Source organism: Drosophila teissieri, unplaced genomic scaffold (assembly GCF_016746235.2).
Source record: "Drosophila teissieri strain GT53w unplaced genomic scaffold, Prin_Dtei_1.1 Segkk39_quiver_pilon_scaf, whole genome shotgun sequence".
In the NCBI taxonomy this organism is placed as follows: domain Eukaryota; kingdom Metazoa; phylum Arthropoda; class Insecta; order Diptera; family Drosophilidae; genus Drosophila; species Drosophila teissieri.
In genome coordinates this window covers 27,444-93,380 of record NW_025225002.1, presented here as the reverse complement: position 1 = coordinate 93,380, position 65,937 = coordinate 27,444, and the positions used below count along the sequence as shown (strand labels likewise).

The 65,937-nt window shown below is 39.9% G+C and overlaps 1 protein-coding gene across 1 annotated transcript; it reads right to left on the bottom strand.

The window, feature by feature from the left end:
- Positions 1-25,621: 25,621 nt before the first annotated feature.
- LOC122625648 (secreted RxLR effector protein 161-like) lies at positions 25,622-25,981 on the bottom strand. The gene has a single exon (XM_043805750.1). The coding sequence runs from the start codon at positions 25,979-25,981 to the stop codon at positions 25,622-25,624; it is 360 nt and encodes a 119-aa protein (XP_043661685.1).
- Positions 25,982-65,937: the final 39,956 nt, after the last annotated feature.

The following is a 65,937-nucleotide window of genomic DNA, read 5'->3' as shown; positions in this document are numbered from 1 at the left end:
TTTACTGCCTCTGACTTGTGTCAGCTCTTACTATGCGGCTAACAGCCTCTGATATTTTTCAGATAATATTCGGCTAGCAGCCCCTGACTTTTGTTAGCTTTTAATATGCGGCTACCAGCCCCTGGTATTTTTTTCAGCAAATTACTTGGCCTTACGGTCTCTGACTTTTGTCAGCTATGTAACTGCCTCTGATGTTTGTCACTGTATTTACATCCCAATGAATGTAATACATACACACGTACGATGACGCTTGTCTATTTGTCTCTTCCTCTTCTTTGAATCATCATCAAATTCGATGCTCGCAATTTGCCAAATTCTTCCCCCACATGCATGCGTATATGTCTATGTACATTTTTATGTCAGCGTGTGCAAAAATACATACATCACACCCGCAAGCAGAGCTAGCAAGAGTTCAGCAAGCTCTCTACGTGACGAACATCGCACAAGAAGGAGATGGAATAATTTTTTTTTCCTTGTGAACTGTAAATCTTCGTTATGTTGACTCTTTCTTCTATTAGCAAGCATTTTATGTTTAACCAACCTTATGTCAATCGGCCACTTCCAACTGTTTTATTGTTATTTGTTTATATACCATCCTCGTCGCCAATAGTAACCCGTGATTGTCACTACAGAATAAAAGAATATGGTTGGTTTTATACATTTATTCTTGCCCGAATCGATCACTTCGGCGTGCTAATCATAACTAACTCCATGAGAGCGACACTAGAGATGAGCGTCTGGGTTGCTTGCTGTTGCAGGCTCCACATAAAGTATATATATTCATGATCAGGATCAAGAGCCGCGTCGTCCGTCGGTCCGTCTGTCTGTCCTATGACGAGATATCAGGAACTATAAAAGCTAGGAAGCTGAGATTCAGCATGTTGACTCCAGAAACATAAGGGGCAGACGAAGAAAGTCGGGAAAAAGCGTTAATATAGAAAGAGGCAACAACATCTTCAGGTCTCGGGAAATACCGTAGGCTCGGCGGGAGAGAGCAGGATAGCTTCCCAGTAACTTCAACTCAACGCCAGCTTTCTTTTCTGATTTGGCTGTTCACGAGGAGAGTTTGGTGCTGGAAGAAAATTAGAGACGTTACCAAGTGGCAGCGGAAAGGAAATGGCGAAGCACTAAGAAGGGGAAAGTCCATCCAAAAGCAGCGCTAAGTCCAATTGCAGGGTAAGCGAAGAATAAAAAAAAAAGTGCGATTTGGGCGGTGGTGCAAGCGGTCTATTGTTTTATCCAGATTTGCGCTTAGTACGAAATCTAATACGAGTAAAAATACGCACAACATCGAGCGGAATAGTGATCCAACTAATATCCAGGAATAAGGGATTACTCAGCCCCTGGAGGAGCAGATCGCAGCAAGCAGCACGGAAACCTTATAGAAAACCAACTCATTAATTAATTAATTTAAGTTAAGAGTCGCAAAGTCAGGGAAAAGGGCCCCAGATAGTTAGATCCCAATTAGCAAACTGCAGTACCCATTTCACCAATTCGGAACTTATTCTCTTCACGTTTCTCTTTGAAAAGAACAAATCAGAAACTCCATGGTCCACAATTTCTACGCGTTCCTATTGAGCAGCTAAGGAAGAGAACGAAAAGGAAACCAAAGTTCAAGCCCCCAGTTCTCATTTCGAATTATGGTTCGGCGGAAGCAAAACGGAGAAAATGAGTTGTGAATTTTGTCGCTCGGTTGACTACACATCGTAATCGGAAAAACGAGAAACGGAGAAAATTCGCGAATCAGCGGCGCGGGAAAAGCCGAGGATCGAGAGGCTGTTGGCCGGCGGATATTTTGTTAGTTTTTTTTAGTTAAATAGATTATGTAAGCGGTGTTTCGGGTAGGAAAAGAAAAAGCAAATAGTAGTAAGCGGAGACGAGCAGAAAAAAAAGTGGCAGTGAAAAAAAAAATAGTGTGTAAAGGGTGACAAAAAAGGATCGGCCCCTTTTTTTTCCCACATATGCGCCCTATCTTCTTCTTCCTTTTTTTGTTATTTTTTTTGTTCTGCTCAGCCCGCAATAGGGCACAGTGGGTCGAAGACCAAAATATATTTGCGAAAAAAGATTATTAATGTCTCCAACAGGTGCGGAAACCAACGGAAGCGCTTTCGTCGGTGGAACCCCGGATCTCTGGTGAGTGTAGAAATCTCTAACAATTTTATTGGCGAGCATTAAAGAAAGAATGCGAAGAAATGAGGTCCACAATATTTTTTCGCTCCTTGAAGGGAAGAGGAGAAATGAAATTTCAAGTTCAAGGTTAAGCGCGGAACATTGGGATAGAATCTGAGTTGTTTTTGCTGTGTCTCTTTTTTTTGCATTTTTGATCGTACCATCACAGCAGCAGTTTACTTTAAATATTTATATTTTGTTGATGCGCTCACAATTCGTTATTATATGCCTTCGTCTCGTTCGCATCCGTATAGTTTGGATGATATCTAATTTGTGAAGTTTAATTTTAAGTTATGTTTACACCAGAATCTTTGTAGTTGTTTAAGGCATACATTTATATCGCATGCGATTTCCGTATATTATATACATTGGTTTCGGGCGTAGGTATTAGTCGTTGGCCCGTGTTCATTCTTCTTCAATTTGTTAGTTGTAAGGAATCTCATTTAGTATGCTAAGAATAAATTTTATAATGTGGTAGAAAACCTTTTGTTTGCCTATGGCTAGGATAACTCCCTCGTGAATATGTATTCGTGATCTAAAAAAGGGGCCGTCCAAGTATGTATCTTTTTTTTTTTGGAATAAGGCGGCCAAGGCAGGGCGGGCATTAGCGGACCTCGAGGTCATCAGAGGATCGCAAGGATGATGAGGAAAGGTAGTTGTCGTCCGATTTTCTTTGTTGTGTTAAACTCTTTCAGCCCTTAACCAATTCTTGTCGCTGCACGCGAATTTATTTGAATATTTGGAGGATGATCAGGCTGAGGTATAGGGACAAGACCACCACCCCAAATAGGAGCACAGCTGGACAATTGCGCGTGCGTCCCGAATACCTCCCACCACCACCCAAGCCGAGTAGCAGTGCGTTACATGTTCGCTCTGCAATCAATTCAATTCACGCTTTCGTACTCTATGCATGCGCGCATCGCTACCAAACTTCGCGAAGGAAAATAAACCAAATCGTTTGAATTCGCTACAAAACCATCGTCATATTATTTTTTCGCAAAATTAGCTAATGAAAAAGCTTATTAGCTTAACATTTGGTGACCCCGACGTGATTTGTGCATAAACAATATATAGTACAAATCATACAAAGCTGTTTAAAGCTTTAACTTTAATTAATTCGATGTTGTTGCTGAGAGCGTTGTTGGACAACAATTTGTGTCTCCAATATTCACACAAAATTAAAGACAGTGAACATTGAAAGTGACTCCGTTGGTTGTATATTTGGGCGCGTACATAGCCAAATAACGGGAGCTTCCGGTTTTTCTTCTTTGCGATCATCTTCCCACTTTGTTGTTCCCGAATTTGTTGTTGATGCTGTTGCCACGGCTGCTGAAAATTCAGGAAACGTTACCGCTGATGCAAACAGAATGACATTTTAGAGGCGAAAGGCGACGGCAATATATTATAGAGTAGAACGGTAAGCGGATACTTTGTCAAGTTCTGCGTTAACTTCATTTGACGATTCCGTTCTCCATGTGAGGTTGCAGATGATCGACGAGCTACAACTAACATTTAGTACAATTCTGAGCGAGCTTGAAGAACTTGATATGGATGAAATTAAAAGTAATTTGAGTGCGAAATTTGATGATGTTCTCATAAATCCTCAGTTCGGATGAAATTTTCAAAACGCGTTTTGCGTTTTGCACTCCCACTCAACCTTTGCTGACGGTATTTCTCCATGTGATTGTGGCCATCAGCAGCGTTCACTCCGGGACTGAGCACCATCTCAGCCCCCTCTTAAGCTTCCAAAATTTGACTATTGTTTCACGTTTACGACGATAATAAATAATCATCCTGACCTCACAAACATTGAGAAGCTACAGCATCTACGATCCTGTCTGAGAGACTCGGCTTTGGAAACCATTTGGTCATTGGAAATTTCAGAGGGCAACTATGCTATAGCTTTGGAATTGTTACAAAACAGATTTGCTAACCGGCGTTTAGTTTTTCAGGCACATGTCACTGAAATTTTTGGGCTAAGGACAGTGCAAAGTGGTTCAGTTTCAATGCTTCGTGAGCTATCAGATAAATTCAACGCTCATCTTCGTGCGCTAAATGGAATGCGTTCAACGGAACAAATCGCAGGATGCATTATGACCCAAGTAATTGTCTCAGGCGAAATGGAGGACCAAATCTTTAAAATTGCAGTTCCAATGTGGGAATCAATGGCAACGATTCGATGCAGGACGCTGGGGAACATTGAGTTCGCCATGGCAAGCTATGCGCCAGGCAATCAGGTGGAAAACATTCACCAATCAGGTGATATACGAGGGCCAGCGCTTCTTGCTACAAGTCGCAGCCCTTTAACCTGTGCGTTGTGCAATGATTCTGGACACTCAATATAGTTGACAGAGCTTCAAAACCTGACCGTAGCTAATCAATTTAGAGAAGCAAAAGCATCGCACTTTGCATAAAATACCTAAAGTTAACTGACAAACCATCTGTCTTAAAACTAGGGTCACCTATTCCTATTGTAACAACTCCAACGCTATAGCATAGTTGCCCTTCGAAATTTCCAGTGAGCGGACGATTTCCATTGCCGTGTCGCTCAAACAGGATCGTAAATGCTGCAGCTCTTCTATGTTTGTGAGGTCAGGATAGCTATATATATTATCGTAAACATAGAATAAAAGTCCAGCCAGTTAGCATAGCCTCCAGCGAATTTTGGTAGCCGAATTTTGGTCGGGGCCACCAAAATGTTGAGCTAATAAACATTTTCATTAGTCGATTTTATTAATTTTTTCTTCGAGAAATTTGGCAACGATGCGTATCCATGGGGTACAAAAACGAAAATGATGCAGGCGAGAGTACAAGAGAGCTGATCCGCCTTGATAAAGCTGAGGTGCCGTGGACTAATTATTTCCTCCAATTTTGACAACAACTGGACATACATTTAGGTGCTACTGGAGGCTACGAGACCCGACAACAACGTGTGAGGTACTTTTTCGGATTTAACAACCGAATATTTTTCAAAATCAGTCTGTGAACTAGTTTGCTAAGAAGTTTAAAGAATGTAGATTTTGTGTCCTTTAACACAAGAAATGGTCATATGTTTTGTAAAGAAATGCTTTTCGTTCTGCTACGTTCTGCTCGCTACGAGTTGCGCGGCTAGGTATATATATATAAAACAAGTTAATATTGATCGCATTAAGAGCGGAACAGAGTGAGGATTAAAGATAATAGGATCAAGTTTATTATAGTCAGAACATAATACTCTGTAGGGGTCACCCAACTCATAGTTAGATCTATAATGATTTAATATTAGGGGTACGTAATATTTAATGAATTTGCTTGTACCAAAGAAGTTTAGCCCTGTGTTAAAAAATAAGTTAACTCCAAAAGGTTAGGTGGTGGTGATCTGCTTTTTATAATATAATTGAACTACGAAGGTGCTGCAAATAAGGAGTGATAACATTTTCAAAAACCTTAGGGATAGCCGACAATTTAGAGATCTCTCTGTAATTGCTTGCATCACCGCCTGGAGGGACGATCATGCCTCTGTATTGTTTACATACCTGGGAAAACTTCAGAGTTAAGAATCTCCGGCTTTAACCAAGTCGTTGTAAACACAATGATATGGGATGCTAAGAAAAGACTATTAGAATACAATTTAGTAAGCTTGCTAAACAAGACTCTTGCTTTTGATAGGAGATAGGAAGTCTAGTTGTTAGTTTTTCAAAGAGGAAGAAGCAGAAATAGAAATAGAAGAGGAGGATGGTGCAGTGGTCTGGCCACGTGAGGGAAGTTTAATTTCCACTGGCCGTTTTTTCCTATTTTAAATCCTAGCTTCGAACTCTTAAAACACCACATACCGGCCAAAAATCACCAAAACATATGGTGAAACAAAATAGCTCATTACGGACAGTTATCTTGAAAGATTAAATGTCCCTAGAAAGTAAAAATTTATCACTTTTATGTTATCAGCTTTTGTTTTGACTTATGTAAGACATCATTGTACATAATACAGCAGATGATGTTTGATTAGGGGAAAGCCAAGAAACCAAATTGTGTTTTAATACTGAAACCACTGTGAGAGGTTTTGGCAATGCAGATTTTGGATATGAAGAACAGATATTGTTCCGGTAGTCCGGACTCAATATTCCTTTGTGGTGGTAAACTAATTCGGACAGGTGGAATCACTGGTTGAGAAACCAGTGCAGACAAATCCGAATCTCTAGCAATCCCAAATTGGACGCCCTTCAAAACTGATTGATCGAATTGCTCCAAATCTTTTTTAGCTGCCGATCTTAGCAACATTTGAGGATTTTCTGATTCCGCTGTTGATCACATGCCGGAGGCTGCGGGGCGTTCCTTTTAGGCAGCCTACCACCAGAGACTTTCTTGGTCGTCACTTGTTCGGCTGCTAACACCAGCGCACTCTTAGAGTGACCCCTTTTTTTCTGCACGGCTAACAAGCTATGTTAAGCTGCTCAGGCTTTACTATCTGACGGCATTTGTTTTCGAAGCAGACAACGTTTGTTTCATAACATTCCAAATATCATTGTGGAACGGCATTTTACGGCATAAACTACTTAAATAACTGAATTCCTTCATATTGACGTCATGCTTCTGTAGGAAACACGTCTGCTAAATACAACTTCCAAATAAACGGCTGTTTGTTATACGGAACAAATCATTCAGACGGAAAAGCACACGGTGGATCCTGTATTCTCATTAGAAATCGTATTAAACACGAATACCATAGCGAGTTTCCAAATAACTGTCCCTCTCATTTCAATATATCCGAACCACAATTTCTGGGCTTCTACAACACCCTAGGGGACCACTTCATGGCTTCAGGTGACAACAACGCCAAATACACCCACTGAGGTTTAACGCCTCAGTTGTATAACGCCTTCATAAAAGTAAAAAGAAAGCTTGACTACTTCTCTTCAGGCAAACCGTCATTCTGCCCAACCGACCAGAATAAATCACCAAAACTATCCCTGGAACATCATTAGTGCGGAATCTCTACCAAATCTATCATCTGACCACTCGCAAGTCCTGCTAAATCTGAATGTCAGTCAGACTACAATGCAAACTAACAGATTAACAATAAAAAGAACAAAATTAGAGAAATACAGAAAATATATAAGTTCACACATTGAACTGAATCAAAGGCTAAGCACTTACACCGGTTTAGAATCCGCACCAATCACCCTGGAGATCGTCTTAGCGGCAGCTGTCCGCGTATCTTCACCCCAAATAGAAAGTCCATCTAGTAGCCCAAGGATGATACACCAAGCCATCGAGCGGCTCGGAATCGAAAAACGACGTATACAATGGAAGTGGCAAGTTCATAGTTCGCCAAAACAAATAATAAAACAAGAGAGAACGCTATAGTCGAGTTCCCCGACTATCTGATACCGATTACTCAGCTATTCGAAGTGCGGAGAGTCTTCAGCACATACAGTTTTTGGCGGTTTTTTGGGCGTTAGAGTGGGCGTGTCAAAAACTTTTTTGGCAAATCGATAGAAATTTACAAGACTAATACAAAAATGAAAAAATATTAAAACATTTTTCAAAAGTGTGGATGTGGCAGTTTTGGGCGGTTTGAGGCGCTAGAGTAGCGTGGCAAAAAGTTTTTTGGCAAATCGTTAGAAATTTACTAGACTAATACAAAAATGAAAAAATATCAAAACATTTTTCAAAAGTGTGGACGTGGCAGTTTTGGGCGGTTTGTGGGCGTTAGAGTGGGCGTGGCATCATGAATCGACAAACTTGCGCTGCGTCTATGCCCCTGGAGTCTCTATGCTTAATCTCCACTATCTAGCTTTTGTAGTTCCTGAGATCTCGACGTTCATACGGACGGACAGACGGACGGACAGACGGACATGGCCAAATCGACTCGGCTACTGATCCTGATCAAGAATATATATACTTTATATGGTCGGAAACGCTTCGTTCTGCCTGTTACATACTTTTCAACGAATCTAATAATAATAAATAAGTAAAGTAAAATTAAAAGTTCCTCACTTAAACCCTCTAAGGCGCTTAAGAAAAAAAAGATAAAGACGCCCAACGTCGCTATATAGAGAAACTATCAACATCAAGCACTAAAAAATTACTATAGAAAGCGTATCCCACCACAACAGCAGAAACTATATGACCTTTTAGAAATATCGCAGGTCGATTGGCGCCAAGCGACAAAGACAAAGCTGGACTACAGGGTCTTACTTTATAATTCCGTTTTAAAAGCAATCTGAACGTACGGCTCCCATCTATGAGAAAGTGCCAGCAGCAGTAATATTGACATCATTCAAAGGACTCAATCGAAGATACTGAGAGCAAACTTCACATCCTAACAACCTTGCGAAAAGTCCAACGCCGGATTGCTACCAATTCCGTCTTCCCTCCAACGACTTCTCCCAACGATGATCATTAGCTCCGTTTTTTTCCAAAAACCAAAGACTATTTGATAATATATTGTAGTTAAATAAGATTTAAACAATTGTTAATCTCATAATTTCTGAGAAGATCCAATAAATAAATAAAATAATAAAACAAATAAAATGGGGGGGTCAAGACTAATATGTAAGTTCAGAAGTCAAATCGTGTTTAACAACACAACGGTTTCGGCTTTCAATAGTTTAAATTAAGTTCTGCCAGTCTACTTTTTTTTAAATATGGAACAGAATTTCGTGAGGATACAAAATAAGAAGTCAAGATATCCTTTGTAAAGATCAAGATACAGGATATCCACTCAGCCAGTCCAGGATCGTTCACAGAAGTATTTATTTGTGAGACAGGCGGGCTAAAAGGGGCCTGCTGGCCAGGTTTTTAATATGGAGAATGGGGCAAATGTTGGGGATGAGAGTCGCCGCTGGGGCGTTGCGAAGATGATGTCCCACCCAGGAAACGGCTGGTTTAAGAAAAGTCTCGTCCGGGGAAACGGCTGCGATGCACGGTGTCGCATTCCAAACGGGGCTAGAGGGGGAAAAGTCTCATCCGGGGAAAACGGCTGCTATGCGCAGGACCGCTCCCGAACGGGGCCCGAGGGAAAAAAGGCTGCGATGCGCGGGCCGCTCCCGAACGGGGCTAGAGGGGAAGGATTGAAGGTCGGCCCAAGGCCGGCTCACCCAAAATTTACTCCCCCGGGATGATGGCCAGCCTATCCATGCTGACTGCCATCATCAGTTGTCCTTCGTCCTAATCCTCCAGTAATTTTCCAGTCGGGGCGGTCGGCGCCCCACTCCTGTCCACTTGGCCACTTGTATTTAAATATTTTTTTTTTATTCCGCGGGGGCGTCCCTTCAGCTTGGTGGTCCGATTCCAACTCCTCGATCGGCGGGCAGCGGTGCGTCCCTCAACCCGTCTCTGCCGCCGACCGCTCTGCCCGCACAAGCGTTGTCGCCTTCGGCCGACCCGAGGCTTGCCGACTACCATGTGCATCGGCCGATCGTGGCTCGGCCAGTTGCGTCTCTTGTTTTTTAGTTGGCTCGGCTGGTTGCGTCGGTTGTTTTTATGTTCACTCTGCCGGGGCTCTGCTGGGCCTTCTGCCGGGGCCTCTGCCGGTATTGGCCGGTGGGCTCTGCCGGTAATGTCGTGCGTTGCTTTTTATGTGTGGCCCTGCCGCTGTGGGCTCTGCCGATATTGGTGCGGGCCCTTACCGTGTTGGTGGGCTTGGCGGCGTATGTTGCTGGGCGTGTATGTGTGATGATGATGGCCCGTGTGCGTCTGTCTAGTTTAGCTAAAATACTATGACATTGTCATCAAAAGTGGCACTATGTTGAAAAAGTTTATAGAGTTTGCTAGGTAAACCTCTAACATTTTAAATACGGAACAGAATTTTATGAGGATAAGTATGTTCTAAAAGTCGAGATAACTTTTATGAAATATTTATAATACGATGTAACGTGGCTGGAATTTAGGAGATACAGTTTTGCTAAACATCCCTTCTTTTTAAAGTTTAAAATTAAATTTGGGTAAGTTTTTGGCAATATGATGTCTCATGTGAAACAGTCTCCACAAAAATATATATAATAAGTCGAAAATAGTAAAAACAGGACTTACAACTTTGATAAAAAGACATTCTGAAAAAAGTATTTTGAAGGACGAGTATCGAGCTAAAAGCGTGGCCGGACGTCGAGAAGGAGCAACAAACGGTCTCGCTGTAGTGCCATTAAATACATCCAGCGGAATTCCAGCTGCATGATTCAAATTGTTTGTTAACTCTTTTGATGGGGAGACGAATCAAACGGGTCCATCGATGTTGCCACTATAGAGCTCAAATGCTTATAGACATTTATATAACTAGAATTTCTACAATATATTGTAGAAAGCCTCATGCCGAAGTACCGACCGGAGCATGGCAACAAGCAGTTCTTTGTGCTTATGTTGAAAGTGGCGCAAGTCAATTTGCTGCAGTGGATGCCTGCAGTGGATGCCTGCAGTGGATATCTAACTGTCACGACAGTCTCATCGACATATATTGTTATATGCTTATTTTCATTATCAACTTTTATACATCTCCAGGAGTCCGGCATATCTGATGTATAAAGTGTATAGTGATGAGCAATCCCAATAACATTTACAACCATCTTTGGACAAAAAGAATAAGCTGTGGTGCCAGAAAAATCTTCAGCTTGCTTAGGAGACTGTCGTGACATACCATGTCCACTTTGAAGTGATGTTAAAAACTCGATGTAGTTTTTTTCCATGATTTTCTTTTCATGAACTGTAGTAAATTTTTTGGCCTGTATGCATTTACTTCAGTGCGTTGTTTTCCAGACTTTGGAATTGCCTTTTGAGTTTTACTATCTGAGTAATAGTCCAGTCTAGTTATGGGACAATACATTAGAAAAGGTGTTATCATACGCATTTATACTATTATTCTATTTACCATCAGAACTAAGTGTAATGCCTTAGTTGACTGCCAAGATATCCGCTTTCTGTTGACTTAAGCAAAACCATCCACTAGCCGGATTTCTGATAGGAGCCTTAGGGATGACCGATTCGTTAGCTTACACTAGGAGTAGTTCATCGATACATCTGGACTCGCGTTGTCTAACATTTGATCAATTCGATCTGACACTTTGTGACATGTCTTTGGGTTGGGAATATAGTTTATTTCCATTTTAATATGCTTTTGTCCACAACTCTTTAACATTTTTTTACGGAGGAACACGGTGGTAGTATGGATTATATTGCGGTATGTGGTTTTTTGTTGCGACGATAGGCAGATGATTAGTTATCAATAAATTAGTTTGCGTTGTTGGTTCTCTAAGTTTGGTAAATATCCTTATTGATAATCGGCAACATTAATCAATTTTAAAGCTTGGACGCAAATGTGTCTCGGGAATGGGTATTATAGACAAATTTCCAATGCCAATACCGAAAACGCGAAATTGAAACATTTCTGAAAAGTGTGGTCGTGGCAGCAAGTATAGTTCGGGGCCGTTATAGTGGACGTGCCCAAAATGTGTTTGGCATATATAGCAATTGCACGACACGCAAACAGATCCCTGGTGCTGGGGGTGGGGGGAGGTCTACAATGGACGGGAAATTACCAAGGACGATTTCAAGGATAGCAGCACATCCATTACTCCATTAATTAAATTTATTATACTGACTGTCTAAACATGTGTTTAGACATGATAAGTAGACAAACTATAATTATGTTCTAATTATGGACTGCAATAAACATGTCACGGGACAGCATAAGTGGCAACTACAGATAAGTACGATTGCAGTGGTCTATTGCCGAAGTGTCAAGAGATATGACCACGCGGGAGGTGATTAGCGCGATCATAGGCCACAAACATAGATTTAAGATAAATCTCAGCTGCATTGACCAACGCAGACTGCAGCGTCTTACAAGCACTGCATTATATAATTAGATGATAGGAACCTATGTAAGAATGAATAAAAGGCGATGCCCTCGCAGTAGCGAGTCAGTTAGATTCAAACACCCGAATTGAACTCATTAAATGTACGCACAAGTTTATAGTGTGAACATTTTGGTCCTTCGAGAAATTCTGTTGTTTTCCCCCACCAGTGGTAAGAAACACAGAAGAAAAAAACAGCGCTTCAAAGTAAAAAGAGCAAGGTTATTCGAGTGATTCTGTTGTTTCCCCCACCAGTGGTAAGAAACACAGAACAAAAGACCACGCCTTAATGTACTAGGACGATAAGGTGAAACATTGTGTTTTTGCTTTTCCTTGGCTGATCAATCAGCTGTGAGTCGAGGCACAGCTAGGTCAACTGGGCGACCAATCAAAAAATCCTCCAACGGATCACGCCAAAGAATACAAGCAGAAAGCACAAGTCACAGTGATTGTTTTCCCAAGATGTTGTCGGAAAGATCTGTGAAATTGATGCAAGACCAAGGAGAGCTGCAGAACAAAATACTGCAAGCCATCAAGGAAAAGGCATCTATACCATAGAATCATTGGTAGTCCGATTTACTACTAACAACAATGCGCTGGTAAAATTGGGTGTTGGCGATCATCAATATTTTAATGATAAAATATTTATTAAAACTATGGATGCTGTCAAGGCCTACAAGGAGTCGCAATTAAAGGTAGAAACACTTGAAGAGATAAATATAGCAAGTGGATACAAATTATCTGATACCGCATCAGCTCGGTGCTCCAGTCCAGTTGATAATCTGGTTCGACTGGTGGACAGAAGAGCGGACAGGGTGAGGCAACAGATAAGTCTAATCTACGAAACCCTAGATAGTTCAAGTAAGATTGAACTAGTCAAGCAGCTGGCAGAATCTCTGCAACACAAGGAAGCTGGGATATTTAAGAGCCTGCTTAAAAGGAGAAGCTCAAATGGTGGTTAGCCATTTGATAACGGGATCAGCGGCTAGCTATGCAGCAGCGTGGGAGCTTATCTGCAAACGCTATGAGAATAGCAGAAAAATATTCTCCCAACACTTCAACAAATTAATGGAACTGGAGTGCTTGCCGCCCCGTGATGAGAAAAATTTAGGGAAGTTTGTGGATACTGCGACCGAGAGCATATTCATCATAAAGCAAAAAGGAAAAATAGGAAGCTCTGCTGACGTAATTTTAGCAGAAATTCTGCTGCGGAAATTTTCGCCAGAAACCTTGCAGCTGTATGAACAGAATTTAGGTTAGGTTAGGCTTTGCCGGCCGTCGGTTTTATCCGACGCACTTAGACCATCCGAGGTCCATTGATACCGTGTGTGTTTTCCCTTTTTACCCGTCTAGGTTCGTGTGAAGTTTAACTGTTTCCCCAGCCAGAGGCGCTGGTGAGTTTTTGTATCCGATGTGGATCGGTGTCGGATAGGTCGGACGTGTCTATCAGGAATCTGCTTCCCAGTTCCGCTTGCAGTGCTGGGCAGTGGCACAATAAATGCTCTACCGTTTCTTCCATTTCCTCGTCCCTACAGTTACGGCAGAAATCATTATACGGGGCATTTAGTCTTCTGCCATGGGTGCCTATCAACCAATGCCCTGTGATAACTCTCATGGCAGTGCTGAGGTTTGCTCTGGTCAGCCTTAAGAGCTTTGACGATCTTTTTGGCCATATTTAACGTGTTAGGCGACAATGTGTGGTATTTTCTCTTATTGTCTGTTTGTTTCGGTTTAGGTCTTCCCTAATTAGTAGTTTACATGTGGCTTAAGGCATACTCATGCCCTCCATCTCTTGTATGAGTGGCGCGTTAGTGCCTTCTCGAGCTAGTTCATCTGCGATGGAGTTGCCTTCTATGTCCCTATGTCCGGGTACCCATATAAGGCTGATTACGAATTGTTGTGTCATCTCGTGTAAAGATGGATCATTTTGTAAAGTTGGACAAAACACTGAGCTTTTTGCTCATGAGATCGCATAGCGTTTGAGGGTACTTGCCTGTGAAGATGATAGCAACGTCGTCCGCATAGGCTATTATCCCATGTCGCATAGTATCGAGTTCACTGCTATGTTCCATAGAAGTGGGGAGAGGACGCCTCCTTGCGGAGTGCCTCTGCTGACGTGCCTAGTGAGGGTTGACGCGGCTAGTGAAGACATAACCCTCCTGAAGGTGAACAGTTGGTTTATGAGTCCCAGCAAGTGGCGGACCACCCCAAGGTCTGTCAGAGCTCCGGTAATAGCTGTTGGGATGACGTTGTTAAAAGCTCCTTCTATATCCAGAAAAGCTACCAGCGCATATTCCTTTTGGGACAATGATTTTTTTATCTTGGAGACTAGAGATTTCCCTTTCTTGTAGGCGTGTTGCGTGTCTGTGATAAGACTTGGATTGTGAGTTGATCTCAAATGAAGTCCGATGATTCTTTCAAGGGTCTTTATTAGGAAGGATGACAGACTAATTGGTCTGAAATCCTTGGGGGTCGTGTGTAATGGTTTCCCTGCTTTGGGGATGAAGACAATTCGGGACTCTAGCCACGATTGCGGTAGGTGTCCAAGAAGTAAGGACCTTTTAAAAATGTCTAGAAGCCTGTTTATGGCTATGTTTCCCGCATGTCGGATTTGTGCGGGTATGATTTTGTCTGGACCTGCAGATATGTATGGTTTAAAACTGTGTATGGCCCAATGGAGGACCTTTGGGTCCAAACACAGTTCGATGCTTGCCAGTGTGGCGTTTGTATGTTGGGAGGTGAGAGCGTTTTGGCTGTTTCCTGGGAAGTGAGTGTCTAGAAGTATCCCCAGAGATTCCTCACTCGAGCTGGCCCAGGAGTCGTCTGCTCTTTTAAGGTAGCCTAGGGTTGTGGCCGATTGGGAGAGGATTTTTCTAAGCCTGGCTGCTTCAGTTGTATTTTCAATTTCTGAGCAGAAAGAATGCCACGAGGATCGCTTTGCTTTCCTGATGGCTTTTTTGTAATTAGCAAGGGCTTTCTTGTAGGAGGTCCATAGGGCATCCTCATTTCCTGCCTTGGCCCTGTTAAAAAGGGTTCTGCAGTCCATTCGGAGGGAGATAGTTCTGCTGACCACCAGGGAAATTTTCTTTTTCTTTTGGTCTTGCTATCGGGGCAGGCCTTTTTTAGTGCATAGTTGCAGGCTTCTGCGAAAGTTGAGACTAGTTCGTTTAGACTAGAACTTGTTTGAGGGTATGGGGGGGGGGGGGGCCACTGGGGTTTTTTCCCTTAGAATATTTTTGTTTTTTTGCCAGTCTGTTTTCCTTGGGTTAGAGAAAACTGCTGGTTTTGGGGGGCGGGTTGGGGGGGTTGTTTTTATATACCTGTGGTCCGAGAAAGAGTGCTTAACTAGCACCCTCCAGTGAGTTACTGTCTCTAATAGGGGTCATTACCTTTATTGCATATGAAGAAATTTGAACTAAAGATAAAGTTAAAAAGAGACTCACCGCGGTCGTTTGTGTCTGTACTTTCCCATTGTGTATGGTGGGCGTTAGCATTACAGCCTATTAGTAGGCCTATGTTTTGCTTTTCGCTGTCTTCTGCCAGTCTCCTTACCAGCTCATCCGGCGGTTTTTGCCTTTTGTAGGCCATGTACGATGACAGCACTCGGAAAGGTGATGGCAGACTCTCCACGGTGGCTGCCCCGTTATCTGCATCGCTCTAATTAGAAAAATGTTAAGGTGCTTACTTTACCTTCGCTCGGAGCTGTTAGAAGCTTATATTCCTTAGTCCCTAATCCTGAAACCTTTCCTCCCACTATCCAAGGTTCCTGGATCAGGACTATGTCGACTCCATCCTCAGCCAGATGGAGTTGAAGAGCAGCGGAAGCTGCCTTACTGTGGTGGAGGTTTATCTGCAGAAGCCTCACGGACATCTGCTGTGGGCATCTCCAACACGGTTGTGTCGGCTCCCTCCTCGTCCGATTGATGCATCTGTCGAGTAGCCGTCCTCGGTTTCAGATGTCTCAATCTCGGACGCGATTTCCGCGATCACTCCTCCACCGCCTTCCTGATCCTCCTTGGCAGAGTCCGATTTATAGACCTTTATGGTCACTGAGCTGAAGCCGAAGTTTAGCTCCCCGTGAGCGGCCTCAATGGGAGCTAGGGACTCCTTGTTGAGGATGAGGATGGCCTGGTTTGTTGGCCCCTCCACCTCGTCGACCTTCACCACTCGCCAGTCCGAGGTGGGAAGGTGAGGGTTGCATCGCTGCAGCATGGTGAGGATCTGGTCCGGCGCCTTGATGGATGCCGGGATCCAGATCCTTGCACGGGGTCGGCAGGGTACGTCGGACCAGCTCAGCGCAACAAGTCCGGCGTCCTCATACACCTCCGTAGCTCCGTAGAGCGTTCGTCGTCGCAGTCGATCACCTTGACGCCACCTTGAAACCATCCAACGTCTTTGCAGACGGGAGGGGGGCCACGTTCTTTGGCTAGGATTTCAAAAGATTTGGTGGCTAGGGCTGCTTCCACCCATTTCCACTTGTTTCGTGGAATTCTGCCGCTCGGGTCGTTTCTGTCGACAACGCCCAGGAGAATGCGGTTTTTCGCGATCTCCGCAAAAGATCGCCCTGGCTTTACGCGTTTCCGCTTTGCCGAGGGGTCTGAGGGAACGTCCTGGGAGCGCTCCCTCTTAGGTGGAGGTCGCTTTTTGGCCTCTGTGGGCTTGGATGGCTTGGGGGCTTCCTTGCCGAAGTATGGCAGCCATTCCGCAGAAGGAGCCGTCTTCGATCTCTCCTGGCTGAGTAGGATTTGCCCCGCAGATCGTTTCTCTGCGTAGTTTTGTTTGCCGTTACCGGTTGCCACTGAGTGCTTGCCGCCCTTGGCTGCGCCTGAAGGGGGCATCATGGCACTGGGGCCTGGAGATGTTCCCATGGCGACGGCGTTGGGCGGCTTACACTCAGTCGCCTCAGATTTGAGGCGGGGGTGACCCGAACCCGATCCTGTGGTGGTGGCCAGGCAGGTGTGCTCATTCGCCAGCTTCGCTGCCTTGAAATTAGTAAAAGAGGGTCCACCCGGGCGGAGATCCGCGACGCCCGGGTAAGGCTTCTTAGAACAGGGGGTCGCCAGGTGCTCTGAGCTCCCTGTTTGAGACTGAGCTATTTTGTGACCCGGGCCCTCAGTCAGGCTGACTCCCGGCACGGGGACTACCATTTGCCAGCATCCTCTGGCAGGGACATAACCTTGCCAGGGGATCTGTTTCCAGCCGCCCTCGCGTGGAGAGTATAGTCGCACTTCCGGGTGTATAGACAATTACTGCGCGTTTTTCTAGCAAGCTTGAAACTACACGTTAGTCCCCTTGTCCATCACCCGACTGACGGCCTGAATAGCATGTAAAAAAGGCATGTCATAAAGTGTCTTAAATTCAGAGCACAATCAATCGAAAAAAAGAAAAGAATTCGTTCAAAAGAACAGCATGTGCTTTAGATGCTTTGGAAAGCATAATGCTATCGACTGCAGAAAGGAAATTACATGCAATCGATGCTCCAAAGGACACAACAGCCTTCTTCATGAAGACACAAAACGCAGTATCAACAGCAATAGCCTTAAGCAAGGCCTAGACACACTATTGGCTACAGCTGTTGTTTTAGTGAAAAACAAAGCTGGAGGTTACAACGAGTTGAGGGCGCTTTTTGACGGTGGATCCCAGAAGACGCTGAATTCAGAGGAAGCAGCACAAATATTAAGGATTCCCAGAGTAAGGAGGTCGTTGGTATCTCCCAGACTACTCAATTATCAAAAAAATAGTGTCCACCTGACGATCAAACCAAAAATTCCAAGCAGCTTCAAAACATCAACGGAAGCATTGGTTTTGCCAACACTCCATAGTGCCCTTCCCAGCAAAAAGTTTGATATTGATATCAACAAAGACTGGAAGGGCTACAGGCTAGCAGATCCACGATTCAACGAGCCAAGCAGAATTGACATGGTGATAGGTGTGGATCTATTTCCCCTGATTATGATGGAGAAAATAAAAACCGTGAATGGAATCTTGGGACAAAAAACCAGATTTGGATGAATTGTGTCCGGAAATATAACTCGAGCAGCAAAGCAAAAAAATTATAAGTGCCACTACAACAATAAATCTAAAAGACCTGGAACGCTTTTGGGAATTGGAAGATGAAGCCGATGAAACGATTACAGACAATGCAGAATGCGAAAGAAAATTCCAAGAAACAACTGTCATCAACGAGGAAGGCAGATTTGTGGTTTCAATTCCATTCCACCAAGAGGAAAAGCTGGGGGACTCTCGCAAACAGGCAATGGCAAGGCTTATGCAAATGGAAAAGAAGTTTGAAAGAAACCCAAAGAACTGGGCTGCATACAACGAATTCATGAAAGAATACCATAAGATGGGACATATGGAATCTGTAAAGACAACGGGTAAGGTAAATACTATTTACCCCATCAAGCAATCATCAGGCCTGGAAGCTTAACTACGAAGCTACGAGTAGTTTTTGACGCATCCGCAAAGACGACAAATGGTCTAAGCCTGAATAACGTTATTATAGCTGGTCCTAAGATTCAAAAGGATATATTCGATATTCTAATAAATGGCGCAAGTGGCAATATGTTATGGTAGCTGACATTGAAAAAATGTATCGCCAAATAAAGGTTGCTGAGAAAGACCAATAATACCAATATATCCTATGGAGCGATGATCCAAAATTGCCGATCAGTGAGTTTAAGTTAACCGTAACTTATGGCACCTCGGCAGCACCTTTCTTAGCAGTCCGATGTCTACGAGAGTTGGCAAATCGCTTTTGCCAAGAGGATAGCGTCTTAGCAGAAAAAATAAGAGACGACTTTTATATGGATGACCTCATAATTGGTGGAGACACAGTCAACGAGTGCTATGAACTTCAAAGGAAATTGAAACAAGTGATGGAGAAGGCCGGCATGCATTTGCGAAAATGGGTTGCAAATGACGAACGTATTTTAGCCGACATTCAGGACGACGGTGCTACGGAGAAAATCTGCATTGAGGAGAAAGAATCGATCAAAACCTTAGGACTTCAATGGGATCCGAAGAAGGATACATTTACGTTTTCGGCAGAAAACCCAATGCTAACACGCATAACAAAGCGGTTAGTGTTATCACAGTTGTCCAGAATTTTCGACCCACTAGGATGGTTGGCACCTGTAACGATTCAAGGCAAATTGTTCATTCAGGAACTGTGGAAGTTACCGAAGACTTGGGACGTTGAATTGGAATCCAACTTAGCTAACTGGTGGAAGGAATACGCTAAAGGTCTATCATATTTAGAAGAAATTAGCATTTCACGCTGGACTGGATGCTCCAAAGGTATTATGGAGCTACATGGATTCTGCGATGCATCAGAGAAAGTATATGCAGCGGCTGTGTATACAAAAGTAGGCGGCAGAGTTACTTTGCTAACAGCAAAAAACGAAGTAAATCCTATAAAAAACAGGAAAACAATTCCAAAGTTGGAATTATGTGCTGCGCATTTACTAGCAAAGTTATTAGCGAAAGTGCAGGCTAATGGAGCAACAAGATTACAACGCATGCATGGAGTGATTCGCAAATTACTATTGCTTGGATACAGAACAAGAGGGATATCACCGCAAGCTCTTAAAATCTGTGAAATTTGGTGGAGAGGGCCGAATTGGCTATCTATAGATGGACAACACTGGCCCACTCAAAAGGAAATTGTTGTGGTATCCACACTGATAAAATCCGAATATCTGCAAAACCATCTTTTATCGAAGTATTCATCGATCGACAAACTTCTTAGAGTAATGGCATATGTATTACGCTTCATAACAAAGCTGAGAGGAAAATCGCAAAAGCCGTCACATCTTACGGTGGAGGAATTAAAGCTAGCGAAGATTGCCGTGGTAAAGATACAACAACAGCTAGATTTTGGACACAAAGTCAGACTACTTAAAAACGAAAGACCATTAGACCCAAAGACTAAGTTACAGGCGCTAAATCCGTTTTTGGATAGTGATGGCGTACTTCGAGTTGGTGGACGACTACAAAACGCAATGATACCGTATAATGTAAAACATCCAATTATACTGGATAATTCACATTTGACTTGGTTAATTGTAAAGGATTCTCATAAAGAAAGTCTGCATGGCGGAATTAACATTATGAGAACTTATATTCAGAGGGAGTTCTGGATATTTGGCATACAAAATTCCTGAAAGAAATTTTTATGGGAATGTATTATATGCATACGATACAAGCAAGAGATGTCCAGTCAACTGATGGGAAATTTACCAGTTTATCGAGGAACGGCTGATTACTCGTTTCAAAATACTGGAATTTTGACGAAAGTAAGACAATCAGCACTTTGGATAGATGGTAGCTTATTCAACGCATCAGAGGTGATTTTTGGAAGAAATGGAAAGAGGAGTATCTGGTTTCATTGCAACAGCGAACCAAATGGCGCCAAGTAAAGCCAAATCTGAAGGAGGGACAGCTGGTTCTTATAAAACATGAGATCACTCACCCTGCAAGATGGCCAATGGCAAGAATCATTAGTACGACTAAAGGACAAGATGATAAAGTCCAAAAGCAGCTGGAGCTGCAACGCCATCTATAACGGAGTCAATGCAGCTACGCAAGGACAAGAAGCTTAGGCAGCGAGTTCCAAAAGGCAAATGGAATGGCACTGGAAGCATAGCTAGTGTGCTATGCTGTTTATTGATGTTGCAAGCTACAACTGCGACAGAAAATTCGGAAGAAATTCCCAAAGAACTTGGGAAAATTTACGACATCGACGCAAAAGCTGCAGTTATGGTGAACCAAATTGGTAAAATTGAAGTCGCTACATCCAGTTGGCAATTATTGTTTTATTATGACATGCAAGCCTATTTTGATGTCATAACACAATCAGAGGACTTCCTGGAAAAATCCCGCTTGGTTTGCAAAAAATGGGAGACTTCAAGGACTACTGCGATTTCTTCGGCACGACAATACGGACAAAAATTGACAACATAAAAGAAAAAGACAAAATACTACGGCACCGTACCAACCGAAAGGAAAGGTTTATACTGTTCTTTGATATCGGAAATGCAAATAGAATACAGGAAAATATGCAAACGATCATAAAAAACGAAAAACATCTAATGGAATATGTTGACAATCAGACCTCGGTCATCAATGCCACGGAAGAATTAGTAAGAGCAACTACGATAGAAGCAAACCGTAATTTGGAAAAACTGACCCTACAAGTCAATATTATTGCAGAAACCATGAAGGAGCTCTTTATGGTATATAAGGAGTCAATTAAATTCCTTATGTTATCAAATCAAGTGCGAAACTGGATTGAAGAGGCAGAAAGACTACAAGCAACAGCGATCTCAATGATAACGGACATTAGTGAAGGAAGAATTCATCCTACACTAATTGCGCCTAACAAAATGCTGGAGGAGCTCGAAAAAGTTAAGCAAAAATTAGGACAAAAACAAATGCTACCGGGTGGAAATTCAGTTATACAATTATCACTGATCTATAAACTGATACAGCCACAAGCTATGTTGAAGATTAATGTTCTATTCATTGAAGCAAAATTGCCGATATTCAACAATCAAGAAACGGATCTCTTTGAAGTAATCCCAATACCACTGTGGACAAACGGAACAAAGCTTATTCCGAAATTGAATTCAATACAGACATAAACGCATATCACCTTATGCCTGAAATGGAAATTAGCCAATGCAGACAAGAGGATTCGACAACATGGCTTTGCGAAAGCAATTGGGCATGGAAAAACGCGGATGATCACTCTTGCGAAATATCTCCATTGAAACCAAGCAAGGCACACTCATGCGGAATGATAGAATTCCAAGGCAAATCGTTCATCAAAGAGATAAGTAGACCCAATCGTTGGCTATTTAGACTGTTTCGGAATACAACAGCTTATATAAGATGCAACGAAAAGCATCAAGTTATAAGACTGCCCAATCAAGGCATTATACAACTACTTGCAGGATGCACAGCAATATTAGGGGATACAACAATAATTACTCCTTAAAAAAGTAATTTCAACAGCGTCTGAAATGTCTATCTTCCCCAGTTTACGAATTATAGATGACAAGGAGACATGGAACGTGGTCCCGCTGAAGCACTTAATTGTCAACAACACTAATGAACTGCAAAATCTTCAAATGCGCATCAAGACTCTGAAAAATAACAAAGAACACATTGATGATTTGTTTTTCCACACTGCAAGCGGACACTCGGCTCTAGGGTTGACAACGATTATCATAATTATAATGGTCATTTATAAGCGGAGGCAACGCATAAATGAGAGACAACTACTGGCCGTACATTAGCGCGGTCATAGGCCACAAACATAGATTTAAGATAAATCTCAGTTGCATTGACCAACGCAGACAGCAGCGTCTTACAAGCGCTGCATTATATATTTAGATGATAAGAACCTATGTAAGAATGAATAAAAGGCGATGCCCTCGCAGTAGCGAGTCAGTTAGATTCAAACACCCGAATTGAACTCATTAAATGTACGCACAAGTTTATAGTGTGAACATTTTGGTCCTTCGAGAAATTCTGTTGTTTTCCCCCACCAGTGGTAAGAAACAATTGCAGTGAGTGCTTTGTTTAAAAGAGGTATTTTCGCATGTGATGTCATTCACGCTACTCCAAGGCCAGTTACCTTCACATTTCACGTTATTAGCCTTACATTTTTTACACTTATTTAACGTAGCTTCTGTCATAAAATGAAAGAAGTCAATTTCAAAACTGTAAACTAAATAATTCAATTTTAAGTTGGCAATAATTATATCATTTTTATTTTTAACTGGATCTGGAATTACTCAAAACAAGTGGGAAGGGAGTTTACCAAATAAATGGATTTTAACATTAAAAATAAGCTTATTGTCTACCAAAATTCCCTTAGCTGTTAATAACGTATAAACATCCTTTGATTCCGTTCCTGTTCTTTTCCTGGAAGTACTAATGTTTTTAATAATGCATCCATTATCAGAGATATTTCGTCCTTTAATTTAATATATTTGGATTCAATCTACCTAATTGTTTCGTTATCATTAAGGAATGAATTGACTCTTTATAAACATAGTACATTTTCTTCAGAATTAGTGTAATATTTTCTATCCTCGTATTCATTCTTCTAAAATTGGAATTTACTTCACTCGCTGATCAGGTTTTTATCTAACAGGTTTTTCATACGACCCCCAAAATTTTCCCTTTTTATCTGTTCAGACGAACATGAATATATAAAAGGATTTACATAAGAAATGTATGTACAGCTAGTGAAACGCTGCAGCAATGCCTTATCTAAAAATATCTGGGATAAACAACGAACTCCTGCGTGGGTTTCATCCCTTAAATAAAGATGCAAGCGATCACGTAGCATTTCCTTGAAGATAAGGAATATCGTGCAGTGGAAAATTCCTGCACTTGAGACAGTTTTCCACATCTGGGGAACAGATGCCCACTGCGTTGGTCTAGTTGGAGATAAGATTAGAATATGTAAATTTCATGTTAGCTACCTAAGCTAGGACTTAGAAAATAAAGATTCAATTTGAAATTATGAACTCACAAGTAAAGTCTTCTTATTTTGAACCTTTACATTTAGTCAATCGAGCCTTCGAAGAAATTTAACTTCGTAAAACTCTGCAGTTTCCCCCTATAGGGTAAGGGACTCAGAGAAAGGCCAGCTCCTTTAAGCTTTGCTAAATTTATCTTGCAGCTAAAGGTAGCGAAAATAATTAACTCTTGTTTCCCCCTATATGGTAAGAGACAGAGTATTAAATAAAAGCAAAAAGATACAAAATAATCTTTTATGTTTTAAATTAAAACAAACACCTTATAGTGTTTTAATAACTAAAGGTTGTTGTGTTTACCATAATAATTTGTGGTAAGGCGTGCTTGAGGCCATACATCAGCAACTGTGAAAATAAAAAGTGCATAAAAATAAAAAGAAACAAGAGAGAACGCTATAGTCGAGTTCCCCGACTATCTGATACCCGTTACTCAGCTAGTGGAAGTGCGAAGGAGAGTCTTCAACACTGACAATTTTTGGCGGTTTGTGGGCGTTAGAGTGGGCGTGACAAAAAGTTTTTTGGCAAATCGATAGAAATTTATAAGACTAATACAAAAATGAAAAAATATCAAAACATTTTCAAAAGTGTGGGCGTAGCAGCTTTGGGCGGTTTGTGGGCGTTAGAGTGGGCGTGGCAAAAAGTTTTTTGGCAAATCGTTAGAAATTTATAAGACTAATACAAAAATGAAAAATATCAAAACATTTTTCAAAAGTGTGGGCGTGGCAGTTTTGGGCGGTTTGTGGGCGTTAGAGTGGGCGTGGCAACATGAATCGACAAACTTGCGCTGCGTCTATGTCTCAGGAGTCAGTATGCTTAATCTAAACTTTCTACCTTTTGTAGTTCCTGAGATCTCGACGTTCATACGGACAGACGGACAGACGGACAGACGGACAGACGGACGGACAGACGGACGGACAGACGGACGGACAGACGGACATGGCCAGATCGACTCGGCTATTGATCCTGATCAAGAATATATATACTTTATATGGTCGGAAACGCTTCCTTCTGCCTGTTACATACTTTTCAACGAATCTAGTATACCCTTTTACTCTACGAGTAACGGGTATAAAAAGTGCCAAATAAATGCCATAGAGCATTATAAATAAACAGCTCATTAATTGAGTGCACTGTAAATGCCAATAGAGCATTAGTGGAGAAAAAGGGTGCTAAATAAATGCCTCTTCTGACTGGACTACTAAAATAAAAAGTGCCAAAAACAAAAGAAGGAAGACCCGGAGCCTGTGAGAAGATCATCGCCAACAACAGCAGCAGTTAAAACGACAGCGGCGACGTCAGTAGCAGCAACAACAACAGCAACAGTTAAGTCGGCAGCAATAACAACAGCAGCAGCAACAAGAACAGAATCACCAACAACAGAGCAACGCACCAACATCAAAAACGACGCAAAAAGATAGGCTCAACATTACTTATTTTAATTTTATTACTCCTAAGAATTTTTTTCTTATTAGAAAAAAAAAACAACAAACAGAAAACTATTACAATTAAGAACTCGTAAAATGAAGCTCATCAAAAAAAAAAAAACATAATGATGTTACTGAGCGGCAGAATTTTATAAGAGAAACACCGTGTGTTCGCTGCGGAATTTTATTTGCGACTAAATGATGAATGAAAGAAATGACAAAATGGTTATACATATTTTCTTATTCCTAATTCGTTAGAGCGGGATAAATCTATGATCGGTAACGAAATACAAGCGTGCATTGTATACATACAGGGCATATACAGGGCCTCTATTTTCTACACCCTTCCTCAATGCATGCATGTTTACAAATTATATTTAATACAAATTTAGCATTTCTGTAAACAATTCGTGTTTGGTCTTCGGAAGATTCTTGGTCAAAATATCTGCTATCATTTCGGTTGTACATTTATATTTTAACAAAACTTTCCCTTCCTTTACGACATCTCTAACAAAATGATAACGTATGTCAATATGCTTCGTTCTGGAATGGTTAACAGGATTCTTGGTTAACGCCTGCGCGCTCAGATTATCGCCATACACGACGATCGGGTGTTGTCCTCTCCGCAGCCAATTTCCAAAATTAGCCTTCACATGACTATCGCATCCTTAAAAGCCGCTGACAGTGCCATGTACTCCGCCTCGGTACTGCTTAACGCCACGCTTCGCTGTTGTTCTGAACGCCAAGAAATTGGACCATCGGCCAACAAGTAGATGTAGCCAGTGTAAGACTTCCTGGCAAGCCTATCTCCTGCCCAATTCGCATCCACGTATCCGCAGAACGATTGACCACATTGCTGATAGTGTAATTTCACGTCAACTGTGGACGAGAGATACCTTAGGATGTGCTTTATTCCAGCCATGTGCTCAGCATGCGGATTTTGGTTTCGATGAGCCAACTTGGACACTGAATGCAGTATGTCCGGTCTTGTTGTCAGAGCTAGCCACATAAGCTCTCCCACCACAGATTGATAGACCGTAGGATCCACCTTTTTGCACTTGTCGCTGGTGCAATCTATCTAGAAACCTGCATCCAGGGGAGTTTTCGCTGACTTGCATAGTTCGCTTCCATGGGTTCGCAATAAATCCTTTATATATTGCGAATGTCCCAAAGTAATGGCTCCAAGGTCGTCTTCTCGCTCGATTTCCATTCCCAGGAAATGGCTCAACGGACCCTTATCAACGCACTCAAACGATTGTGAAATGCTGTTTTTAATTTCCAGCAAATCCAGCAAATCCGATTGACAAGCTATAAGTATATCGTCAACATATACAAGAACTAGTGAAAGGTTACTTTGTCCGCTCTGTTTGTATGAACATGGCTCGTTTTTGCAGGAGATAAATCCCATATCCACCAAAACGCCATTTAGCTTTTCGTTCCAGGCCCTTCCTGGTGCTCCTCAGCACCAATACCTTGTCAGGATTCTTCTCGTCAATATATCCCTCCGGCTGCTTTATGTAAACCGTCTCTCTTAGATCGCTTAGATTGCTACCAGACGTGCTTTGAAACGTTCTATTTGACCATCCTTATCTCGTTTCACGTTCAAAACCCATTTGCAACCAATTGCTCTCTGATTCCTCGGTAAATCAGTAATCTGCCAAGTTTGATTGGCAACCAGGGAATCATATTCCTTAGCCATAGCTTCGCGCCATTCCATGGCATGCGAACTTTCCACCGCCTTTTTGCAGGTCAAAGGGATCGGAACATTTTCCGAAACAAGAGCGCCCAAGATGTTATATTGTTTCTTCGGACGTCCAGGTTTTCCAGTTCGGACAATCTTGGGGCGACCAGGACCTCTGCGTTCCTCTTCTAGGACCTGCTCTTCATTATCGTCAGCACTCTCATACTGATCTATGCTCTCATCCGCGCTGCCAGTATCGACGGATATGTCAGATACGGTTTCATCGTCTTCGGCCCCATCTCGCTGGCAAGACTCGTCGAGTTCCTCCAGGTTGATCAGCACAACATCATCTTTGGATGCCGCAGCATGATGTTCATCAAACAAAACATCCAGTTTCTCGACCAGTTGTCGAGCTGCTGGGTCATACAGCCGATAACCTTTGGCTGCCACAGAGTACCCAACCATAATATACTCCTTGCCTTTGCGTTGAAACTTGCTGCCCTTCCTCGGACCTTTGTCCAGAGCAACTGCAAGAGATCCAAATACTTTTGGATGTTTCACGCAAGGCTTCTTACCAGTCCACGCTTCCATAGGAGTCATACTCTTTACCGCGCTGGTCGGAGATCGGTTACGCAGATATACCGATGTGTTGACAGCTTCTGCCCAAAAACTATCTCCTAGCCCCGCCTGGACCAGAAGACATCTTGACATTTCCACCAGCGTCCGATTTGCCCTTTCCGCCACGCCAATTTGCTGCGGCGTATGCGGTATTGTTAGCTGCCTGGCAATCCCATACTTCCTGAGGTATTCATCAAACTGCTTATTGACAAACTCTCCGCCGTTGTCACTCCGCCGGCATTTCAGCTTTTTGCCTGTCTGCCGTTCCACCAGATTCTTGAACTCCATGAACTTTGACAGCACCTCGTTCTTCCCACGTAGGAAATACATAAAAATCCTCCTGGATTGGTCGTCAATGAAAGTAAGAAAATACTTTGTACCTCCCAGAGAAAGTGTTCGGAAAGGTCCACACACATCCGCGTGTATCAGCTCCAAAAGCTCCTTAGCCCGATTACACGTTGCCCTTGGGAATGGCTGATCATGGATCTTGCTAATCATACACGTTTTGCAGTTAATATTTTCCGGCAAACCAATATTTTCTATGCCGCGCACCATCCCTTTGGAAACAAGTTCTTTCATGCTGGAGAAATTAATGTGTCCGTATCTCTTGTGCAATAAAATCCCATCAACTGCTGACATGGCGAAACACCCACTTCGACCACCTTCGACCACGACCACCTTCAAACAAATAAAATTTGCAGCGAATGCCTTAGTATTGTCAATTCGCTCTTCTGCTATTCCTTTTCGTTCGCTCTCTTCAACTTTATCGTCAGAATCTCGAAAGTAGGCAACTGATCTCGTGTTTCCATGGCCACCACGAAATGTTCGAATTGTTCAGGAATTGTTCTTCCAAGCTTCAAAGCGAATGGTCGTGTTTTTTTTCTGCGCTCCGAATTTATTTTTGTTTTGCTAAATCCAGCGGTGGAATTTAACAAATTATTTAATAATTCAATTTCATAATCTGTACTAGTTAAAGTGCCGTTCGTTTCGCGAGTGAATCTTTTGTGATATGTGCATTACTTTAATAAATTAATTCAATCTGTTCTCTTTCTTTCTTTGCGTTTTGTTTACTCTCTTTTTCGTGCGTTGTCCGTAGTGCTGTTTGGTGTTGTTTTTGTACTTAACTGCACGGTGCACCCGCTCTCCCACACAAAATCTTAAAGTGCACACTGCGCTCTTGCGGTACATTTTTTTGATTTTGTCTTTTGGTACAGTGGTCAAAACCCAATTAAACATGGAAACCAATGTTGTCTGCTTCCATAAGAAATGCCGTCAGGTAATAAAGCCTGATCAGTCAAAAATTATCTGTTGGCTATGTGATAGAATGGTGCACACTAAGTGCGCTGGTTTTAACGGCCGAACAAGTGATGACCTAGCTAAAGGCCCTAATCTAAAATACTGTTGTGATACTTGCCTAGGAGTTGCGAATGAAATGCAACTCTTTATGCGCCAAACTAAAGGTGGCTTGAAAGGACTGATCAGCAGTTTTGGCGTGGCTAGAGATAGTTTTCGTCGAGCTGATGATCTTCTTTCTGCGCTTGATTCACAATTTAATAGCCTCAAAATATTAGAAGAATCTCCAAAGCGCAAGAAAGCCGCTGGTGGTAGGCTGCCTAAGGGGAATGCCCCGCAACCTTCGGCAAGTGATCAACAGGACTCCACAGCTGATCAGTTGACGATCGCAGCAAACCCTCAAATGTTGCTTAGATCGGCAGCTAAAAAAGATTCGGTGCAATCCGATCAATCGGTTGTGGAGGGAGTCCAGCCTGGGATTGCTACAGATTCCGCTATGTCCGCACTGGTTTCTCAACCGGTGATTCCACCCGTCCCGAATTGTTTACCACCACAAAGGAATATTGAGTCCGGACTACCGGCACAAGTTGGCACTTCAGAAATACAACCTGCAGTGCCAAAACCCCTCTCGGTGGTTCCACTAAAGAAACAAATTTTTGTTTCTCGGCTTTCCCCTGATCAAACATCATCTGATGTACTGTCTTATATACAAGACAAAACAAAAGCCGACAACATAAAAGTGGAAAAATTTAACTTTTCTTATGCTAGGGACATCTCATCTTTCAAGATAACTGTCCCAAATGAGCTATTCTCAACCATATGTTCTGGTGATTTTTGGCCGGAAAGTATGATTGTGAAAGAGTTTGAAGCTAAGATTAAAAATAGGATAAAAAGGCCCGTGGGAATTAAACTTCCCACAAGTGGCCAGATCACTGTCCCATCCTCTTCTACTACTTCTACTTCTTTATCTTCAAAAAACTAAAATCTAGTCTCACTATCTGTTATCAAAATGTAAGAGGCTTGTGTAGTAAGCTAACTAATTTGTATTCTAATAGTCTTTCCTTTGCATCCCATGTTATTGTGTTTACAGAGACTTGGTTAAAACCGGAGATACTTAACTCCGAAGTTCTCCCAGGTATGTACACAGTATACAGGCATGATCGTCCCTCCAGGCGGGGAGGTGGAGTCCTAATTGCTGTTAGGTCTACCCTCACGTCAGAGGAGGTACTTTTTGACGAGTTCCGTAACATAGAATTCTTATGCGTAAAGCTGTCATTTTCTGATAGCTATGTTTATATTACGTGCTCGTACATTCCGCCGTCTTCTGAATTTCCTGAATATATTAACTATTTGTCCGCTATCAAATCCGTTTCAAATAGACTGTCCGATAGGGACCAACTAGTTGTCCTAGGTGACTTTAATATACGAGGCACTAAGTGGTCCACAGAGGAACAGTCAAATATTCTCCTGCCTATAGCACAGCATGACTTTATTGACGGCTTGCTTGACATATCGTTGTCGCAAGTTAATTATATTCAAAATTCTCTTGGTCGTTTATTGGATCTATGTTTTGTTTCAAGTCCTGAAAGTGTGTTTCTGACTAGAGTAGCACCTCTTAGTCAACCAGAAGATCCATACCATCCAACTTTCGAGGTGACAATTGACACAGGTACCGTAATAAAAGAGAGGCCAGAAAAGTCAACCAAACGAATTCATTGTTTTCGTAAGGCAAACTTTCGGAGGCTAAATCTTTTTATATCTGGCTTTAATTGGTCCGATCTTTATTCTTGCAACATAATAGCCGATGCCATAAATATTTTTTATACTGCAATTAAATCATTTTTCAACTTTTGTGTTCCGATGTACTATCCGTCTATCTCTAACAAACCTCCTTGGTTTAATAAAGAGTTGACACATCTAAGAAATGTTAAGTCCAGACTTTATATAAAATTTAAAAATACCGGTTCTCAATCTATATTTTCTAATTATGTAAGTGCTCGGTTAAATTTTACCGTGCTTAATGCTCAGTGTTATAAGAATTATTTAAACCGTTGTACGTTCCAGTTCGCACAGGATCCCAAACAGTTTTATAATTTCGTTAACACTAAGCGTAAAACAACTAGTTACCCTTCCTCGCTATTTTTTGAAAATACTTCGGTAACATCGGATCAGGCAATAGCCGATCTATTTGCCAAGTTTTTTCAAACCACATATTCTACGTTACCTCATTCCGAACGACCTTACTCTTACGCAGTATCAAAGTCAAATTTAATATTCTGTAAAAAAGGTAGCAAATCGGATGCAAGCAATTACAGAGGAATCTCCAAATTATCTGCTATCCCTAAGCTTTTTGAAAACGTTATCACTCCTCATTTGCAGCACCTTTGTAGGTCAATTATTTCACCATGTCAGCATGGTTTCATGAAACGCAGATCAACAACTACTAACCTTCTGGAGCTAACCTCCTTCGTAGTACAGGGTTTCAAAAATAATCTTCAAACAGATGTCATTTATACGGATTTTAGTAAAGCATTCGACTCTGTTAATCATTCACTTTTAATAAAAAAACTTGATTTATTAGGTTTCCCTGTTGATCTCCTAAATTGGATTCTAAGTTATCTGAATGGCAGGACGCAACGGGTCCTCTTTAAAAATTCTCTTTCTTGTATTCTCCGAGTCACATCCGGCGTCCCACAAGGGAGCCACCTAGGTCCGCTCCTTTTTACCTTATTTATTAACGACCTTCCCTTAATAATAAATCATTCGCGTGTACTAATGTACGCTGATGATGTAAAATTATGCTTGCAATATAAGGACATTTCTCGCCATTTGGACTTACAATCCGATCTAGATTGCTTTCAAACATGGTGCCGTGATAACGTATTAAACTTAAATGGCTCTAAGTGTAAAGTTATGACTTTTTGTCGTGCCAACTCAATGCACGCAACTTACACTTTAAGTGGGTGCTCTTTGGACAGAATAACACATGTTAATGATCTTGGTGTTCTTCTGGACCCTAAACTTAAATTTTCAGACCATATTTCGTCTATTGTCAATAAGGCCAGGGGTGTGCTTGGTTTTATAAAACGGTGGTCAAAGGAATTTGATGATCCTTACATGACCAAAACCTTATTTATTTCTCTAGTCCGTCCGATCCTCGAGTATGGATCACCTGTTTGGAGTCCACAATATGAAGTTTACTCGGACCGCATTGAATCGGTTCAAAAGAACTTCTTACTTTTTGCCTTACGGCGCCTTAATTGGGATGCAAACCGTAGATTATCTCCTTATTCGAGTAGATTAATGTTAATTAACTTACCCTCCTTAGGTAACCGTAGAACGATGCTTGGAACAGTCTTTATTTTTATCCTTATTCGTGGTGAAGTGGATAGTCCCGACTTGGTTAGTCGGCTAAACTTCACTGTTCCAAGCAGATTTACTGTCTTCTATATCGCGTCTATCTTCCCGCGATTCGAGTCGTACGTTACACGGCAGCGCCCCTCGGTCGGTTGGGCGGGAGGTGTGGCCGTGAGACTCGCGCGTTTTATAAAAAAAAAAAAAAAAAAAAAGGCTCGACAGCAAAAAAGTTCGTAACTCATCGTTTAGCTCTATTCCAAGTCCAGCTAGACCATCCAGAATTTCCACAAACTCGCTTATGTATGTCGACATGCTCTGCCCCTGCTCCATCAAGCAGCTGTTAAGCAGCTTCTTGTACAACTGTACCTTTCGTACAGGCCCGCTTGGCTGATGTACGTCCCTTAATTTGTTCCATGCCTCCACAGCAGTCGAGCAATTCTTGATGTAGGCCAACTGAGATGTCTTTACACTCAGTGTTATTGTTGCTAACGCCTTATTGTCCAAAGCCACAAAGCTGTGTCCCTCTGGAATGTTCGTTGCTGTTAGCTCTCCTGACGTCACACTCCATAACCCGGAATGCACCAATACAGATCGCATCTGTATTTTCCACGTGTAATAGTTTTTCTCGTCTAACTTTTCAATTTGATAAAAGCACTCATTGTTCTTGATCGTGAGTCACACACCGCTTAACCAAAACTTTATTAAATTCACCAATGCCTGGGCCCATAACCTATTGAGCGGCAGAATTTTATAAGAGAAACACCGTGTGTTCGCTGCGGAATTTTATTTGCGACTAAATGATGAATGAAAGAAATGACAAAATGGTTATACATATTTTCTTATTCCTAATTCGTTAGAGCGGAATAAATCTATGATCGGTAACGAAATACAAGCGTGCATTGTATATGTATGTACATACAGGGCATATACAGGGCCTCTATTTTCTACAGATGTCGGAAAAAAGTATACAATTTTTAAAGAAGCAGTCAGAAATTATTTTGGAAATTAGGAAGTTGGAAGCAAAACCAACATTAACGTAGCTTCTGTCATAAAATGATAGGAGTCAATTTCAAAATTGTAAACTAAATAATTCAATTTTAAGTTGGCAATAATTATATCATTTTTATTTTTAACTGGATCTGGAATTACTCAAAACAAGTGGGAAGGGAGTTTACCAAATAAAGGGATTTTAACATTAAAAATAAGCTTATTGTCTACAAAAATTCCCTTAGCTGTTAATAACGTATAAACATCCTTTGATTCCGTTCCTGTTCTTTTCCTGGAAGTACTAATGTTTCTAATAATGCATCCTTTATCAGAGATATTTCGTCCTTTAATTTAATATATTTGGATTCAATCTACCTAATTGTTTCGTTATCATTAAGAAAATGAATTGACTCTTTATAAACATAGTAAATTTTCTTCAGAATTAGTGTAATATTTTCTATCCTCGTATTCATTCTTCTAAAATTTTAATTTACTTTATCGCTGATCTTTTAAGTATATTTAGTCTTGATCCTATGTTTGCCTTTTTGCCTTTTAGATAATTCTGCAGTATTTTGCTAACAGGTTTTTATCTAACAGGTTTTTCATACGAAAATTTTCCCTTTCTATCTGTTCAGACGAACATGAATATATAAAAGGATTTACATAAGAAATGTATGTACAGCTAGTGAAACGCTGCAGCAATGCCTTATCTAAAAATATCTGGGATAAACAACGAACTCCTGCGTGGGTTCCATCCCTTAAATAAAGATGCAAGCGATTACGTAGCATTTCCTTGAAGATAAGGAATATCGTGCACTGGAAAATTCCTGCACTTGAGACAGTTTTCCACATCTGGGGAACAGATGGCCACTGCGTTGGTCTAGTTGCAGATAAGAATAGAATATGTAAATTTCATGTTAGCTACCTAAGCTAGGACTTAGAAAATAAAGATTCAGTTTGAAATTATCAACTCACAAGTAAAGTCTTCTTATTTGGAACCTTTACAATAGAATGTGTGATTATGATAGAGTATATGAAATTATTAAAATGTTCTTTTAACTATTCAAACTATTTTGTTTTTGACAAATCAAATTCTGAATGAATGCTCTTGTTTCCCCCTATATGGTAAGAGACAGAGTATAAAAAAAAGCAAAAAGATACAAAAGAATCTTTTCTGTTTTAAATTAAAACAAACACCTAGTATTTTAATAACTAAAGGTTGTTGTGTTTACCATAATAATTTGTGGTAAGGCGTGCTTGAGGCCATACATCAGCAACTGTGAAAATAAAAAGTGCATACAAATAAAAAGAAAAAGTGCCAAATAAATGCCATAGAGCATTATAAATAAACAGCTCATTAATTGAGTGCAGTGTAAATGCCATTAGAGCGGCGACGTCAGTAGCAGCAACAACAACAGCAACAGTTAAGACGGCAGCAACAACAACAACAGCAGCAACAAGAACAGAATAACCAACAACAGAGCAACGCACCAACATCAAAAAGGACGCAAAAAGATAAGCTCAATATTATTTATTTTAATTTCTTCTAAGAATTTTTTTCTTATTAAAAAAAAAACAACAAACAGATTACTTTGATAACTTTGATCGAGAATATAAATCGATTCCCTACCATTCCCTGGGTTTGGAGTATGAGGTGTTGTTCTTGAATATGTTCTTTATCAGAATCAAAAGAGATCGGGTCCCCCCACGTCCCACCCCGAATTTCCCAGGCAAAAGATACTTTCAACTCAGCGTAAAACACGCGCGGCTTAGTGCAAATTGTGCTACAAGCGCAGTCGCTGCGCAGTACAAAATTGTATGGCGGGCATACAAGTAAAATTGAATGATTATTTTTAACAAAAAGAGCATACAAAGGTAAAAATAGATAAACAAATGACAAAAAAAAAAATATAATAAATCCAAATTTTTTTCTTTAAAATGTATTTATTTTTTGTTTTTAAAACAAAATTTATTTGAAAAAATGAAATAAAAATTTTTTCAATAGGGTGAGGGGCCCTTGACTTAAACCCGCCCCGGGCCTCAAGTGTCCTTAGTCCGCCACTGCGAAATTGGATAAAAATTGAGAAAACTGCCTCCAAAAACATTAATTTTCGAATATAAAATCTACTATTTATCACACCATAGTGTATGACCACTTAACGACGTCAGTAGCAGCAACAACAATGGCAACAGTTAAGACGGCAGCAACAACAACAGCAGCAGCAACAAGAACAGAATCACCAACAACAGAGCAACGCACCAACATCAAAAAGGACGCAAAAAGATAAGCTCAACATTACATATTTTAATTTTATTACTCCTAAGAATTTTTTTCTTATTAAAAAAAAACAACAAACAGATTACTATTACAATTAAGAACTTGTAAAATCAAGCTCATCAAAAAAAAAAAGTCTTATACCTACCATTAAATAAAAAAAGAGTCATTATAATGATGTTGGAAAAAAGCATACAATTTTTAAAGAATCAGTCCGAAATTATTTTGGAAATTAGGAAGTTGGAAGCAAAACCAACATTGTCAGATTCCGATTTAGTAGGCTTAGAGGAGCTTCAAAAATGCTTTATTGCTAATCATAGCAATTTGATAAAGATCGGCGTTTTCGATCATGAATATTTTAATTCAAAGCAGTATGACCTAATAATGATGGTCGTAGCACAAATTAAAATTAAAACTGGAAAAAGTAAACAAAGTAGTAGTTCCGTTGAGCACCCAGTCACCATTTCAAACCCGGAGAAGAAGGGTATTCAAAGAACAGAGGGTATGTCAAAAGAGCCAAGTGAAAACACTTTAAAAATAGAGCAGGCGTTCCGTACTAATGTTGGTGAATTTAGGGTATACCTAGAAGATAAGTCAAAAATAATAGAGCATGCTGGAGTCCAGATTTCCTTCAAATAAGGAAAAACAAAATAGAGTTCCCTTGGAACAAAATATATAACCTGATAGAACATTCTAATACTTATTTTGAAAGTTCGCTATTTGATGAAGAAATTAGCGAACTTGAATTTGACAGGCAGAATGTTTTAGCAGCCATAAATAGTCGACTCAGTGGAGCAATCAACAAAGCTGAAATGTCGACGGTTGTAAAGGCAGAGGAGTTACCAACCCTGTCTAAAATCCAGATACCCACTTTGTTTGGTGATTCCAAAGAATGGGATCTTTTTAATGAGCTCTTCACAGAGCTCATTCATACGAGGGAGGATCTTAGTCCTTCACTTAAATTTAATTATCTGAAGTCAGCATTAAAAGGAGAAGCCAGGAATATGGTGACTCATTTATTGCTTGGCTCTGGAGAGAATTACGAAGCCACTTGGGAGTTTTTGACCAATCGGTTTGAAAATAAAAGGAAAATTTTCTCAGAGCACATGAATAGGCTAATCGATATGCCAAGTTTAAATTTGGAATCGAATAAGCAAATTAAGACATTTATTGACACAATTAACAAGTCAATTTACATTGGTTGCAATTTTTGCTCACATAATTCTTCGAAAATTTAACAAAGAGTCACTCAGTTTATTTGAAATCAGCTTTGTTCGACTTGTCAAAGACCTCACCACACGTTGCTTCACTTTGCAGGACATAATCCAGAAAAAGTGAATACGTGTAGAACGGCAGGTCAAGCCTTGTTAGCCACGGCTTTGGTTCAAGTGAAGTCGAGGAATGGAGGTTTTGAAAAACTAAGAGCTTTGATTGATAGTGGTTCTCAAAGCACAATCATTTCAGAAGAATCTGCACAGATTCTTAAATTGAAAAAGTTCGTTTACAGACAGAAATAAGTGAAGTATCTTCCACAGGAAAGTGCATTTCCAGGCACAAGGCAATTATTTCGATCAAAAATTCTCCAAAATATTTAGAAATTGAAGCACTTGTTCTTCCAAAGCTAATGACAGCACTTCCAGTCAACACAATTAATGTTGATCAGAAAAAATGGAAGGGCTTTAAATTAGCCGACCCCGAATTTAATAAACCAGGTCGTATTGATCTAATCATTGGAGCAGACGTATATACTCACATTTTGCAAAATGGAGTTAAAAAAATAGACGGGCTCCTTGGACAAAAAACTGATTTCGGGTGAATAGTTTCTGGATGTAAAAAATCCAAAGGAAAAGAAACCATTGTAGCCACAACAATAGAATTAAAAGATTTAGATCGCTACTGGGAAGTTGAAGATGAGGAAAAAAATTATATCGAGTCTGAAATCTGTGAAAATAAATTTATTAAAACTACAAAAAAGGATTCAGATGGGCGATACATTGTGTCAATTCCATTAAAGGAGGATGTCACCTTAGGAGATTCAAAGAAACAAGCCATAGCTCGTTACATGAATCTGAAGAAAAAACTACAAAGAAATGAAAAACTTAAGGTTGACTACACTAAATTCATAAAAGAATACATGGATTTAGGACACATGGTTGAGGTGAATAATAAAGGCAAATATTTCTTGCCGCACCAGGCTGTGATTAGAGATTCAAGCCTCACGACCAAATTAAGAGTAGTTTTTGATGCTTCAGCAAAAACCACTAATAACAAAAGATTGAACGACATAATGTGGGTTGGACCACGAGTTCAAAAAAATATTTTTGACATTATTGTTAAATGGAGAAAATGGGAATTTGTTGTTTCTGCGGACATTGAAAAGTTGTACCGTCAGATTAAAATAAATGAAAATGACCAAAAATATAAATATATTTTATGGAGAAATTCTCCAGAAGAAAAAATTAAAAATTATAAACTAACAACAGTCACTTATGGTACGGCATCTGCACCATACTTAGCTACTAGGGTTCTGGTGGACATAGCAGATAAATGTCAAAATAAAAATGTAAGTGAAATAAGGAACGATTTTTACATGGACGACCTAATGACTGGAGCCGATTCTGTAGAAGACGCCAAAAATGTTGTCCAACTAGTTTTAAACAAATTACAAAAAGTATGACAAAATTTAAGAAAATGGATATCTAATAATTCAGAAATAATATCAACAGTAGAGGATACTGGGGATAACAAGGTTCTTAGTATTATTGAAAATGAGAGTGTTAAAACACTTGGACTTCAATGGGAACCACAAAAGGATTTATTTAAGTTTAAAGTAAGCTGCGGGTCATCCAAATTGACAAACAAAAGGAAAGTACTATCGATATTATCTAAAATATATGATCCCATAGGATGGTTGGCTCCCGTGACTATTTTAGGAAAGCTTTTCATTCAAAAACTTTCGATAAGCAAAAGTGAATGGGATCAGGAATTAGCAGCAGAAGATTTGAAATACTGGGAAGCATATAAGGAAAATTTATTATATTTAGAAAATATTCGAATCCAAAGATGGATTAATTCTAGAAATGGCATAAGTATTCAGCTACATGGATTTGCTGATGCCTCAGAAAAAGCATATGCTGCAGTAGTGTATGCTAAAGTAGGAGATGCTGTAACTATAATAGCTAGCAAAAGTAGAGTCAATCCTGTAAAAAATAGAAAGACTATCCCTAAACTAGAACTGTGCGCCGCTCGTTTGTTAAGTTTACTGATCCAAAGAATAAAAGAGTCATTAACCAGTAAGGTAGAAATTTATGCTTGGAGTGATTCCACTATTACTTTAGCATGGATCAAGAATGGCCAGAGTAAGGTTAAATTTATCAGACGAAGAACGGATGACATTGGGAAATTAAAAAATACTGAATTGAATCATGTGAAGTCAGAGGATAATCCAGCAGATTTAGCATCTAGGGGAATTAATTCAAAACAATTGACACACTGTGATCTTTGGTGGAAAGGTCCAAGATGGCTAGGTAACCCAAAGGAACTTTGGCCTCAGCAGCAATCTGTAGAAGAAACTGTACTGGTAAACACAATAATTAATGACGAAACAAATGATCGAATTAATAAATTAATAGAAAAGTATTCCAGTATGGAAAAACTCATACGTATAGTAGCATATATAAACAGATTTATTCAAATAAAAAGCAAAAAAAAATACTATCCATCTTATTTTTCAGTAAAGGAGTTAAAACTCGCTGAAAGGGTTGTTATTAAGAAACAACAAGAACATCAGTTCGGTCAGGAGATAAAGTGCCTGCAAAACAACAAAGAAATTAAGACAAATTATAAAATATTGTTATTGAATCCATTTTTGGACAAGGATGGGATTCTGAGAGTAGGAGGAATACTGCAAACTCAAATGCAGCGTTTGAAGTTAAGCATTCGATTATATTAGAAAAAGGTTACTTAACAAAATTATTAATACAAAATGCTCATAGGGAAACATTGCATGGTGGGATAAACCTAATGCGAAATTACATCCAAAGAAAATATTGGATTTTTGGTTTAAAAAATGCACTGAAAAAAAAAATATTTAAGAGAATGTGTGAAGTGCGCAAGGTACAGGCAAAACACAGCTCATCAAATAATGGGTAATTTGCCAAGATATAGGGTTACTATGTCATTTCCATTTTTAAATTCGGGATTAGATTACGCAGGTCCTCATTATGTTAGGTGTTCAAAAAATCGCGGACAAAAAACATTTATAGGATACGTTGCCGTATTTGTTTGTATGGCAACCAAAGCCATACATTTAGAAATGGTAAGCGATCTAACTTCTGACGCATTTTTAGATGCTCTCAGAAGGTTCATTACAAGACGAGGGAAATGTGCCAATATCTATTCAGATAACGGAACAAATTTTGTAGGAGCTGCCAGAAAATTAGATCAAGAATTATTTTATGCAATACAAGAAAATTTAGCAATTGCTGCGCAGCTGGAGAAGGATAGAATTGACTGGCATTTTATTCCCCCGGCAGGACCTCACTTCGGAGGTATTTGGGAAGCTGGGGTTAAGTCAATGACATACCATTTAAAGCGTATAATTGGCGACACTATTTTGACATACGAGGAAATGTCAACTCTTTTATGTCAAATAGAAGCATGTTTAAACTCAAGACCATTATACACAATAGTTAATGAGATTGACCAACAAGAGGTTTTAACACCAGGTCATTTTTTGATTGGAAGACCCACCTTAGAAATAGTCGAACCAATGAAAGATGAAAGAATCGGAAATTTGGATAGGTGGAGACTTATCCAAAAAATGAGGAAAGATTTCTTGGTAAAATGGAAGAATGAATATTTGCATACGCTCCAGCAAAGGAATAAAAGAAAAAGAGAAATTCCTAATATAGAAGAAGGCCAAATAGTTTTGTTGAAGGATGAGAATTGTCATCCAGCAAGATGGCCTTTAGGAATGGTGGAAAAAGTCCATAAAGGGAAGGATGATAAGGTCCGAGTGGCTAAAGTAAAAATGCAGGAGGGATTTATCACCAGACCCATTACAAAAATTTGTCTTTTAGAAGGTATAAGTTCTGTTGAAAAAAATGAGGCTGACCCTGAGCCAAAAAGACGGACTAGAGCGACATCAGGAATGTCCAAGATTGGGATTATCATGACAATGTTGTTGTTTATATTAAGCTGTCAATTTTCTAGCGCATTACCTAAAAATATAACACCAACATATTCAATAGAGAATATAAATAAGAATTAGATCCTCTAGGAGATGTTAAGATTGTCAGTACTTCTTGGAATTTGGTGATCTATTATAAAATGGATCCATATTTTAGAATGATTACAAAAGGTAATGCGCTTATAAGAGAAATGAGAAAAGTTTGTGAAAAGCTTCATAGCTTTGAAGAACAATGTAGTCAAGTTTTAGATAATATGCCAGATCAGTTATCGGAACTTAAAGAAAACAATAAATAGTTTATGATGCAGTCTAGATCCAGAAGCAAGCGTGCCCCGTTCGAATTTATGGGATCTTTGTATCATATTTTATTTGGTATAATGGATGAGGATGACAGGGATCAATTGGAACAAAACATGAAGAATTTATTAGATAATCAGAACAACCTTGATAAACTAATAAAAAAACAAACATCAGTGGTTGATTCAACTACCAATTTATTAAAAAGAACCACCGAAGATGTTAACGCAAATTTTAGGAGTGTGGAAATAAGAATTGAGAACATGACCGAAGTTCTTAAAGAAAATTATTATGTTTATAAGGAATCGATAAAATTCTTTATGGTTACGAAACAGCTGCACTTATTGATAGAAGAAGGCGAAAAAGTTCAAGCAGGTAGTATAAGCCTTTTGATTGATATTAATCACGGTAGGCTAAATACAAATATTCTTAGGCCAAATCAGCTCAAAAAGGAAATTGCCAAAATTCAGCAGAGCCTTTCGGAGAATTTAGTAATTCCAGGAAAACGGTCAGGTACGGAACTTAAGGAGGTGTATACGTTGTTAACAGCCAGAGGTTTATTTATCGACGACAAATTAATAATTAGTGCAAAGGTGCCTCTGTTTAGTAGGCATCCATCTAAATTGTTTAGACTCATTCCGGTGCCAATACGTAATGAAGATCAGATAATAATGGTGCATACAACTGCCGAATATTTAATTTATAATTATACCCGTTACTCGTAGAGTAAAAGAGTATACTAGATTCGTTGAAAAGTATGTAACAGGCAGAAGGAAGCGTTTCCGACCATATAAAGTATATATATTCTTGATCAGGATCAATAGCCGAGTCGATCTGACCATGTCCGTCTGTCCGTCCGTCCGTTTGTCCGTCCGTATGAACGTCGAGATCTCAGGAACGGGTATCAGATAGTCGGGGAACTCGACTATAGCGTTCTCTCTTGTTTTGAAATAGATTCCTATCAGATAATGACGGAAGCCACTATAAATCAATGTCAGTAATGGCAACTAAATAAGAGAATATGAAAAGGAAGTTGGCCCTGGAATTCTGCGAATGATATTGCATGTGAGATCCAGCCTCTAAAGCCAAATAGAGCGGCGAACTGTATCTATAAAACAGCAGTCGACTCTAAAAGTTACTGGGTAGAGTTGGAGAAGAAAAGCAGTTGGTTGTTTAAGGTTCCGGTAAATTCCAAAATCCGACTGCAATGTACAGGCTCTCCAATTGAATTGTTTGATTTGCCGCAGCAAGGAGTTCTAAGCATTGCGCCATATTGTACGGCTAGAACCGACGATAATTTTCTATTTGCCCACCATAATATTCAATCGTCCGAAAGCGAAGAATCGCTATCCATGCCTTATATAGGGAAGGTTAGTGAAGTACGGAAGATTATTTGGGATCCGCTAAAATTATTATTATTAAATCATACTGCAGAATTTGAACGATTAAATAATGAAATTAAATATATGAAGGAGCATCATCAGAAATTAAAGGACTTAGATTTCCATCATATTTCCGGACATGCTGGATTAATTATTGCTTTAATAATAATGGTAGTATTAATAATATATTTTATACGAAAATGTGCTATTCAACAAAGATTGCAAGCAATAACCTTAATAAAATTAAATAAAAAAAAAATAAGAAAATAATTAACTAAAATTGTAAACAAAAGATAATAAGCCAAGTAACTCGGGCATTTACAAAAATATTGGTTGCAAAATAAATTATATCGAATAAAATAAATACAGTCCACTCTTTTTATAATGCAACTAATTAAAATATACATCTACTTTTGCTGGCCCTTGGCAGAATGTTCAGACGAACATGAATATATAAAAGGATTTACATAAGAAATGTATGTACAGCTAGTGAAACGGTGCAGCAATGCCTTATCTAAAAATATCTGGGATAAACAACGAACTCCTGCGTGGGTTTCATCCCTTAAATAAAGATGCAAGCGATCACGTAGCATTTCCTTGAAGATAAGGAATATCGTGCAGTGGAAAATTCCTGCACTTGAGACAGTTTTCCACATCTGGGGAACAGATGGCCACTGCGTTGGCCACTGCGTCTAGTTAGAGATAAGATTAGAATATGTAAATTTCATGTTAGCTACCTAGGCTAGGACTTAGAAAATAAAGATTCAGTTTGAAATTATCAACTCACAAGTAAAGTCTTCTTATTTGGAACCTTTACACTATCTTTAGTCATAAAAAGTTTGTTATTTTTTTCCAGATCTGCAATGTGTCGTTGAGTGTTATCAAGAACAGTATTAAATTGATCTTCAAACCCATGAAGTTTATCACACACCACTCTTATTTTTTTCATTTGGAAGTCTTCCCCTTGTTATCATGTCGAAATATGGATCCATTTCATAATACACAATTAGACCCCAAGAAGATGCTATGACTTCGATATCTTCCATTGGATCTAACCTCTTAAGTTTGTGTGGGTAAACTTGCATTCGATAATTGACAAATCCACATTGGGATAACATTATGGCCATTACTCCAGGCGTATGGATTGAACGGGTATTTCGAGTAGCATTGGCCTGTTTAAAATGAATAGGTGATTCGCTATCTTCAGCCTCAATTCCAGGTTAAGGACCAACTTTTGTAATGGGTCTTAAAATTGATCCATTTTGTAATTTTACTCTTACTACCCTGACTAGGTCGTCTTTTCCTTTATGTACATCTTTTACTTTTCTTAAGGGCCATCTTGCGGAAAATCTTTGCATTCCTATTTTACATCTATTTTTTTGTTAAAGAGTGTTTAAATAATCATTCTTTCATTTAATCCAAAATCCGCTTTCATTTTTATACCCGTTACTCGTAGAGTAAAAGGGTATACTAGATTCGTTGAAAAGTATGTAACAGGCAGAAGGAAGCGTTTCCGACCATATAAAGTATATATATTCTTGATCAGGGTCAGTAGCCGAGTCGATCTGGCCATGTCCGTCTGTCCGTCCGTCTGTACGTCCGTCTGTCCGTCTGTCTGTCCGAATGAACGTCGAGATCTCAGGAACTACAAAAGATAGAAAGTTGAGATTAAGCATACAGACTCCAGGGACATAGACGCAGCGCAAGTTTGTCGATTCATGTTGCCACGCCCACTCTAACGCCCATTAAACCGCCCAAAACTGCCACGCCACACTTTTGAAAAATGTTTTGATATTTTTTCATTTTTGTATTAGTCTTGTAAATTTCTAACGATTTGCCAAAAAACTTTTTGCCACGCTACTCTAGCGCCTACAAACCGCCCCAAGCTGCTACGCAAACACTTTTGAAAAATGTTTTGATATTTTTTCATTTTTGTATTAGTCTTGTAAATTTCTAACGATTTGCCAAAAAAGTTTTTGACACGCCCACTCAAGCGCCCACAAACCGCCAAAAACTGTCAGTGCTGAAGACTCCTTCGCACTTTCACTAGCTGAGTAACGCGTATCAGATAGTCGGGGAACTCGACTATAGTGTAGCATATCTACCCTTCCATATATCAAAGAATGGGTATGTCTTAACGTTTGTACATAGTCACATTGTGCCAGACTAAATAAAGACATACAAATACCCAAAATGACCAACAACAATAATATAAGCATTCCAGCGCCCAAGAAATATGATCGAACGCTTATACATAAGCCGATCGCGGAGCCTGGGAATGCTGAGCATGCACTTTGCAGCTCAAGTGGTCAAGCCATACATAAACATATGCATGCCTTCTGCATACATATGTATATGTATAAATGCAATTCAGAAATATATAGAGATAAGCAATATATGTGCGGGTTAGCTGAACCCAAAATCAGCTCAGAAGATTCATTCAAATAAAGAACCATGAAGTGACCGGATCGCTCTCTCTCTCTCTTGACAAAGATATATTATATTAATTACATGGCGATAATATATTAATTACATGGCGACCGTGACTTAAAGAACCAAACTGTGAGTGAAATTTTGATTTCTGGCAGTGTATGCAGCGCACCACCCGGAAGGGGAAGACCTCCGCCACAGCCGTCTACATCATAAACGGCAAATTAATAATTTGTACAATCCGGAAGAGAACCCGGACCGAAGTGATTTAATGTGTAAAAAAAAATACCGTGTAAATGAATGGCGGATGAGCCAGAATTCGAAAAAGCGGAGCCAAAAAGGCAGAAAGATCCGCCAACATTAAAAGAAGCTTTAGAAAACCCAACAGACGGACCACGCCCACTCACAATAGCTGAGTATCGGGCTCGACAGCAAAAGAAAATAATTAAAAAACATAAAAGAAGTGGCCGTCGGGTCAAGCTTCTCCAACAACGGCGGCTGGTCAAAGAAATGACCCAGCTCGCCAAAGATGAAGAGAACCGGCAACGCTACAAAGAGCGTTTGGAACAAATTGAAGAAAAACTTCGCACTGGTGCGAAGTAACGCAAACGGGCTGCAAATTTTGCCAATGCCCCAATTTGCCTAAACAAGGCAGCCGAAAAACGCTACAAAGAGCGCATCCAAGAAGACAAGTTTCCAAGTTTCGCAAGGTGCGAAATAACGCAAACGGGCTGCAAAATTTTGCCAATGCCCCAATTTGCCTTTAGGCTTTTACTAACAAATGTGGTTGGATTTTTAATTTTTTTTTTTAAAATTTGTAATTAAATCTGTAAGCCAACCACATTAACTCACACACTAACTTTTTCACACTCAAAAAAAAAAGGTTTTGGTACAATGACAAGCGTAAAATAAAAAAAAAAAAGAGAAAATTTTAATTTTATTTTCATTGATTTCGTAGAAGAAATAGAATATCTAATTTTTTTTTTTCTTTTAATGAAGGGTTCCATTGAATATATAATTTAAAATGGGATGGTTTAGCTCTAGCAAGGAGGCAAGTGACAACACTGCCAATGTAGTAAATGAGGTAAAAATAATCGATCATAGGGAAGATATTGAATCCTTGCGACTTTTACTACTAATTATAACAGTAGTTCTAGTTCTACAATTTTTGCTTACACTTTATGTTAAGCATAATAAAATTATAAAAAAAAGATATGTCAGCAGGGCCAACCATCTAGATCTGGTTTAAAAAAAAAAAGAAATGATCAAGAAGCTACAATCTAAGAATGGAATGGAGCGAAATAGCGAAACGCATTGACGACTTTCGCTATAGATTTGACAAATCTTACAAATGCATTAATAGAGATGCAGTAATTAAACCAGAGACCCTAAAAAGCCACACAGAAATTGTAGTAGGCGAATATAATAATATAGTTACTTTAGTAAATAACTATAAAAATAGATTCACACCTGAGCACTGCAACAAATGTCTAAGGGTAATAAAATCCCTTAATACAAGATTAAATAATATCAAAAACAGGAGACATATTGCAATTAACGTGCCAGAAAGCCTAGATCAATTGGTGGAATTCGATCCTGACCAGTTCAAAGGGCTAGATGAATCTATTCAAACAGGCGACGCTGAATCCGATAGTGACATTGAAACACTAGAGGAAAGCGATCAAATCGAATTTAAGCCTGAACCAATAACAATTTCCGAAATGGCTCAGACAGTAACAGAATTCATCAGGCTAGCCACATCTCTGATACCAGAGTTTGATGGTAGGCATGAAAATCTGCAAAGCTTCTTAGACGCTCTAGGTCTATTAGACAGCTTAAAGGGCGCTCATGAGACAACAGCCGTAAGCCTTATAAAAACAAAACTTAAAGGCCATGCTAGGAATCTCATCAGTAATGAGCAAACAATTAATGAAATTATTGCCCAACTGTCGACTGCAGTAAAAGGAGAATCGGTAGAAGTCATATCTGCCAAGCTCCTCAATCTGCAACAGAAAAACAAAACGGCCAACCAGTACACCCAAGAGGTGGAAAAACTGACGAAGGCCCTTGAAGGTGCCTATATCAGTGAAGGTATCAGCCAATCCATTGCAAATAAATACAGCACTACAGCAGCTGTAAAGGCCATGACACAAAATTGCTCCATCGATAAAGTTAAACTTATCATGCAAGCAGGCACATTCACAAACATGAATGAAGCCATCTCCAAATTTGTCAACTCTTGCACCGAGATAACAGGTCAAAGTAACACTGTTCTCCATTATCGACGAGGTGCAAATAACAATAATAGAGGAGGCCGAGGTTATAATCGTGACAGAAATAACTACCAAAACAATTACAACCGAGGTAGCAGTTACAACAATAATAACTATAATTACCGTGGAGGAAGACGAGGTCAAAACCAAGGAAGAGGCCGAGTTAACTCCAATCAGAGCAATAACAACAACAATGTGAGGATGTTGCAAAATACGTCGGAAAACTCACAGAACCCTTTAGGAAACAATCAATAAATGCAAAAGTTCATACCATCAATTATAGTCTTAATACATTCGTAACCTTCTATAATCATTCAACTGAAAATAAACTAACATTCCTCATAGATACGGGTGCAGAAATCTCACTTTTAAAAGTAAATTCTGATAACTTCAAAATTCACGATGAAAAAATAATAAACATCGAAGGCATAGGCCAAGGCGTAATAAAATCTCATGGAACAACCTCAATAGAACTTCGATCAACAAAATATATTATTCCACATGAATTTCATTTGGTAGACTCAAATTTTTCAATACCATGTGATGGAATAATAGGAATTGACTTTATAAAAAAATTCAATTGCCAACTAGATTTCAAACCAAGTGAAGACTGGCTTATAATTAGACCCCAAAATTTAAAATATCCAATATACGTTCCGATAACATATAGCGCAGGCAACAATACAGTCCTTCTGCCAGCCAGATCACAAGTTATTCGAAAAATAGACATTAATACCGTAAATGATTACATTTTCGTTCCTAATCAGGAAATACATAATGGAATTTATATTGCAAATACAATAGCAGCATCCAAACATGTATACATTCGACTTCTAAACACAACTAATTTCGACCAATTGGTCAAAGTAAACGAAATCCAATATGAAAACCTAAAAGATTACGACATTCATAACATCGATCCAGAAAATAGAAGCGAACAAGTACTTTCCAAACTAAAGAAAAATTTTCCAGAGCAATTTAAAAGCCAATTAACTGAATTATGCTCAAAGTATAGTGATGTGTTCGGACTGGAAACCGAACCAATATCAACAAATAATTTTTATAAACAAACATTAAGACTTAAAGATGATGAACCCATTTATATAAAAAACTACAGAAGTCCGCATAGCCATATTGATGAAATTCAAAAACAAGTAGGAAAATTAATAAACGACAAAATCGTAGAACCGTCTGTATCCGAGTACAACAGCCCACTCTTGTTAGTTCCGAAAAAATCATTACCGAATTCAGAACAAAAGAAATGGCGATTAGTAATTGACTATCGTCAAATCAATAAAAAACTTCTTTCTGATAAATTTCCACTCCCAAGAATTGATGACATTTTAGATCAACTTGGTCGAGCTAAATACTTTTCATGCCTTGACTTGATGTCAGGTTTTCATCAAATAGAACTTGAAGAAAACTCAAGAAACATAACATCATTTTCAACAAGCAATGGCTCATATCGCTTCACGCGATTACCATTTGGACTTAAAATAGCACCAAATTCATTCCAGAGAATGATGACCATATCATTCTCCGGTTTGGAACCTTCTCAGGCATTCCTTTATATGGATGACTTAATGGTGATAGGATGTTCCGAAAAACACATGATTAAAAACCTAACTGATGTTTTTAATGTATGCAGGAAATATAACCTAAAGTTGCATCCAGAAAAATGTTCATTTTTCATGCATGAAGTGACCTTCCTAGGCCACAAATGCACTGATAAAGGAGTTTTGCCAGATGACAAGAAATTTGACGTCATCAAAAATTATCCTGTCCCTCATGATGCGGAGAGCATTCTGCAACTATTATCGTCGATTTATAAAAAACTTCGCCGACTATTCACGGCACATAACTAGATTATGTAAAAAGAATGTCCCTTTTGAATGGTCAAACGAATGCCAAAACGCATTCGAATACCTTAAAGAAAAGCTTATGCACCCCACGTTATTACAATATCCTGATTTTCGCAAAGAATTTTGCATTATAACAGATGCTAGTAAACTAGCTTGCGGAGCGGTTCTAACTCAGAACCGTGAAGGGATTCAACTCCCAATAGCTTATGCATCTCGTTCATTTACAAATGGGGAAAGCAATAAGAGTACAACGGAACAAGAACTAGCGGCAATTCATTGGGCAATTATCTATTTTAGACCACACTTTTATGGCAAACATTTCACTATTAAAACGGATTACAGACCATAAACGTATCTATTTTCTATGACTAATCCCAGTTTTAAATTAACTCGCATGCGGCTAGAGCTTGAAGAATACGACTTCACTGTAGAATACCTAAAGGGGAAAGATAATTTCGTAGCAGACGCACTTTTGCGTATAAATATAAAAGAATTAAAAGACATGCAACATAAAGTCCTGAAAGTCACTACCAGGCAACAAAGTAGACAGGATAAAAACTGTACAGTATCAAATAAGGAACTATTGCCTAGGCAAAGTATCCAAAATGTATCCAAGCCCAACGTACATGAAGTCATAACAAATGATGAAGTACGAAAAGTAGTGACCTTGCGAATAACTGAATCTATTTGTTTACTAAAACGAGGAAATAAAGTTATTGCAAGAATTGAAGTTGACGATTTATATACCAATGGAATTCTAGATTTAGATCAGTTCTTCCAAAGGCTTGAAACGCAAGCCGGTATACTAAAGATCAGCCAACTCAAATTGGCACCGAGTGAAAAAATCTTTGAATCCATTTCAATAGATGCTTTCAAGCAGATGGGCAACAAGAAATTAAAATCATTGAGAGTAGCGCTACTCCAGCCGGTGACCATTATACAAAATGAAAAAGAGATACAATCAATACTGTCTACATTCCATGACGATCCAATTCAAGGAGGTCATACAGGCATTACAAGAACGCTAGCAAAAATTAAAAGACACTACTATTGGAAAAATATGACTCGTCATATAAAAGAGTACATACGTAGATGTCATAAATGCCAAATGTCGAAGACAACGACACACACAAAGACCCCAATGACTAAAACAGAAACCCCAGCAAATGCTTTCGATATAGTGATAGTGGACACCGTTGGTCCACTACCGAAATCAGAATATAACAATGAATACATCGTCACACTAATATGTGATTTAACGAAATATCTGGTAGCCATACCTGTTGCGAACAAGAGCGCAAATACAGTCGCAAAAGCTATATTCGAAAATTTTATACTAAAGTACGGTCCAATGAAGACGTTCATTTCGGACATGGGTACCGAGTATAAAAACAAAGTAATTTTAGACATGTGTAAATATATGAAGATTGAAAATCTCACATCCACAGCATATCTTCACCAGACTTTAGGGACAATAGAACGAAGTCATAGAACATTCAATGAATACATTCGTTCGTACATTTCTGCTGATAAAACGGATTGGGACGTTTGGATACAATATTTCACATATTGTTTCAACACAACACCATCAGTCATGCATGAGTACTGTCCATATGAACTAGTCTTTGGTAGATTACCAAGACAGTTCGCAGATTTTAATAAAATAAATAGAGTAGAACCACTTTATAATGTAGAAGATTACTCTAAGGAAATAAAATTTAGATTAGAAATAGCATACAACAGAGCTAGACTTATGTTAGAAAAAGCTAAGTCTTATAGGAAACAAAACTACGATAAGAAATCGTTAGATTTTGAATTAAAAGTAGGAGATAAAGTAAGTCTAAGAAACGAAGCGGGTCATAAGTTAGATCCAGCATATTTAGGTCCTTATACGGTAGAAACCATAGAAGATAGGGATAACATTATAATTAAAGATAACAAGAATAAGAAACAAAAAGTACATAAGGATAGGTTAAAAATATATAATCGATGAAACGTTTCATTAAAGAAAAGGTCTGATCAACCCCAAAAAAAAAAAAAAATACATAAAAATACAAAAAAAAAAATATATATTCTTCTAAGAAATTTAAACTTAAAACATAACGTAATTCAATTTAAAACTTTACTTGTCATTACACACAAATGCCTTTACCCTCGAGACAGAGCATTACTAATAATTAAGTATATAATAAGAAACAAATAAATTTCATTTCAATATATAATTAAAAAAAAAAAACACAATAAATTCACACTAAAACTAAATGACTACATGTATTACGTCATTTCTTTAAAAAGGGAGGTGTAGCATATCTACCCTTCCATATATCAAAGAATGGGTATGTCTTAACGTTTGTACATAGTCACATTGTGCCAGACTAAATAAAGACATACAAATACCCAAAATGACCAACAACAATAATATAAGCATTCCAGCGCCCAAGAAATATGATCGAACGCTTATACATAAGCCGATCGCGGAGCCTGGGAATGCTGAGCATGCACTTTGCAGCTCAAGTGGTCAAGCCATACATAAACATATGCATGCCTTCTGCATACATATGTATATGTATAAATGCAATTCAGAAATATATAGAGATAAGCAATATATGTGCGGGTTAGCTGAACCCAAAATCAGCTCAGAAGATTCATTCAAATAAAGAACCATGAAGTGACCGGATCGCTCTCTCTCTCTCTTGACAAAGATATATTATATTAATTACATGGCGATAATATATTAATTACAATAGCATTCTCTGTTGTTTTATTTTACTTCAATAAATCTTAAGTCAGATGCAATAATTCTTTCCCCTTTTCGAATACAGGAGTATTTGCCTAATAGTGATAGTATATATTTGTTTGGGGTTTCTGTTAATGTAGTATGGCCAACCATTTAGGTCTTATCCACCAAATTCTACGTTCTAGTAATTTTTCGGGTGTTACGCGCCTTGATGTTGTGTCTGCAGGGTTATCTTCTGACTTAACATGTCTCCACTCGACCTTCTTAACTTTACCTTTTTTGTCAGTTCGCCTCCTCGAAAAAAATTTGTCTTTATTATTCTTATTTTTAATCCATGCAAGAGTGATCGTTGAATCACGTCAGCCCTAAGCATTCGCCCATTCATCAGATCATCCATATAAAAATCATTTTTAATTATTTCTTTACATTTATGCATTGATTTGAAATTTCAGCTAGCACTCTTGTCCCTAAGTAGAATGCCGATGCTGTGCCGTCGGTAACAGTTGTTAATTTGTATACTTTTAATTTATTATTTGAAGAATCTTTACAAATAACGTGCAAATATTGTTGATCCTCTTTATCAATTCTTATTTGCAGGTAGATTTTTTCAAAGTCCGCTGATACTACAAATGGCCATTTACGGCATTTGACGATGATATCAAAGATATCTTTTTGAACTCTTGGTCCAACCTAGATAATGTCATTTAGACTTTTGTTGTTTGTAGTTTTCGCTAAAGCATCGAAAACTACTCTTAATTTAGCTTACAACACCTTGATATTCTTTTTCTTTCTTGGACTCTAGTAGCCACAAATACTTATTTACCTTAGAATTTTGTACAACCCGATACAATACATTGTAGTAACCAGCTAAAACTTTACACTGCCAAAAAGTCTTCAAGACACCCTCGCACTAAAATTATAGCAGCTTTTGTATAACCCAAGAAGTGAGAGAATTGTCTTTGACCAATCAGGACCTAATATGATCGTACGATTGTACAGTTAGGGAATGGAAAGCCTATAGCAGTGGCTACCGGCATGCAGCTTCCCAGAGCTTAATTCATTATCATAGAAAACGTAGGCGAACGCTCACATTTTTTGACGCTGCCCAATTAAACTCCAGATACACGTGGAGATATAATTTAATTATATATATCCCATCCGAATGAAAACAAGAGTGGGATATTTTAATAAATTTCCGTGTGTGATTTTTGTGAAAGTGGAAAAGGTAAACAAGTGCGATATAGTGAGTTCCAATTCTAAACCCAGTTTTCATAGGGATTCGACCCCAAGGCGTAACGGAGGCCAAGTCCTCGATAAGGGCATTTGTATGCTCTACCGACGACTCCCCCCTCGTTTCGCCGACCTCCACATCAGCTCGTCTTTTAAGCCCAGTTCGCTCCAAGAAGAGTCCAAGAGGCCGACATTGTAGAAAATAGAGGCCCTGTATATGCCCTGTATGTATACAATGCACGCTTTGTAGTTCGTTACGGATCATACATTTATCCCGCTCTAACGAATTAGGAATAAGAAAATATGTATAACCATTTTGTCATTTCTTTCATTCATCATTTAGTCGCAAATAAAATTCCGCAGCAAACACACGGTGTTTCTCTTATAAAATTCTGCCGCTCAATAGGTCATGGGCCCAGGCATTGGTGAATTTAATAAAGTTTTGGTTAAGCGGTTTGTGACTCACGATCAAGAACAATGAGTGCTCTTTATCAAATTGAAAAGTTAGACGAGAAAAACTATTACACGTGGAAAATACAGATGCGATCTGTATTGGTGCATTCCGGGTTATGGAGTGTGACGTCAGGAGAGCTAACAGCAACGAACATTCCAGAGGGACACAGCTTTGTGGCTTTGGACAATAAGGCGTTAGCAACAATAACACTGAGTGTAAAGACATCTCAGTTGGCCTACATCAAGAATTGCTCGACTGCTGTGGAGGCATGGAACAAATTAAGGGACGTACATCAGCCAAGCGGGCCTGTACGAAAGGTACAGTTGTACAAGAAGCTGCTTAACAGCTTCTTGGATGGAGCAGGGGCAGAGCATGTCGACATACATAAGCGAGTTTGTGGAAATTCTGGATGGTCTAGCTGGAGTTGCAATAGAACTTAACGATGAGTTACGAACTATCGTTTTGCTGTCGAGCCTTCCTGAACAATTCGAACATTTCGTGATGGCCATGGAAACACGAGATCAGTTGCCTACTTTCGAGAGTCTGACAAAGACGTATGGGCAGAAGAAACGAAAAAATATCGTTTGCTTGCGGTGCGGTGAGCAAGGGCACATTAAGTCCCAGTGTCGGAGTGCGAGCGAAGGAGATAGCAATCGCACGGTGCCAAAAAATTTGGTGAATCGACAAAGCAGTCTGCTGCATGCTTGTGACGTCAACAACTTACAGAACTCGATGTGGTGCTTAGATAGCGGTGCAACAAGCCATATGTGTTGTGCACGGGAGCTTTTCATAAAGTTTGAGAAGCACACAGAGCAGATCGGACTGGCCGATGCTGGATTTCTTCAAGCAGAAGGTATAGGTGACGTCAAGATTCAGACAGGCCTGTGCATGTTGACTCTCAAGAATGTTCTCTACGTCCCGAAGATGACAGGAAACTTCATGTCCGTGAGCAGTGCTGTGCAGAACAGATGCAAGGTGACATTTGACCGTGGCCATGGTGGTGCAAGATGGAGAATGCATCGTGAAAGCCAAAAAGATTGGCAATTAGTATTTGTTTGAAGGTGGTCGAAGCGGGTGTTTCGCCATGTCACCAGTTGATGGGGTTTTACTGCACAAGAGATACGGACACATTAATTTCTCCAGCATGAAAGAACTTGTTTCCGAAGGGATGGTGCGCGGCATAGAAAATATTGGTTTGCCAGAAAATATTAACTGCAAAACTTGTATGGTTAGCAAGATCCATGATCAACCATTCCCAAGGGCAACGTCTAATCGGGCTAAAGAGCTTTTGGAGCTGATACACGCGGATGTGTGTGGACCTTTCCGAACACTTTCTCTGGGAGGTACAAAGTATTTTCTTACTTTCATTGACGACCAATCCAGGAGGATTTTTATGTATTTCCTACGTGGGAAGAACGAGGTGCTGTCAAAGTTCATGGAGTTCAAGAATCTGGTGGAACGGCAGACAGGCAAAAAGCTGAAATGCCGGCGGAGTGACAACGGCGGAGAGTTTGTCAATAAGCAGTTTGATGAATACCTCAGGAAGTATGGGATTGCCAGGCAGCTAACAATACCGCATACGCCGCAGCAAATTGGCGTGGCGGAAAGGGCAAATCGGACGCTGGTGGAAATGTCAAGATGTCTTCTGGTCCAGACGGGGCTAGGAGATAGTTTTTGGGCAGAAGCTGTCAACACATCGGTATATCTGCGTAACCGATCTCCGACCAGCGCGGTAAAGAGTATGACTCCTATGGAAGCGTGGACTGGTAAGAAGCCTTGCGTGAAACATCCAAAAGTATTTGGATCTCTTGCAGTTGCTCTGGACAAAGGTCCGAGGAAGGGCAGCAAGTTTCAACGCAAAGGCAAGGAGTATATTATGGTTGGGTACTCTGTGGCAGCCAAAGGTTATCGGCTGTATGACCCAGCAGCTCGACAACTGGTCGAGAAACGGGATGTTTTGTTTGATGAACATCATGCTGCGGCATCCAAAGATGATGTTGTGCTGATCAACCTGGAGGAACTCGACGAGTCTTGCCAGCGAGATGGGGCCGAAGACGATGAAACCGTATCTGACATATCCGTCGATACTGGCAGCGCGGATGAGAGCATAGATCAGTATGAGAGTGCTGACGATAATGAAGAGCAGGTCCTAGAAGAGGAACGCAGAGGTCCTGGTCGCCCCAAGATTGTCCGAACTGGAAAACCTGGACGTCCGAAGAAACAATATAACATCTTGGGCGCTCTTGTTTCGGAAAATGTTCCGATCCCTTTGACCTGCAAAAAGGCGGTGGAAAGTTCGCATGCCATGGAATGGCGCGAAGCTATGGCTAAGGAATATGATTCCCTGGTTGCCAATCAAACTTGGCAGATTACTGATTTACCGAGGAATCAGAGAGCAATTGGTTGCAAATGGATTTTGAACGTGAAACGAGATAAGGATGGTCAAATAGAACGTTTCAAAGCACGTCTGGTAGCAATCTAAGCGATCTAAGAGAGACGGTTTACATAAAGCAGCCGGAGGGATATATTGACGAGAAGAATCCTGACAAGGTATTGGTGCTGAGGAGCACCAGGAAGGGCCTGGAACGAAAAGCTAAATGGCGTTTTGGTGGATATGGGATTTATCTCCTGCAAAAACGAGCCATGTTTATACAAACAGAGCGGACAAAGTAACCTTTCACTAGTTCTTGTATATATTGACGATATACTTATAGCTTGTCAATCGCACGAGGATTTGCTGGAAATTAAAAACAGCATTTCACAATCGTTTGAGTGCGTTGATAAGGGTCCGTTGAGCCATTTCCTGGGAAGGGAAATCGAGCGAGAAGGCGACCTTGGAGCCATTACTTTGGGACATTCGCAATATATAAAGGTTTTATTGCGAACCCATGGAAGCGAACTATGCAAGTCAGCGAAAACTCCCCTGGTGGATCCCACGGTCTATCAATCTGTGGTGGGAGAGCTTATGTGGCTAGCTCTTGTTTATTTTTTAATGTAGGCACACATGTTTGACAATACAATTACTGCCCGATCATGCCAACTCCTAAGCAGTTATTTGTGCTCGTATTGAAAGTGGCGCAAGCCCATTTGCTGCAATTGATGCATGGGTCACGTACTCCAGCAGTCCCAAGGATGACACATACATACTTGGATGTCTAACTGTTACGACAGTGTCATCGGCATATATTGTTATATGCGTATTTTCATTGTCAAGTGTGACTCGGTTGCATGCACCAGCGATCGGCGGTTGTGGCAATGTACGAGGTCATGCCACGGTCGAGGGAGCCTGGTGGGTGAAAAAACCTTTTACCGACAACGGAAAGGACCCTTGAGTCAGCCCCCCCCCCTTTTTTTGGACTGGGTACTTGAGCTCGTAGGTGGTGGCGACGGGGGGGTTCCCTGAGTCATCCCCACCACCTTCGCCCGACTGGATATCAGGGTGTCCCCAACACAATGAGAGACCCGCCAACACCCCCAGGAAGGAGGATCCCCACCTCTTGGAATTACCAGAAAGTGGTGCCATAGCTTACGATGTGAGGAGTAAAACTCCTACAAATGCAGATGTCAACAAGCGGAAGAATGGTCTGCCTAAGAGAAGGAGAGTTTTGAGCAAAAGAAATGGAAAAAAAAGGATTGGGGAACGACGGAATGGAGATAGTTTGGAGACAGAGACTTTGGAAAAGAAGATTTCGGAGAATGTGTAGATAGGAAGGTAAGAAAGAGTGTGGCTAGAGGAAGGTGAAAGCGAGACGGGACATTAGAGCATGACAGCAAAATAATAGAGAGTGTCTGCGGGCCGATTCTAAGAAAGCAAAGGTACAAGGCTGGACTTTGGAAAAACTGTAAAACTGTGGACCTTGGAGGCCTATAAAAGCAGACGAACACTGGAAGGTGGGACAGTCAAAGAGATTCAGATCGCAAGTGAGCAACGCAAAGCAAGTAAACAGGAGATACCATCGTTAAAGTCAGCAAGGGGCACGATCGCTACTTAGAGACGGTAATGTTTTCGAAGGCGGATCACGGATTGGTTCAGACTTTTTGCTACAACACCAGTCGAGATCAAAGATCAGATGTTGTTAACCCGATGAGTTTGATAGTGCTTAAAAAGGCGACCCTATCCCAGCAAGATTTCGGTGAAGATCCAGTAGACTGTTTCCTAGATTTTGTGGCATAAACTGGGCGGGTACACGGAGCGTTTTTGAAAACTAACTAGTCAAAGCAGAAGTGGGGTTGACGTTATGTTGTTTCGCCCGGCGGTAGCCTGGAAAGCGCCGCCGTTGGCTATATTGAGTCCATCTATGCCTAGCAAATACAGCAAAGTGCTGTATACTAGTATACGGCTTAATACGATGTATAAATGTTTTGGGAAGAACACCAAATAATAAAAAAAATTTCGGTAGTGATATATAATTCCCACTCATCAAAACCTTTTTAAGAGAGACAGGAGGGCATAATGATGGCTGTGGCGGTTTCGTCACAGAGGGGGTATAGAGGATATAGAGGATGTGTCCAAGGACGCTGCCTTGTGGTACTCCGTCTCTAACTGCCCTAGCCGAGCTTGCTGAGCTTCCGCATCTAACTTGGAATACTCTACCTTCCGTGTAGGATTTAAAAAGGTCATAGTGGGAACTGGGAAGACGGGATTTGATTTGGTAAAGGAGTCCAGGGTACCACACCTTGTCAAACGTCTGTTTTACGTCCAGCATTACGGCACAGAAATATTTCTATTTCTTCGTTCTTCTGCTTACGGGATTATGCAGGTCTCTCACAGTATGGCCCTGGGTGCGAAGGTCTTCGGCGATTGCATTTAGGACTGATGTGGTGAAGTCCCTTGATGACTATCCTGTAAGATATCTCGTTCTTGGGTTAAAAAGTAGGGTTCCTTTTGTTCAGGCACTAGCTGATCACGTAGTGCTGAGTAGGACTCCCTATATGGCATCATAACTCTAACCTTGTGATTCCGTTTCGTCTTATATGTGAATTTTTCCCGGGACCCATTAAGGGAGTAATCATCTTAATCAGCGCGGAGATGTTTGTCACGTCGGAGATAAAGATCGGTGGAGCATTGATGGTCTTCGGGGTTGGCTTGGGCTTAACTCTCTTCTTGGAAGCTGATTGTTCTCCCACTGGTACGACCTCGTCATCGGTTTGGTGTACATAATCGTCGGCTTTGTCGTTCGAGAGGATGGCGAAGGAGCTATTGGCAATCCTTTTGCCTTTTTGGGTGGGGGGTGTGGTAACAGGGGACTGGGCACCGTTGCACGGTATGCCTCACCAAGTGGCTGCTAACTTGCACAAGAAATGCTTCTACTCATAACACGCACGGCATAGTGTGCACTGGTGTGGGTTGTGCCACCGTTAGGCTCCTAGGCTGGGCCACTCAGAGCGCGCGGCATTAACACACGACAACTAATGAATAGTAAAAGAAGCCTCAAAATAAAATTAACTAAGTAAAGGCTATCGGGACCTTCCAACTACCGTCGTCCCTTTATAGGTGCTTAATATTAGGCATTGTCACAATTGAAAGACCCCTAACGGAGATCATAAATGGCGAGAACGGAAAGATCAGCGCAAATCAATAAAATAATAAAAATCGAAATATCGCACAGCCAATATAAATCACTTTCAAGACTAAAAACAATTCTAGCGTTAGAGGACGTAGTTCCAGTAAGCCCCAATTTGAACAAACCATTTGATCTAACGGGCGCTTCCGCACATCGCTAGGGGGTGTAAGCGCAGAAAAATCGAACAATAACTAGGATCTTCAAAACAATGCGGCACAGCGAAAAACATTTCTTCACCAAATAGCCACAAAATAATTGGAAAAATAATTTTAAATATTTGTGGTAAAATAAAATAGTCGATTTCCCTAATAAAACGAAGGAAATGCAAAGAATTTTTACAAATAACGCAAAACAAATATTGTCGCCGATGTCCTTTCAAGACAAGACAGTGACGATTCGTACACACCATAAAGTCAGTAGATAAGCATATTACATTTTTTCCGTAATCTAATAAATATTAATTCTACGAATACCTTTAGACGTTTTATTCTAGTTTCTGACCTCGAAAGTCTTCTTCAACACTATCGTTGTGAACTCAGATATCAATGACATTCATTGCGAACTGTCAATTATCTCTTATCTCTTACAAAATAGTCGAGGCAAGATGAGCATTGCAAATTCCTAATGGTGGACATTCTGGATCAACACTCGGAAATCGTAACCTTAGAACAGCTATTGCTATTTTTGATATAAAATACAAAACTTTATGTATTACAATTCTTATTTTTTAGAGGTATATAACTTAAAATTGACATATGACAGACACGGCTGGCTTGAATGTAGTCCAATCTGGAAGTAACATGGGCCGTATATGGGCAATAACACGGTGATGAGTCTTCTAAATGCTTAAGCGTTTGTAGTGTGGTAGCCACTCATATCGAGTTCCCACTGTACCGATATGTCAGCAACCTTTTATAAACAATTAAATACAAACACATTGTAGCACTCTGTTGCGATGTGTACGTAAACGGTCAGGCTCTAGAGCAACTGTAATACGAACACCCTCTTCAAGGCCACCATTGCATAGACAGCGTTCTCACGCCGACCAACTGCTGACGTTTAGCAACAACGACGCTTTAAGGAATATGCATAAGATATGCAAGATATGATTTAAGGATTGATGCGGCCAAGTAGTTGCGCGCAAGATCCTCCACCTGCGCCGATTGCTGCAGGAGGTGTCCCCGTGGCACGTCGCTGCTCACGGGATTTCTGCATGGGTAATGCGGCACGTTGCTGCCCACAACACAGTCACCTCGTTATCGCCGCTGTGGTGTAGTAAAGAGTACGGATCGGGACCAGGTAGTGGCAACGATCGGTGACTATAGCTCTGGTGACCAACTGGAATAAGCCGGTAGCAGGGTCGTAGCTCCGACTTGATATTCACCGCGGTTATTTTAAATGAAAGACTCGATTACGATGATGGGCCTTTATTCTTCGGCTGTCAGTTTAAAAGTAATTAATATAAGAAGAGAGAACTTGGGATTACCCTATCTCGCACAAATCACGGCCGCCGACCAGCATCCGAAGTAAACTTTCGTGTGTCGTTCGTCGTCACCCACAGCTCTTACTGCTGCTACTTGTTAACTACTCCCCTTCATTTTAAAAATGGGCGTGCTCGTCCATGCCTATGTTATTAGGGACTTCCGTTACCGACATCGAGGCTCCACTTTGCCGCCTGATAAATCATAATATTTAACATTAGGTAGAATGCAAAGCAGATTGATGTTGGTGAAGGGTTGTAAGGGTCTTGTTGTAAGCATTTGTAACCCGTTATATGCTGCAGCATTTCTTCGTTTGACTAGTTGGTGCCAAGTTGACGAAAAGTAGTTCGCCGATCCTTGATATGGGTGCTAGGTCGATGAGATGAGCCGACCAACAGGCTGCAAACGGTTGATTGTATCCCATTCCATGAGGTGACAGCGACGCTTCTAGTTCGACCTTGCATTCATTTGTTTTCATCGAGGTGTGATATCCGGCCGGTGTGCGCTTTTCAAATTATCTCCCATACAAACTTAAACTAAGTGTAAAAGATTCAGTAATAAACATAGTATTTGCTAGTATTTTAGGTTAGCCCTTGTAAAACCGTTTTTAGAATCGACTTTGGGTCAACAGGGCAACTTCAAATATGCAAAATATTTATTTTGGAAAGATTGAGGGCAATTAAGATACTTTCAATAAATATATATTTATTTAAATTTTTACAAATTTCATGAGTTTACAAAGAAAATAAGATTTAATGTTTTACTGACCATGGTTGCGTGAGCATTTATACGAGCCTGAATTTTTGGGTAACACGCCAGAGTATCTTATTAACCTATAAAACAATCTTGTAGGTGGCCTTACCGAACATTGTCCTTGTGAACCACCCTCCGTTAGGACCGTTGTCCCTATATCAGCATCGACAGAGGCGTAAGTTTATCCCCCAGTCTCTTATTGGTCTTAACTAACACCTTCTCACCCCTCTCAAGTACTCTATTCTGCCTAGTCGGATTATTCCGATCTAACTGTTCCTGCTGTGCCTTCTTTAGGCTCATGATTATATCCGGGGCGAAGTCGGCACTAGCATGGATGATCTCGACAGGTTTCTTATTCGTTATTCTCTATAGTCGCCTGAAGAAAAATTGTGTAATATCTTCTATTTTTCTCTCCAATTTAAGACACCTGGCAATCTCTATAAGAGTACTGTGGAACCTTTCAACCTGACCGTTGGACGTACTGTGTAAAGGTGGGGCTTTTGATATTTTAATATCGTATTGATTTTTTAGCATGGATCGTATTGTTTCGGAGTTAGGCGAAGCCTCGTTATCGCAATATATCGATTAAATATTATGAAAAAGGTTGACCAGCTGACGGACTGGGACCATTACATCCAATATTAAACGCGATGCAATTCGCTAAACCACCGCAAACTTGCTAAATATATCAACAGCCGTGAGGAAGTACTTTCCCCCTGTTGAGAAGATATCTATATGTAACATCTCCCCAACCTGCGTTGGTATTGGGGTTATACCTAATTCCTGTTTTACTGGATGCCTGATGAACCCTGCAGTTTAAAACAATTTCGGCTGCAATTTTACTCATTTTTGGAAAATAATAGTCAGTAGCACTTGCTTATTCGTCATGGATGCCTCCTCCAATACGATTTGATTTTGGAAACAGTTCAATGGCTTTTCCGTGGCCTAAATGACAAATGTTGACGATTTTTCACTGTGAATGTAGCGTTTGCTCGTAAAGATACTTTCTAGCGCCACCTGTTGGTCAAATTAAGTTTTAGGAACTGTGTCGCCGATAAGGTAAAATAGGGTGAGAATGAGGCATAGACGAATTGATGCGAGAGAGTAACAGTGGCTAGCGTCAACGGTGTCCTTTTCACCTACTTTCTCGTAGAGGCTTACCGCCACTTTTCCGGCGTCATGATCTTCCATTTCCTTTTTGGCAAGCGTGGGGAAAGGTTGGTTGTGTCCAAGCCAAACCGTCTGTGTTAGTAAAGTTAAAATTGAGCAAACTGGCTTCCGGCGCGATCGTCGCCAGCACCCGCGGCAGCAGCAGGAAACACAATTCAAATCCCTGAAGAAACCCAATTTCAGCCAAGAGAATTAATCTTCGAAGAAGCAGCCCGGATAGAAGAAAAGCTTTTATGCTGGGGACCAACGGAACATAGTTTTGCGGAGCCGAGCGTTTCAGTTATGAGTTAATCCGCCCGCCGGTCAGTTGTTGCCGCCGCGAACCGCTCGCACCCAAAAACTAGGCTCAGATTCGTCTAGATGTAAACCTCAACGTTACAAAAAAAAAAGAAAAACTATATAGAACCAAAAGAAAGAAAAGAGAAGAAAAATCCGTAAAATTAAGGTTAGATTAAGCTAAAAAAAAAATACAAGAAAACGATACGAAAAATGTAGGGCGGCAAATCCAACGAGGCTTGAATGTTCGTTTAGTTGTCTTAAAAAGTGCGAAATGAAAAAAAATAATAGCGTCGTTTAAACAAGTGTAGAGTGCGTGTCATCGTTATCTTCCCAATTTTGGTTGTACCCCTTGCCCGTGATCTTTTCTCCAAATTCTAGCACTTCAACGAGGAAAGCGCTTTCGTCGGTGGATGTGGATAGTGCGGTGAGTGCACTTTATCTCCTGACCGAACTGATGTTCTTGTTGTTTCTTAATAACAACCCTTTCAGCGAGTTTTAACTCCTTTACTGAAAAATAAGATGGATAATATTTTTTTTTTGGTTTTTATTTGAATAAATCTGTTTATATATGCTACTATACGTATGAGTTTTTCCATACTGGAATACTTTTCTATTAATTTATTAATTCGATCATTTCTTTCGTCATTAATTATTGTGTTTACCAGTACAGTTTCTTCTACAGATTGCTGCTGAGGCCAAAGTTCCTTTGGGTTACTTAGCCATCTTGGACCTTTCCACCAAAGATCACAGTGTGTCAATTGTTTTGAATTAATTCCACTAGATGCTAAATCTGCTGGATTATCCTCTGACTTCACATGATTCTATTCAGTGTTTTTTAATTTCCCAATGTCATCCGTTCTTCGTCTGATAAATTTAACCTTACTCTGGCCATTCTTGATCCATGCTAAAGTAATAGTGGAATCACTCCAAGCATAAATTTCTACCTTACTGGTTAATGACTCTTTTATTCTTTGGATCAGTAAACTTAACAAATGAGCGGCGCACAGTTCTAGTTTAGGGATAGTTTTTCTATTTTTTACAGGATTGACTCTACTTTTGCTAGCTATTATAGTTACAGCATCTCCTACTTTAGCATACACTACTGCAGCATATGCTTTTTCTGAGGCATCAGCAAATCCATGTAGCTGAATACTTATGCCATTTCTAGAATTAATCCATCTTTGAATTCGAATATTTTCTAAATATAATAAATTTTCCTTATATGCTTCCCAGTATTTCAAATCTTCTGCTGCTAATTCCTAAACCCATTCACTTTTGCTTATCCAAAGTTTTTGAAAGAAAAGCTTTCCTAAAATAGTCACGGGAGCCAACCATCCTATGGGATCATATATTTTAGATAATATCGATAGTACTATCCTTTTGTTTGTCAATTTGGATGAACCTCAGCTTACTTTAAACTTGAATAAATCCTTTTGTGGTTCCCATTGAAGTCCAAGTGTTTTAACACTCTCATTTTCAATAATACTAAGAACCTTGTTATCCCCAGTATCCTCTACTGTTGATATTATTTCTGAATTATTAGGTATCCATTTTCTTAATTTTTTTCCTACTTTTTGTAATTTGTTTAAAACTAGTTGGACAACATTTTTGGCGTCTTCTACAGAATCCAGTCATTAGGTCGTCCATGTAAAATCGTTCCTTATTTCACTTACATTTTTATTTTGACATTTATCTGCTATGTCCACCAGAACCCTAGTAGCTAAGAATGGTGCAGATGCCGTACGATAAGTGACTGTTGTTAGTTGATAATTTTTATACCCGTTACTCGTAGAGTAAAAGGGTATACTAGATTCGTTGAAAAGTATGTAACAGGCAGAAGGAAGTGTTTCCGACCATATAAAGTATATATATTCTTGATCAGGATCAGTAGCCGAGTCGATCTGGCCATGTCCGTCTGTCCGTCCGTCTGTCCGTATGAACGTCGAGATCTCAGGAACTACAAAAGCTAGAAAGTTGAGATTAAGCAAGTTTGTCGATTCATGTTGCCACGCCCACTCTAACGCCCACAAACCGCCTAAAGCTGCCACGTCCACACTTTTGAAAAATGTTTCGATATTTTTTTATTTTTGTATTATTCTTGTAAATTTCTAACGATTTGCCAAAAAACTTTTTGCCACGCCCACTCTAACGCCCACAAAACTGCCAAAAACTGTATATGCTGACGACTCTTCTTCGCACTTCGAATAGCTGAGTAACGGGTATCAGATAGTCGGGGAACTCGACTATAGCGTTCTCTCTTGTTAATTTTTATACCCGTTACTCGTAGAGTAAAAGGGTATACTAGATTCGTTGAAAAGTATGTAACAGGCAGAAGGAAGCGTTTCCGACCATATAAAGTATATATATTCTTGATCAGGATCAATGGCCGAGTCGATCTGGCCATGTCCGTCTGTCCGTCCGTCTGTCCGTCTGTCTGTCCGTATGAACGTCGAGATCTCAGGAACTACAAAAGGTAGAAAGTTGAGATTAAGCATACTGACTCCTGAGACATAGACGCAGCGCAAGTTTGTCGATTCATGTTGCCACGCGCACTCTAACGCCCACAAACCGCGCAAAACTGCCACGCCCACACTTTTGAAAAATGTTTTGATAGTTTTTTATTTTTGTTTTAGTCTTGTAAATTTCTATCGATTTGCCAATAAACTTTTTGCCACGCCCACTCTAACGCCCACAAACCGCATAAAACTGCCACGCCCACACTTTAAAAAAATGTTTTAATATTTTTTCATTTTTGTATTAGTCTTGTAAATTTTTATCGATTTGCTAAAAAACTTTTTCCCACGCCCACTCTAACGCCCACAAACCGTCAAAAACTGTCAGTGATGAAGACTCTTCTTCACACTTCCACTAGCTGAGTAACGGGTATCAGATAGTCGGGGAACTCGACTATAGCGTTCTCTCTTGTTTTTGACTTATCTTCTAGGTATATCCTAAATTCACCAACATTAGTACGGAACGCCTGCTCTATTTTTAAAGTGTTTTCACTTGGCTCTTTTGACATACCCTCTGTTCTTTGAATACCCTTCTTCTCCGGGCTTGAAATGGTGACTGGGTGCTCAACGGAACTACTACTTTGTTTACTTTTTCCAGTTTTAATTTTAATTTGTGCTACGACCATCATTATTAGGTCATACTGCTTTGAATTAAAATATTCATGATCGAAAACGCCGATCTTTATCAAATTGCTATGATTAGCAATAAAGCATTTTTGAAGCTCCTCTAAGCTTACTAAATCGGAATCTGACAATGTTGGTTTTGCTTCCAACTTTCTAATTTCCAAAATAATTTCAGACTGCTTCTTTAAAAATTGTATGCTTTTTTCCGACATCATTATAATGATTTTTTTTTTTTTTAATGGTAGGTATAACCTTTTTTTTTTGATGAGCTTGATTTTACAAGTTCTTAATTGTAATAGTAATCTGTTTGTTGTTTTTTTTTTTAATAAGAAAAAAATTCTTAGAAGTAAAAAAATTAAAATAAGTAATGTTGAGCTTATCTTTTTGCGTCCTTTTTGATGTTGGTGCGTTGCTCTGTTGTTGGTTATTCTGTTCTTGTTGCTGCTGCTGTTGTTGCTGCTGCCGTCTTAACTGTTGCTGTTGTTGTTGTTGCTACTGACGTCGCCGCTCTAAT

What these genes read in the sequence shown, in the direction of transcription:
- LOC122625648 (XM_043805750.1), bottom strand. Translation starts at nt 25,981, where the DNA reads ATGTGGCTAGCTCTGACAACAAGACCGGACATACTGCATTCAGTGTCC.